Raw genomic sequence first — 72,089 nt, 5'->3', positions numbered from 1 at the left:
AAGCTTAAGCTTCAGAAATGTAGCCTATCTCCTCCCAAGAACAGCTACCAAAGTAAGAACAAAATTAGAAGTCCATACAAAACAAAACTTGGAAAATACTAATACCCCAGAAGAGGGGAAGAAATGAGCAACCAGGAAATGGTGTCCCAATCCTATTTTTTGAACCTGAGAAAAAGCAATGACATGCCACTGAAATATGACAAGAACACAGCTTTGCAAATGATACATGTAAAAATCAAAAGAATGCAATGAAACAAAAGTCCTATAGGCCAAGACAGCAGCTATCACATGTTACTTAGGCAAGAAAAAGGGGCAATAGGGTAACCAAATTTGCAATGTTCATGATTTTCCCTTCCCAGAAGCAGCTGTTTCCCGCTGATTGCGAAAATGGCTGAGAAGCTGTTGTGCCTGCATCAACATGTACATGTCAGCATTTTTTTCTCTCGATTTTTAGATTGTGCCCATTACAAGATACACTGCATGCAACTATGATCAAGCTTTCTCATGATAGCTATAGTAGTTATGACTAGCAGGGGTTTAGGATGAATAATTCACTTAAAATGCACAAATACAATATTATCCAATCACACTATTATGTATAATAAGTTTGTTAACTTGTATAAATTGGTTAACCATGTAAAAATCTCTACACTGATAGTGCATGAAAATTAAACTCGTAGAAAAATATTAGAAACAAAGGTTGCTGCCCTTAGTTTCAACTTCCAACAAAATGAGTGCATAATTATGATTGACCCTAAGGCTTCAACACAATTCTACGGACAAAGAATTCAGCAAAATGCAGAAAACTGACTGAGAGATATACACAGACAATAAAACTGTTAACCACCAATAAGGATAATAAGCTCCACACCTTTTCCTTTGCTCTTGGTGTACCAGATACTGACAATGCAACTAGGGGAGGGACAGCTCCTTCTTGCAAAACTAGATTACAGAACTTAGTACTATGAAGGCACAATTGCAAGAGAATGGAGGCAGCATTTTCCTTTCCCCTCTGAGAACCTGACTCAACAACTTCAACAAGTAAGGGGATACCCCTTTCCCTTGCAATTTCTAATCGGCCCTCTGGAATGGTTGACAGGTTTGACAGAAGAGCAACAGACTTGTCAACCATTCCACTAGCTTCGTCCAATAACCGAACCAGAAATTTCACTGCTCCAGCTTGAACTATACGAGCTTTATTCTCATGAAATATTGAAAGGTTAAATAAAGCAGTAGCAGCATCCTTCTTTCCTCTAAGAGTTCCTGAGGCAAGAAGATCAACCAAAGCTTTAACAGCTCTTGAACGGCCAATTCTTGCCTTATTGTTCTCAAGTACTGAGAGGCTGAATAGAGTTGCCGCAGAATTCGCCTTGGCACTATCATTTCCTGTCTTCAAAACATGGATGAGAGGTTCTATGGCTCCTGCTTCCATGATGAAAGTCTTGTTCTCTTCATTAATTGACAAGTTCAGTAGAGCTGTCACAGCATGCTCTTGTGTTACCTTCACGTCTGAATGTAGCAATGAAAGCAAAGGCATGGAAGCCCCACACTGCCCTACAATGACACGGTTTTCCTGGTTATGCTTTGTAAGGAGCCTCAATTCTTCAGCAGCAGTAGTCTGTGTTTCAACTGATTGACTGTGAAGGTCTTCAATCAATCTAAAGACATGAGATGTGGTGGTCAATTCATCTGACCCGGAGTTTGAAACAGAATGTGAATCATATCTTGACAGACTACCACTATTATTATTATCATTATGATTTCCATTCTCCAACAATCCCACATTTGATCCAGGATTTTGAAATGTTTTTCCAGATATCCAAGGAGATATCCCTGATTGTTTGTTACCAGGAGAAGGACACGTGTTTTTGATTTCTCCGGAGAGCACCTTCACATTTTGATGCCTGTTGGATATCCCTGACACCTCTTTTGAAACTGCACAATCAGTACTAGAAATGGAACTTGAAAATGATTCACTTCTGCTGTGAGTATATGGGGACTCTTGCTCACACCTTTCGGCTGCTCCACTCTGGCATCCATTGTATTCTCCACATAATCTGAAAGAGTTATCAACCTTTTGCTTTTCAAATGCATTTTCAGTTTGAAGAGATGATCTTGAAATGGAATTGCTACTAGAGAGAGACCCAACACGGCAATCATCTTGAGGCAATAAATTATCCATGGGGGACGTGACACAGGCAGATTTTTTGTGGTCAGAAATACCAGAAAGTTTAACATTATTTTCCTCACACCAAGTTGCTATCATAGCTTTGACAGTGTAATTGGGAATGAGATTTGTATGAGTAAGTCTCTGACGAGTTTTGGGACAAACTGTCAGCCCATGATCAAGCCACTTTTGGATGGATTGCCTCTCATATGTTTGACCTGAAGCCACAATAACAGGATCCAACATGAGTTCCAACGATAAAGGACAAAGGAAGTATGGAGGGATTGAGAGACCACTCTTGACTACAGGGCACTCAGTTTTGATCATATAATCGCGCAAACTACGGACAAGATTCACAATTTCATTAATTTCTTCTATGTCCGCTATCATTTTATTGGCTTCAATGTTCACCCTTTCCTTTTCCACAGCAATGCTTTCTTTTAAGAGCTCCTGATTTGGTGTCAATTTAAGTAACTCAATAATTTCCTTCAGATGCTCCTTGCTTGGTTCAATATTGTCTCTTTGATTTCTCAGTGCTTCTTCTATATAGACCATTGCCAGTTCCTTCTTGAGACACTGAAGTTCCTGGATATAGTGCTGAAAAAGTTGGTAGAAATTAATCTCATGCTTAAACAATCAACAAAACACCAGAAAACTTTTGGAGGGCATAGTGTATCAGAATAGTGATCAGGAAAAAGTGATAGGGAGGTAACTTCCAACATTGCACATACCTGGAGATTAGCCAAAACTGATACAGATGGAGGTGACTGTAAGGATCTAACTATCATGTGACAGATATCTAGTGAAGTGCTCTGTAATTTGATCAACAATGTACCACCATGTAGAATCTGGAAATAGAATAATCCCGGTAAAAAGTTAAGCTGTAGCAACTAACCTCATCCAATAAAGACCAATGGTTGAGATATTGAACTTATTATTGGTTCATTCAATTTTAACTTTCAAATAGAAATAAAGAAGCCAACGATCTTAAACGGGTTGGAAATACAGTTGTTGGATATGGTATTAATTTGACAGAAAGAATGCAAGGGATTCTTACACTGTGAATCCTGCTCATCTTTGGACTCCATTTTTCAATGAAATCTCTAGCTTCATTAACTCGCTTATCCAATTCCTCACACTCTTTACATAGATTTACATCTGATGGAATTTGGTGATCCATAACGTCATCAAGCACCGGCTTCAAACGCTTTAACACCCCAACCATATTATTACAGATCTTCTGAAAGGGCATAGGTTTCATTGTTTGACATGAAACCAGATGAATGAATCGAGAAATGCTGTTGATCAGACATTTCACAGAAGTTGTATCTGTCTGACCTGCTCAAGTGAAACCATATAACAAACTAATATTACACAAACAAGAATTCCAAAGGACGAGTTACAAGATATACTGGGAATCACTTAAAACAGAAATAAGATAGTCCCATATTTAGTCCTATTTGTCTTTCAACGACTAAATAGGACTCAAATGCATGGTAGACACCAATATTGATAACTATTTTAACTGCATTACCACAAACTCCTCTTCAAGAAAAAACACATCATGAATTATGTGATCGAATATCACACTGAAGGAGACACTGGAAATAAAATTTGATGAATCGAACAGCAAAAGAAAAAAACCATAGGTAGATGGAATCAACTTGCAGGAAGAAGGGTGTAGTACAAAATTGCAAAGGAGTTATTATTGATCAACCAAAGTGTGCATGCCCCCTATCTTTGCTGAAATAGTAACATAGGCCTTTCGCCAATGAAAATGGTGCATGCAAGACAAGTCAAAGTCCACTAAAGAGGAAAGAATTTTTGGTTCAAAATCCCAGTAAAATAATCATGGAAAGATAGCACCGTCAACTTAAAAGACCCCAATTCAACTATAAAGCTAAGAAAATTCTTCATCTCCGGGAACCACACAAATAAAAAAAAAAATACAAATCACCCTCTCTTTTTGACAACTCCTCCACAGTTTTTCCCCCAACACCCAAAGGGAAAGCATGTATCTTTCCATTAACCAACCCAATAAATCACCAACAAAAAACTCTGACCATAATAACATAGCGAAAGTTAACTACTTAAGGAGATTTCATCAAACATTCCCAAATTCATAGCACCCCCCTTAATCCACAAAAACCCAGAAGCCAGTCAAAGCTCAGATTTTCAGTACAAGTGATGGAAGAACCAATTCGATCCACCAATAAATCAGAAACATAAAAGGGCACCACAGAAACCCACAAAAAAAATTATGGGAAAAAGAAACATTTTTCGAGAACGAAATACAGAAGCTCGGGATCATTCATATGCATACAGACCTATATGCATGGTTCTGAAACTCAAACGGAACAGGTAAAACAGATCCTGATCAGCTTCAAACCATAAGGAATGGAATGGAAGGTTCCAAAAGAAAAAGCATGTAGTGATGTAAGAAATTCAATGGTTGTCCCAGAAGAGCATCATCTTCCTCCATTCATTCATTCATTCATTTTGAATCATTCGTCCCTGCATTTTTCTACCAACAAAGCTGTCTGAAAAGCCTGGGTGAAAGGAGAGGGTCCAACACCACCAACAACAAGGGAAAATTTTTTTAGAAAAATAAAAATGGGTTAATGTGGTGGGTCCTTGATGTCATGCGGATACGGTTGCAAATTTGTTGTGTTTCGTGGCAAAATTTAATTAACAAAGTACTAATGAACAGTTCCAGTGGTGAGAAACAACAATATTTTTGGGATATAATAGCAGGTCACTGTAACACCGAATATATTTTTCTCGTAAAATTTGAGGACAGTATAACACAAGAAATAAACACTTTTTCTTCTGTACCATAAAAAGACCTTTTCTTTCAACTAAAGAAATAGTTCTTTTATCTGTGAATATGCCAGCTCAAATATGCACCACGATTTCCCAATAGTTTCTTTTTTTAACATTTTTGATTAATTGAAATTTATGAGTTTCACTCTTTTCCTTAAAAGATTTTCACTACTTTGAATTTAAGATTTTACCTGATAAAAAAATAGCAAGAACAACATAACAAAATGTGGCTAAAAAGTTATATTAGTATCTCCATGTCTTTTTTAATGATAATACTATTCCTTCATTACTTCTTTTTTCTGGCTGGAACAATGGTACAATATTCCATATGAGTGTATCTTCTACCTCGAAACTAGTATGAAAATATGGAATCTGGAATTATTATTTTCTTGTGTTTCTTGATGAAGAATAAGTGGACTACAAATCCCATTTTTGCATTTTCTGCCCAAACAAAACCCATCTTTTTGGCAACCATTTTTTTCTATTCAGCAAAAATGGAAAATCTCAAGTACTTGCACTGTATGATACGCTGTCTCTCATCTCTGGACAGTTGCATTGAAAAGGTAAGAGAAATAATTGTTTTGAGAGAAAAAATTGTGTACCTTGTGTCTTTAATTAACTTATAAAATACTTGAATTCGTTCAATTTATATATTCAACTTTCATCGTGAGGAATGTGAAAGATGAAAAATATGTATGTTGATGTTTTTTAATGATAAATAAATTTAAATGAGCAAATTCAATTTTTAAAATAATTTAGTCGTGCGAGTAATTGGCAATAGAAAACTAACATAAAAATAAAAAATTACATTAATGTAAATAAAATACTACCAAAAACACGTGTTATATGAAAAGAGATGTAATGAGACCTTTATACATTATCTTTACTTAATTTGGGAAGTTTTTTATTTTTATCATCTTCATCTCAAAGTGAGTGTACATGCACAAATTCTAATATTATGCTCAAAATTAAAATAAAAACATTTTTTAATTAACATTTTAACGTCTCATTTAATTAATAAGTGTAATTAAAAGAAACGCTACACACAAATAGTACAACAGCGCAGTCCTGGGGTCTTTAACACAACCCCTACAAAGCTAGGCACACCACGATGTCAACAGAAAACCAGATGAAAAGTCTAACAGATGAAGGTAGAGTAATAAAGCATAAGGCAATACATGGGTCATAGCCCTAAAGAAAATCCATTAAGAAACTAAAGTCCAGTCCATGCAGACTATGCAGCGGAATCATCCCTCTTTTGTTGATCGCGAGCAACTCTCTCATCTGCTCCCATCAATAAATTGATGATCATCGCAAGGATAAAAGTACAACATACAAAGCAACCAACAAGCAAAAGGGTAAGCTAGAGCCAACAAGAATTTCATTAATACAATCAGATAAAATTTCACAATTCCATGTATACATATCAACCAAGCATGTTATGACCTTTCAATCAATACACTAAGACTCAACTCGACTCATCCGGATTGCATATAACCTGGTCAGATTCAGCGGATGCTTGCACTTGTGGTGGATACCTCTGCTCACCCCCGAGCTATGTGTTACAAGTGTTACAATGAATCAATTTCCATCACCACAAGGTTAGCCCTTAATGAATTTCAGACCTCCTGCTACTCTCACCATAGGAGTCAATCCGCTCTAAGTGAGACTAACTGACTCCTTAGAGTGTCAAGATGCGATCCTTACCTTGAATCCTTACCGAGTTATATAGATGGGGCACCACCATGAACACTCACTATTAGGGGCCATGGAATTACGTCCCGACCACTGAAGCACGACCTTGAGAATCTCACCTAGAGGTCCCAAGGAATTACGCACTGACACGGACCAAATCATGTTCACAAAACTAGGTAATATTTATCATGCATGTATATGTATCATGTCAACCCTTTTAATCAATCCTCTTTTGTGTTCCAGGTCAAATTTATACCAACTCATCATACTCCATCCACGAATATAGGGTTTCAACTCATCTCATTACCATGTTACATTCATAACCAACCAATCTCATTTCGTCACATGCCAAGAATTTATCCAAGTTCACCATCCATAACTCATACACCCTCCCATTTCATGCATACTCATTCATTTTATACTTTGACATAGCAATACAACCCAAACATGTATTTTATACCCAAAACAAAGATTCAAACAGTACCCACACATCCTCTCGCCCAACTCTCGCTTAGGCCAGAAGCCCTCGCTCAGGCGAGAGGGGTTCTCTCGCTTAAGCGACAGGCCCTCGCTTAGGCGAGATCGCGACAGAGGTGAATGAAGTGTTTCTCGCGTACTCGCTTAAGCGAGTCCTCCCTTGCCTGAGCGAGCCCACCCCTCGCCCAAAAGTGTGGTCCCTCGCTTGGGCTGCAACTGCAGCGACCCAACCTCGCACTCCCACGCAAGCTCGCTTAGGCGAGCGTCTCTCGCCTGAGCGAGATAGCACCTCGCTTAAAACTAAGACCCTCCGCCTGAGCTCGAGCTCGAGCGCGAGCTGGGGTTGGTTCTCTACAAGTCTCGCCTAGGCGAGACCGAGTCGCTTGGGCGAGAATAACAAACCACGCCACTGTTCAACCTGCATCAGTTATATTTTCACACCCAAAAACATTTCCAGTCATCTCATACGTTCACAACAACATGCAATTTCAACCAATCACAATACAAACACACAACGATAGAAAATGCATCACACAACCAGAGGGTTCTAGCTCCCCTTACCTAGAATAAACTAGAGCAAGACCTCGATGATAGACACGGACACAACAAAATAAGGAGTAGGCTTAGGAGCTGGAAAAACCACGGAACATAATACAAGATAAGCTCATCACAGAGACTTAGTTGGGTAAAACACGAAAGTATACTAAGGAATGGATGGCACGAGATGTAGGATGACTTACGTGAAGTAGGAACAGCTCGAGCGAACTTGAAATTGGTGAGGAGACAAACCCTAGCAGAGAGTGCGGCTGCTCAAGGAGGCACAAAGGTTTCTGTTTTACGAAAAAGAGCACAAGATTAGGGTTGGGGCAGATTAGGTCTGATCCTTCCCTTTTGGGCCAGCCCTTAGGCCCATAAGATTGGGGCAGCCCTTAAAATAAAAGGAGCAGAAATAAATGGGCCTTACAATTTTGTAAGTAAATTGAAGTTTAAATCAAGTGAAGAATTCATATTTTATTATATACAAGGTATAAAAGTTATATCTAACTATCCTAATTAACATATATTATACTACCAATCAAATCATCACACAATTAACAACGATTAAGATTATATATATAATCATGTTGAAATATAAACATATTTTTCAAAAGTATAACTTTCAAAGCTCTATCTCTTAGAGATCTATAATATAAAATATATATATATATATATACATAACCACCAATCATTCTTACTAATTCAATAGTCCTACTGTTGTTCACCATTACCATTGACAAATGTTCAATTTACTTGATTTGATATATGCTATTGAAACTTAAAATGCATGAATTTGATAAACTTTAAGTAAATCAAACCCCTTTAACAGAAAATACAGAATGTAATATTGAGAATTGGTTAAGTGTAATTTCAATGAACTTTTTATGAAAATGCAACACTTTTTTCAAGAATAAAAGAATTGTGCAACTGAGTTCTAAGACTAATGTCAATTATTGAAACATGGTTAATAGAAGTTCAAATCTTATTTTCACAACTGAACAACAAAGCGTGGCACTGAGCAGCAATGTGTTGAGCCTTGAAAGGAAACCCTCAAGGAAAGGAAACCTAAATTGATTAAATATGGAAAGCTTGAGACCAAGATAAAGAGTTGAGCAGAGAAAACTTGTCTAGGAAGGAACCTCAATGTTGAACACCAAAGTAGAAACTTAAGTCACAAGAAAATCTTGAATAGGAAGAAACCTCTATTGTTGAGCCCTGAAGACTAGAGCTAAGATTTTATTTCTATATAAACAAATTGTTGCTATGTTTTAGGGATTTCTTTCTAAGACTTTTTCTTATACATTTTCTCTATTTTCGTTATAACATTTTGAGAAAATTATAAGAGAGGAACAATAACTCAATATACTTGTAGCTAAAGTCATCATTATGAGTAGTTGAACTCGCTTGTATTGAAGTTGGATGTATCCTTTTTTAACTTTTTGTGTCACTGTTGATTTATATATATGACTATTATTTTATTTAGTGTTAATAGTTTGATTTATGCTTGAATGTTGGATGAACTGATCACTCATCTTATTTATCTGAATTATATTGAATTGAGAAACTAATCTTAAATCTAAGATCTAATCAAATAATCTAATGTATTTGAATGTTATGAATAGATTTGAATACTTCTGTTGAGTGAAGTCATATACTTAAAGTAAGGGTTCATTCATTAGTAGTTGAGGAATCAATGTTGTGATTTAAGTCCTTATATTTCTAACTCAATGAATTGATTTAAAACAAACCATGCACTTTTAATGACACTAGATAAATGTATTATTATATATTGAATCCATGGTAGTAGAATTGAAATAGATAGGTGAAATTCAATCTCAATACATTTATATATATATATATATATATATATATATATATATATATATATATATATATATATACTGATTAATTCAATCTTATTTCACTCCTTAAATCCTTCTTTACATCTTGTCAAACAATGTTTTATTGCAAGCTAGTGACAGATTAGAACTATTCAAGATTTTAAACAAATTCCTATGAATACCACACTTGTTTTTGTGCTACAATTGACTCAGTACATTTGCTAATAGGTAAAGAAAAACACCAACAACCACTTGCATCATCCTTTGCTCATGTATATAATACGATCATAGTAGGTGGATAACACAAACTTATAGAAAAAAAGGATAAGTTGGTCTATTTTACAAAGTTCTACACATGTATCATCACTACACTAACATTAGGATTTTTCTATATATCAACCGTCATTTAAGCACTTGGAAGTTCAACAACTCATGATGATTCTAACAATTGATCCTAGAAGAAGATGCACATTCCTCATGTCTCTTCTAACTTAAGATTTTACAAGAGAAATGGAAAAGAGAGACTCTAGAGAGAGAAACTAAATTTATAATGGAATTCTAGATTCGTTTTTGGATGCAAAACATGGGATCTAGCCTTTAATTTAAAAAAAAAATGGGAGTTGGTTGAAGCTCCAATCATGGTGGCGAAACTCGTGAGCTTTCCTTCCATGGAGGGTTTCCTTGAAGCTTTAGTGTTGTTCTTGTTGTTTGATCACAAAACCTTCTTCGATGGTGGGCTTCCTCCATGGTTTAGCTCCAAAACTTAGTGCTTGAGGTTACTTCATGGCGAAGTTTTCTTAGTGTAGCTTAGCCACCATATCTTCTGCTTGAGTTGTGGAGACAAAATTTGAATCTTCTTAAAACCGCCATACAGTTGCTCAAGCTGTGATTTTGCAACTTAAGCCATTATGCTCTATTTCTTCTAAATTTGTAAAAATTCATCAAAAATACATTAATTTTTCACACATGGTCATATTCAAATACTTTTAGTTAAATCTAGATAAAAAGGAATAAAATCATCAAGATATATAGTGTAATGAAACAAAATAAATACTAAAATGCATGTGTAAAAGGTAAAATGAGCACTTATCATATCGTAACCTCGACCTTCGATCACGTAAGGAATGAAACGAGAGTGAGAAGCATGAGAACAAAGATTGAGATGGAGGGGAGAATCACGTTTCATAAGAAGGAGGTTATGTGTTTGAAACTTTGAAAGGTTGTTTGGATTCTTCTAAAAAGGGATAATTTTATTTTTAAAGGGTTTTACATGAGGTATCTTTATTCTGATTTATAACATATTTTTAATATAAATTTTAATGACAAAAATTCTATTTTGAATACGTGGGAATCCAACAATAAAGTCTTTTCATCTATCTTATGGCAAGTGAAATTATGAGATAATTACATGTTATAAGAATAAATATATATTGACTTTTTAATCTTGTAAAATTAAGTAATTTTTTGTTTTATTTTTTAAAAGTATTATTTTAATCTATCCAAAAATAGTAACTTTAAGTTTTGATAGAATTACAAATTAAAATATTATCCAAGATTTAAAACCAAATTTCACTTAAAATAAGTATTAAAAATAATGTTTTTTTCATTTTTGGAGAAACTATTTAAAAAAAGGTTTATAAAGCTAAAATGAAATCTTATTCATTTCACCTTTACTAAAAATGTATTTAAATCATATAAATTTAGATTAATAATTTTTGTTAAATATTTTTTTACTTAATTAAATTTTAAGTTCTACATAAATTTGTGTATTTTTAGCTGAGTGTATGTTAAATCTTGTTGCGTTATTTTTTTTCTCCTTGTCTACACGTGTTAAAAAATATAAAATTTTTATTTCATATAAAATAATGTTATGGTTAATAACAATTTAATTTTATATTATTAATCATACAACTTCACATTTTTTTAATAAAAAAAGACAAAGAAATAATATGATGGTCAAAATAGTCATATCACTAAATTAAAAAAAATTAAATGATAGAAATTTAATTAAAAATATAAAGATATTAAGTATCAATAAATAAAAAAATTACAAAAATTTAATTAAAAAAATATACAAAATTTATAAGGTACTTAAAAGTTAATTAATCCTTTAGATTTTGGTCTTAATTCGAAAAGTATGATTAGGATTCCAAGCCACAATTAAATGAATGTCTTTGTTTTAGTATATTGTGGACTACCTAATACCAACTCCAATGAAATGAATGACCAAATTTCCACCTTTCAAACTGAGTTGGTCAAAAAAATTAATTAACTTCATCTGCAATATGTTGTTCATTAAATCTTAGTATCCTTTAGCACTGTCCCTTGACATTGACAAATAAAATTTTCCACACACAGACACATAAAGAAATGGTTAAAAGTTCACTTTAAGATTGCACAAAAAGAAAGTAAAAACCCATAAAAAAAATAATAATAAGGCATCAAAACCAAACTTTTTTTCATGCATAGATATGGATAGATACTGATGGAGACAAATAACAACTCCATTTGGTCACTGTTGCATTGTAGTACAACCAAATTACCTAGCTAAAGCAAACTTGGTAACTTTTCAACTTTCAAATTGAGTATTGTATTTCTTTTCTATCCATAAATTGGTGTGGATTATTTATGGCTAAAAATAGATATAAACCACGAGCATATATAAGATGAGTATTTTCCTTCTTCACATAACTTATTTTGTATTTAAAGTGATATAACTAGGAGTTAAATCATAGATTGTTTGATTAAGATACACAAAGAAAGGCTACCTATGTCAACTAAAGTTGGTTCATGTATAATGAGAATTGAATAAACAACTAAATAGTACTTTTAGTTTGAAGTTAGGGATTTTGCATCCTTGTTTTGGTATGAAAAATGAAAGCTACTTTGTAGTACCTCATGACATGTTTGATTTTGAGAAATGAATATAAAAGATTAAAATAGAGAAAAATAAGTTGAAAAAAGAAGATAAATAGATAAAAAATAAAACTAATTATGTTCTTGTTTGGTAATATAAAAATAAGTATCCATAAATAAAGGGTTAAATATGTTTTTAGTCTTTGGATTTTGACACGAAATTAAATATTGAAACTTTGACTTATTTTTGTCTCCACTTTAAAAGTTAATGAATATAATCATTAAAACTCAATTGTATTAATTTATTTACATATCAAACGCATTTTCTAACAAACATTAAAACGAGAACATATCGAACAATATAAACAACTTAAATGCTAGCATGAAATGTTTTTGACATATTAAAAAAAATAACATTATTGAAATTAAAAGAATTATATTAATTTGTTTTTAAAGTTTAGGGACCAAAATATATTCAAATTTCATAAAGAAAATAAATTTTATTTTTACATCAAAATTTAGAAACTAAAAATATACTTAACCCATAAATAAATTATCATTTTTTGAATGTTTGTGATTTGTTTTGTTTAATAAAAATTAGAAGATAAATATAAGATAAATAGAAATATATAAAAGAAAATAGTATGATAGATTGTTTTTTAAAAATTAATTATCATGTTCTTCTCCTTCAATTAAATTAATTTTTCTTTCCTCCTTCTTAGTCAAATAAATGATTTTAAAATTCACAAGTAGACATACACAAAGAATTTATATGAAACTTGAGAGTTGTAGATCTAATAAGTTTTAAATTATGAGTCACTTATATAAAAAAAAAAATCTTAATGTAACCTTTAACAATGTAATTTTTTTTTTAAGAAAATAAATGTAAACTTATCATTTACCATTTCATCTTTACTTAATATAAAACTTTAAATTCTAAGATTAAATTCCTGGCATTTAAATTAATTTTGAATAAGAGTTTGATATTTCCCTTGATTTGGTAACTCTTTTTTACTTGTTGAAAGAATAGACGTTGGTTATTAAGTGGATCCAAATGAAAAAGGTGTTACACATCCCATCTTAAATTAGTGTGACATAAATTTACGAAGTACTAAGTACTAACTTCATTAATAATGTATTTGTATGAATTTGAGAAACTTCCCTTTTTCAACCAAAAACGAAGAATGCTTTTAGGTGGTAGCAACCAATAGAGGTAGAACACGTGTCTTAAAATTCAGAGACATTTGTGGCGAACATGTGAGCCTACAATATTCCGTGACACTTTCGACAGCTTCATCTTTTTTCTCTACAAACAAGGAGGAGTTAAACATGGCTGTCATTGTACTATCACTGACTTCAAAATCACTTTTTATAATAATAATAATAATAATAATAATAATAATAATATTTATTATTATTATTATTATTATTCTCAAAATTGCTCAAGAAGCCAACTATGTAATCATGCACAATTGAAAGGCCAATCTTATGCCACCTACTTTCTTAACTAGGTTAACAACATACATTCTAAGAGCATTTTCAATGGAAAGTGAAAGTTCTTAGTCAATAATAATATTATTATTTTAATATAAAATTCATAAACATAGTTTTTTTCTTAAAAGAATTGGAGAAACTTTCTAAAAATTCATATTCAGCAATTAGGATGATCTAAATGTATGATAAAATAGGTAAATATGTACTATCACAATGTAATGTTTATTATGTTCTCGTTATGCTCTGATACAAGATGCCGACATTTTGTTATTTATCAAGTTTCTTTTAATGTATTTTTTATTGTTAGGTAGCTGTTTTTAATATTAGTTTTATTCTAAACTATAATATTTTTCCAATCTAGAATAACATTTATTATGTTTTTTCTATATTATACCTTTATTTATATTTACTGAAGTTCTAAATTTATTTTTTACAAAACTGCTGCATTAAATAAAGACACTTTAAATAGATATAATAGTTAATGTCTTTGACTGTTCTGTATTTAATTAAAGTAATTATTTCATTTATTCTTAAAAGATTACGGGTGTTGCATTGAGTTTTTATTTCATAATTTTCACGATATATAATATATAATTATTGATAATAATAAATAAATAAATATTAAAGATATTAAAGTATAAAAAATAATACATATAAAAATTAAATAACTTATAGTTTATAGTTACAAGCTTTTAGAATAAATTATATTAAGGTATCTTAAACTTCTGTATAACAGAGATTATTTTATAAATTAATCAAATAAGATAATATCCAATTCGTTACCTTATCATTCATAATACCTTTTACAATTACTTTATGTATACTACATGGACTAAGGACAACAATAAATATAATATTTTTACAAACTTCTTTTATTAAACAAGTATTATTTTTGTAAATACATTATTTTAAAAAAATAATAATTAATTTAAAGATATTATAGGGAACATAATTATTAAACCCCAATGAATTTGAAACTTATTAATGACTAAAGAGGAAAATGGTATTTATAAGAGATGAAATATAGTTTTTAAGAAGAAAAGGAGCTGATTTAACAAATTAAATAATGTGAAATCAATTGTATATAATGAAATTCGTAATAAAAGAGGTGCAGTGTATTAATATAGAACACCCCTCTACTTTTTTCTTTTCAATGAAAATATCAGCTTTTAACTTCATAGTAACGTTGCTTCTTTCATAAAATTGCATCAACCAGAGGTTCCATTTGCTTAATAATAATAATAAAAAAACGAGAATTTGGTTTCCACTTTCCAAGTCTTTCACTTCTAACTCATTTCGTATACTTTGTCTAACTATCTTTATACATTTACTTCTTTTTTTCTATAATATCTGTTTATTCTTCCACTCGTGTTTAATTTTTTTAATATTCTATTCTACTATATTATAATACACCAAACAGTTTTACATTAGTTAATACTAAAATACTATTTCTTTTCTTATTTTACTTTCCGAAGTTCTTTTTAAAGATAAAATAGAATCTTATCTTTCAAAGTAGATAATATTTTTAATATATCTTAATAATATTATCTTAGTAAATTAAATAGAAAAATATTTTATTTTATATCATATTTATTAATATAGTTTTTTTTTTTCTTCGCTCCTTTCCTTCCATTCGCGCACTTAAAGTTCTGTATGTTTTGAGGCTAAACTTTTAGAACAATAATATTTTTGAAAATCCAAAGTGTGACTCAAACTACAAGGGTCGACTCAAGAGGTAAAACGCTCGTTTTAGATTTAAAAAAAAACAATTTAATACAAATACTCTTTTATTAAATTAATTATAAAATTATATTTAAGAAAAGTAGATTTAAGGAAAAACTAAAATACATCAATTCAATTAGTTATAAAGTTATGTTTAAGAAGAAGAAAAAACTCTAAAATATTTTTTAATACTAATGTACTTTTATCAAATTAATTATAATTCTATGTTTGAAAATAACATTTAATTAAATTATTGTAAGTGTATGTTAATTTTCATTTTGATATTAAAAATGATATTTAATAAATTAAAACATTTTTCAATAAATTATAGTTTTGCTTAGGAGAAAGAGAATGATTATCATTATTCTCTTATAACCAATTTTTATTTATATTTTCTTCTTTTATCTCTATGACTCTTTATATAATGATTTCACTATGTCCCTTCTTAATTTTTTCTATTTTAGAGTTCTTTTTTTGACGGTTTTGACAGATTCCATTCCTCAAATCCCATACTCTCTATGTGTATCAATCTTTTTATTCTCATTTCTGATTAGTATGTTTTTCTTTCTATGTCTTGTTATTATTTTTATTCTATTTGTTGAATTTGTATTAGGATTTAGAAATGCACTTTCTTTTACTTGATTTTATTTTTTGGTATTTTTCGATTTGGGTTTCAAGAGTTTTTCTACATGTAGAATTTTTGCTTGGATTGAATTGCAAAACTATATAAATTAGGTTAAGGTTTAGCATTTTGATGGATAATGGAGGTGAAATCTCCAATAAAATAAGTTATGAGCACGAGTTGAAATTGGAGAACATTTATGTTTCACAACTTATTAAATCTCTTCATTGTGATCTAATTTTCTTTTCTACCTTTGGGTGTGATATACATGATATTCTAATCAAGAGAAAATTTGTTCAGTTAAGCTAAAAGTCGATCTCTATGTTTTTTATTTTGACAAGATTGTAAACAACAATATACATATTTTTTCTTTAACAAATTGTATTGTTCAAAACATTGATTTGTGGCATTTTAAATTAGGACACCTTCCAATGATAGACTTCACATTTTTAAAACCAGATACCCTTACATTACTTCTAATAATTGTCATATCTATGATACTTATCATCAAGCCAAAAAAAAAAAAAACTTCATTTCCATCTTAGTAATTCTCACACTACTAGAATTTTTAAACTCTTACATATTGATAAATGGGACTCGCGTGTTGTTGTTTCTATGCAAGGTCACATATATTTTTTCACTATTTTTTATGATTAATCTCATTTTACTTGGATTATACCTATGCATGACAAATCTCTCGTTAGAAAACATATTACTCATTGTCATTACCATTGAAAACCAATTTGATACCATTATTAAATCTATACTAAAAAACAATGGCCTAGAATTCCTTATGCATGATTTTTTCTATGATAAAGGTATCATTCACCAAACTACTTATGTTTAAACACCATAGAAAAATGGCGTTGTAGAGAAAAAGTACTAACACCTTATAAAGGTCACTCGTGCATTACTCTTTCAAGCAAAAATCCTTACTATTTTTTGGTGCTTCGTTGCTCATCATGCTTTTTACCTCATCAACGGTATGCTACTATTATTTTGTGATAACTAAGAATTGTGAGGACTTAGAAAACGATATTTTAGAATTGATAGTGGTTTAAAAATAGTGAAACTCTGTTATTTTAATATTAAAAGGGCTTATATAATAGGAAGTTTTATAAATGATTTTCATTATTTTAAAATCTCTTTAGAAACCACTTTTCTAGAGTTCTTTGTCTTTTTTCTAGGAGTTCTCACCCTCCGTTTGTTTGATTGAAGATCCGAGACCGTAGGAGTTCCTTGTGGCGAGTTCTTCAATTTTGACCGATCAGTTTCTCTATTTGAGTAAGTTAGTTTTCTGCTATTTTCTCGAGCCAAATATATTTTCTCTTGCATGTGAGCTTTCTTTCGCTTGCATGTGTCACTTTAGTCTTTTATACGAGTCTTTGTTGATCAGTTATCATAATGATGTATCCTCATTATTTTTGTGTGTAGATGGAGCATTCTGAGTTTGGAGATGTTGAGTTATTTTAGAGTTGTTTGAGCAATTTGGTCAAGTGAGGGAAACTAATTTTGCAGTCTTTATATGTTGTTTTATGTTTTAATTATTAGATGTAATTTGCATTTATTACTAGAATGAATACGGGATAAAATTGTATTTTTCTGCGAAATCTGGTTTGGTATATAAAATTGATGTGGTATTGTGTGAATTGGAAGACAATTATATGTTTGAGTGCTTTTGATTGATTGCAATTTTCTTTTGTGTATGAATAAAAGAATTGAAATATGAACAATTGAGTAAGTTAGTACAAGCCCCATTGTATGTAAAACTATTTTGAACCAAAGCATTAAGGGGAAAGTATCAAATGATCAATTAAACACGTTAAATCCCTCTATCATAGCATTTTTTTATGGCTTCTGATACAACATTGATCGATAGCAAAATGATGTTAAGCGCTAGTTCTAGGCATGCCAAAAATACTTGTGTTCATGGGTATCGACTGATTAAATCTGCAACAAATAGTTGATATTCGTGGGTAGCGAGTATTTTAATATCCATTTCTAAATAGGTCAAATGCATGTATCATACTATTCGTAGTCGTGAGTATCCATTACCTACAAAAAAATAAAATAAAATATATCTTTTTTTGTAATTTTGTTTAGCTTTTATTTTAAAAATTTATAAAATATATTTTTTTAAGATATTCGTGGGTATCCACGAGTATCCGTGGATTTTTTAAAACCCATGAAAATTCTTTAAACGACTAACGAGTGAATTATTTTTGTTGCAGGTCAAGTTGCAGGTAGGCACTATCCATACCCAACCCGACCCGTTGCCATCCTTAGCTAGTTCCTTTGATCAGGTTTAGAAGCATTTTAGCTTTAGGGCGCTAAGCGCCATAATGTACCACTGTAAATCCTTTGGCATTGAGTTCTAGTTTTGCTGTTTATTTTGTTTTGCTCTTTAGTTATTTTTGGTAGTTCATTTGGTTTATATCATGATGAATTTATGGATAAATATGCATGTGTATAATGATGTGTGAAACTATGATGATGATGAGCTTGTTAATGGATATGAGCATTGCATGTGTTTGGCATAATTCTAGGAATCTCATTTGGAGATTTTATGCTAGTGTTCCTATAGTGTATGCATTGATGTATGAATTTATGTAAGGAGATATTTTAAAGCTCTAATGACCATTCACACTCAAATAGAGTAGAATGTGTTACGTGGTGAAGAGTAGCAGGAGGTCCTAATCTATTGGCTTTGTTTGGCCTAAGGCATGAAGGGGATTAACCTTGTGTGTGGTAGAGTGAAACTCATTGGCAATTGCTCTACAGAGCAATAGAGGTCACCACAAGTGCACGCCTCAAGTGAATTCGATGTCAATGTATCCAGATAATTGATTCTATAAGACTATTTGATTATATTATTTATATTGTTTGAATTGCATTGTTTTGTGATATAACATGCTTTATTAATATATGATGTTTCTTTTGCAAATTAGCTTGCCCTCTTTTGTTATTTGCCTTGTTTGTGTTTGTCTATTTCTTTTACAATGATCATCTTATCGATGTGAACAAATGAAGATATAGGTATAAAGGAACCTATGGAAGATGAGAAGGTATCAATTAGAGTTGTGGAAGACCTTTGGAAGCATAAGTAGTGGTTAGTTTTTTGTACAAGATTTTTTGTTGGTTTAGTATGGTTGTATAAATGTCATATTTCTATAGTCCTTTATGACTATATTAATATACTTTATACTCTAGATTATCTATTTTAAATACTAATATGAAATATCTCATTTTATTAGTTTTATATTAACTAAAATGGAATGTTAAAAAAAATGTGTTATAACAAATATTTAATAAATTACCGTCGACTTAGCAAGAAAAATATTTAAAAAATTAAATAACTAAAAAAAATCAACGTGTTTTAATTTTTTGAAAATTGTAAAAATTCTCAATTAAAAAAAATGCAATGATCAAAAGATTTCTGCTAACAAGGTAATGAACTTTGGTGTATTATAATAGTACTTAAATTGTTCAATTTGATGTATTCTTGGTGTGAATGAGAATAGTGTAATTTTGATGATTAAATTGGTATATTAGATGTGTTAGAAGTGTGAATTTAAGTATTGTTATTGAAATGTGTTATGTGTAGATTTAGTTAACATATGTTAAATTGTGAGTTTGATTTATTAAGTTCAGCAAGTGAGTATATTTGAGGTGTTGTTAAGCTATCATGTTGTCATTTTGATATGCGAAGTGAATAAAATAGCTCAAATAGTTCCCCTGGTTATCAGAGGTGTTTTTAAACTAATAGATTTTTTTTTAATATTTTTTAATCAACTTTGACATGATTACTTTTTAATGTTAATCATTGTTTTATTGATATCAACAAATATCTCTTCTTTTTACCGTAAACCATTTTTATTTTTCTGGTTAACATTATTTGATTTACTTATTTTTCTAGTGTAGGTTAGGATTATTTGTTAAAAAGATTTGTTAACTAATTTTTTGAAACTATTTTTCAATTAATATGAATAATATTTCTTGTTAACTAATATTTTTGAAACTATTTTTCAATTAATATGAATAATATTTTTCGATTGAAGTTTGTATAATTTTGACCGATATGTATAAGATTTTTTTTTTCAATTGATATCACTAGTATTATTTTATGGTAACTGAAAATTGTGTTCAAACAAAGAAATAATAATAAATTATAGTCTAATTAGGATGCAAAACATTTTAAAAAATAAATAATTTAAATAAAAAAATTATTCAATGTTTTTTAAGTTTTTGAAAATTATAAAAATTCTCAATTAAAAAAACGCAATGGTCGAAAGCTTTCTGTGAAGCGAGGTCGTCTTTAAAATGAGTTAACGAAGAGTATTACCACATTTATTCAATTTAGAGTATGATATTTAGACACTAAAATTAAAAGAAAAAAAGTATATTTTAACTTACATTAAAAATAATCAATTTCAAATATATTTTTTTATAGAAGTGAACGTGTTTTAAGCATTGTTTAAAAATATAATTTGCTTAAAAACAATGTTTAAGAAATTGAAATGCTTTTTCGTTAAATATAATAGAGAAGTGTATTAAAAATAACAAAAAAAAAACATATTTTTATAGCGTAAAGCCCACTTTTTATTCTGCCATTTTATTTTAAAGGTTGTCTCAAACTATTGAGCCTAAGGGCTTACCCAAAAGGGAAATCAGACCCTAAGTCTGCCCTAACACACTCTTCTCTTTTCATTCCAGAAAAGATAGCCGCTTTGCTCTTCCACTCCACACAATGTGCTCTACTAGGGTTTGTCCCTCCGTCCCATTCAAGTCAGTTCAACTCAGTTTTTCCTACACGTAAGTCAGTACTCTAACCATGAACCCTTTTCTGAGTTATTTTCGTGGGTTGTGTTGGAGCCCGCTGTAGTAAACTCAATCACCTTCTGTGCTACTATCTACAGTCCTTAAATATGCTCTTGGAGCTGCTATGGTGGTGGGCTTAGGTGTCGTAGTAGTTTGCTAGCTCATTCCAAGTAAGGGAAGCTAGAAACCTCTCTATTTGATGTGATTGTTGTTTGCTTTGCCTTGGTTTCATGATTTTTGAGCTTGTATGCTACTGTGGATGCATGTGATGGTTGATATTATTGTTTGAGTATGAAAATATAGCTGTTGCAGGATGAATAGTGGCGAGACCTGACGTTCTAGCCCAAGCGACCCAGTCTCGCTTAGGCAAGACTTGCGGAAACAGGTCCGAGCTCGTGCTCGAGCTCTTGCTCAGGCGGAGGGCTTTCGTTTGAGCGAGAAACCATCTCGCTCAGGCGAGAGAGGCTCGCCTAAGCGAGGACACGTGGGGGCTTGAGGCACATTGCTGCATGTGTAGCTCAGGCGAGGAACCTCGCTTTTGGGCAGGGTTCCCTGTTGACAGTCTCGCCTAGGCGAGAACCTATGGCTTAGGCGAGACTGGCATGGGACTTCACTATATAACTGTTCCTTCCATGTTTTTGGGCTGCAATTGTATGTTTGGCTTGGTATGCTCTATCCTAAGTATGAACTGTATGGATATGCTTATGAGACTGGTTTGTATGTGCTAAAATGTTGAGTCGACATGAGTTTGGCATGAACTAAGTATGAGGTGGTTGGTAATTAAACTGGCATGACATTGGCATGGGCGGAAATCCTATATTTGTGGTTTGGGAAGAATGAGTTGGCATGAATTTCACGTGTGATATGAATGAGGATTTGGTTACAGGGATTGGTATGAAATCATATGCATGATGAATATTCCTTTATTGTTTGATTATGGTTGGTCTGTGGTCAATGTGTAATTCCTTGGAATCTCTAGGTGAGATTTCAGGGTCGAACTTCAGTGGTCGGGACGTAATTCCATGACCCCTATTAGTGGATGTTCATGGTGGTGCCCCTTCTATATAATTGGGTAAAGATTCAAGGTAAGGTTGCATCCTGACACTCTAAGGAGTCTGTTAGTCTCACTTAGAGCGGACTGACTCTTGTGGTGAGAGTAGCAGGAGGCCTGAAACTCATTAAGGGCTAACCTTGTGTGTGGGGGATTGGAAACATTGTAACACTTGTAAAACTTAGCTCGGGGGTGAGCAGAGATATCCACCACAAGTGCAAGCATTCGCTGAATCCGACCTAATTATACATATCCGGATGAGTCGTCGAATCTTAGTGTATTGATTTGAAAGTCAAAACATGTTTGGATGATGTGTGTATATTTGACCATGAAAGTATACCTGATTGTATGATAAAATTTCTTTTGGCTCTAGCTTACCCTTCTGTTTGTTTGTTGTGTGTTTCATCTATGTGGTTCTCTCTTTTGCGATGATCATCAACTTGTTAATGTGAGCAGATACGAGGAACATCCGGGGTCAACAGGGAGGTGACGGTTCCACTGTTTAGCCTTTGGACTGGCTTCGGTTTTTGAACTCTTTATTTTAGAGCTATAGCCCATGTACTAGTTTATCTTTTAAATACCTATTGGCTTATTGTTGAATATTGTACCTGGTTTGTTTCTGGCATCGTGATGTGCCTTGGATAATTTTAAGGATTTATGTTTACACTCCAAGACTACGCTGCTATATTATTTTAGTGTGACGCTTCCTTTAATTATGTTTATTAATTAAATGGGGTGTTACATATAGTGTCCACAGGCGAATCTTAGATGTGATATAGGGAAGCTATGGTTTCCCAATTTTTTTTTATTTAATTTTTGTTATATATTTTAAAATTATTTTTATATATTGTTGTATTAATTTTTTTATATTTTTTAAACTTTATGCATGATTTTTCCTTTTTTTCTTTTGTATATACTTTTTTTTATCCTTTTCTTTTTATTTTAATTTTCTCCTTCAATCTCTCTTTATGTTCAAAATAAAATTGAATTAAAATAAAATTATCAATCAATTTTTTTTTGAATAAATTTATTTTTATATCTACTAAATATAATTTTTAACTCCAAGAATAAGAAATCAATTTGGCGAGATAACCGAAGATAGTTTAGGTTCCCAAAAAATTCCTTTTATATATACAAATAGAAATGTAACCATTTAGCAACACAGAGGGATTGGTTTTAAAATAATTATTTTAAATTCACATTAGATACTCACTAATCACAAGCTGTTTGATAATCATTTCTCAGAAAATAATAATAATAATTACTGCAGTTTTATCATTTTGTTTATAGCTGTATATCATTCTCATAAAGTTTCCCAAAAAAGTCTCTACCTACTTCCTCACAGAAAACAAAAACCCTCATAAATTCTTTTTTGGTTTAGGTGCCGAAAAACTGAGAAGCGAAGCATGATTATGGTGACTAAGAGATCTTAACATTAATGTGTGAAAGATTGGGTATTAATTTAGGTATATTGTTTGCCGTATACGTTAGGGTTTGTATTATAGATGAGAAAATGAATTGTAATAGTAATTTTGAATTGTGGGAAAAGTGAGATTGGAAGCAAGAAGAAAGCATGCACGTGGTGTTGTTTCCATGGAAAAGGAAAGGAAAGTTGGACTTGAATTATGGGCTCCAGTCCAAATTATAATTATGGTACTGCATTTGAGAGTTGGGTAATGATTATGGGCCTATAAGAAAAACTCATCAAAATTGGTGTTGTATTTAAATTGGACTACTTGTTGTCTCCTTTAAAAACAAAAAGATGCTGCCGACATTGTAAACACAAACACAATCAAACCCTACCTAGCTCAAGGTAAAAATATGTTTGCTTTATATTTTTCTCTCACTGGACTAATATTTCTTCTTTTCAAGTAGACCATATATATTGAAATAACTTTGGATTTCATTTTTTCAGAAATATGATCACACTTCCATCCCAATTGGGGAAGGGTATAGGCTCAAATTTTAAATTTCCGTTCAGGGAGGAGAAGCCTATTTCAATCTAATTATAACTAATTAGATTCCAAAATTCTATAACTATCATTTGATTATTAAATTTTCATGTCAGAAAACTTTATTACGAAAACTACTGATCTTAAATTGATTAAGATACTATCGTTTATTCTATTTTAGGTATTATTTATTTTGAAATATAGAGTTTTGTCATATATATATATATATATATATATATATATATATATATATATATATATATATATATATATATTCTTAAAAGTTTTCTTCAATTTTTATTTTAACCGATATGAAACTATTAGACATATGATAACAAATCATCGAATCAAAGTTTAAGAAAAATAAGAATTTATCTTTGAAAATATTTTTTCATTCCTCCATTTAAGGACTAAAAAAATCAGGTCTCATCTTTGAAATATTTTTTCATTCTCTTGAAAAACAATGATTTGTCTTTAAAACTAGAATAATTACAATAAATAACACAACATGTTTCACTTTATTTAATAATAATAATAATAATAATAATAATAATAATAATAATAATAATAATAATAGTAGTAGTAGGATGTAGTGTTAGAAGTAATACTATTCTAAATAAAGATGAAATGAATGAGGTGAACTGAGACTTGCAAAATTTTCAACTAAGATTATATTAAATATCACAATGAACTTTGACATCTCAACTATGCTGACACTCTATAACCCATCAATCGCTTGTCATCACATATAAAATAATACAAAACATGGGAGACCACATCAAACTTGTGATAAAAATTATCCGTCATGAAACAAACTATACTTGTTATGAAAAAAAAAACTAAATACATGGAGGTAAAATATTAAACCAATTATATTGTTCTCTATGAATCAAAGTTAAATTAGCTAACTTATCAACACAATGGTTTCGTTAAAAAAAATGAGATACTTTGAAACGCATATACTAACAAAAATGCAAGCACAAACGCCATGTACCTCTAAGACTCTAAGGAATCACTCATTGATAAAAAAATCATGACAAACTAAAGAAGAATCACTTTCCAACCAAAACATTTGAAAGTCGTCTTTCTAAGCATGCTCCAAACGTAAATGGTCCCTATAAATAGAAGCTTGCACCCTTTAAAAAGCTAAAAACTATCCACATATTCATTTCAACTCCCTCTAAAAAAACTAGCACAACCTCTAGCTGCATCATCAGCATTCACCTTAAGCTAATTAACAAATGGAACTTGCCATATTATGTCCATAAAGGAAACCCCACCTTACCCTCCCTAGTTTGAATATTGAAAATTTTTAGCACCAACAAAATTAGAGATAGTGTTACTCATATGCTTCTTAGATTTATTCTTAGTCATACGCACTAACTCTTTAATTTGAAAAATAGCAAAAAGAAAATTAACTAGATCTTAAAATCTAAAACGATTTTTCATCCTCCAACTGATCCAGATTATCACAGTAATGACAACCATTTTAACCACTTTAAGTAAAAACCTACAAGGAGACTTCATAAACTAAACAATTAAATCCAAAGAAGAAAACTACAAATCCTAAAAAACTTCCTTCAACCATTCCCACAATCGCATAACAATAGAACAATGAAAGAAAAAATGAGAGAAAGATTCAACATTATTTTCACTCAGAGAACACATAGAGCATAAGACCACTCCTTTTTTTAATCTCAAAATCAATAGGTAAATGACCATACAATAGCTTCCAAAGAACCAAAGTTTTAGCAAGAGACACATCATCCAACCAAATTAAGTTCCTCAAATCCACATATTCCATACCAAAAGAGTAAAGATTTTTAGCAACTTTTTAATAAAGCACACCAGTGTCGTCTAGAATCCTATTCGACACATCCTTATCCTCATTAACTATCAAAGAAGAAAGTCACATAAACTGGCAATAAGAGAAGGAAAGTTCTAGTGAATACATGTCCATACTGAACTAACAACAAAGTATAATCTTACTCTATCAAAATAAGGAATTCTGGCCAATTTAAATATGCAAATGTCAGAACACTAACGATCGTTCCAAAGATTAAACAATCTCCCTTACCTAGTGTCCAAAAAGTAATTTCAAGAACAATATCACATGCATCTTTAATTCCATGCCAATTTGATGATGATTTAAAGAACATATATTTTTTATACTTAGATTTAAGAAATCAGATACGCATGAGTTCAGTCAAAGTGATATTACCTTAAGCAAACTCTCAAGCTAAATGTAGCATATATGCTTTATTCTCCAACTGAATATTAGTAACTTGCAAACCACCATTCACCTTAAAACCACACAATATAGCCAATTTAATAGTTAATAGTCCCCGTTTTTGTGTATTCCCAGTCCAAACAAAATTTTGAATCCATTGTTCCACCTCAAAAAGAAGCTTAATAGGCTATTTAGAAACTTGGAAGCTATAAGTGGACCCCAATAATTAACGGTACGCAATTCATTAATTCTCTAATTTGTGACTTGACATTAAGAGCTCTTGCTGACTTGATCGTTGGAGTCTTTTCCGCAGGTAAACCCAAAAATGGTCAATCTGCTCACACTACGAGAAGACACATTCAAACAGAAGAATAGAGAAGTATTCGTCCCAAGGAGTCAATGATTGGGTAAGATTTAATTTGTGCTCCCTAATATTTTGTTATTGTTTTCGCAGGAACATCCGCTCTAGAAAACAAATATATCATCAACATATAGGGTATGAAAGGAAATTATATCCCCCAAGGACCAACCATGGGAAAGATAAGCTTCTTAGAAATAAGCTCTGAAATGCCCTTACTCGAAACCTCCTCACTAAAATAAAAAAAGAAAAGGAGAGAAAGCACCCCCATGTCTAACCCCTCTACCACAAATAAAGTAACTAACCAAATTACCAATAACCTGAATAGAAAGATTAGCATATTACAAGATATGAAGAATCCACATAAAAAAGTCTTAATGAAAATCAAAATAGTGCAACACTTGAATTAAGAAATACCAATTGATGGTATCAAAAGCCTTGGTTATATCAATCTTAATGACTACATTACTACCCTTGATCCTTCTAGAAAGCCTTAATACTACTAGAATGACTACATTACTACCCTTAATACTAATACAATCTTTAACACTCATTGCAAGCCTATCAACTAATCATTTTTAATGATCCTACTAGAAACCATTTTTTATTAGGGAAAATAATCCTACTACCAATCATTGCAAGCCTATCAACTAATTTTTTTTAATGATTTTGAAATGAAAATTAGCTATTGTTGTAATCACAATAAGGAGTTTTAGGGTGTGTTCACTTAAGTGGACGAGTTTGACGGACAGGAGCTGTAAGACCCGTGAAAATTAATTAATTAATTAATTTATAAATGCGGGTGGTGGGGATTTTAATGTCATTAAATGTTAAATGGTGTGACGTGGATAAGTACTAGCTCAAGTGGTTGAGAGTATCTTGATTGTGTGAAAAGACTTGGTCAAGTCCTATGTATGCCATTTGTGTGTTATTTGATTTAATATTATTTTGATAATATTTTTGTGTCTGGTGAGTGATAGTATAATCATAGGATTATAATAATTATCACTAAAGATGAATTGGCATAATGGTTGTGCTATGGCGTTATGAGGGGATGGTGAGGTTTGCACCTCACTTATATACTATGAAATGACCTTATCTCTAGTCGATGTGGGAATTGGAAGAAGGCTTGAGGAAAATCAATCTTTTCTTCTCAATTTTAATCAAGAATTCCAGGTTAGGGGAGCTGAACTCGTAATTGTAGGTTTTTGAGAAAATTGCATGATTGTGCCTAGTTTTCGAGTGAATGGTGTGAATTGGTATGAGTTTTTGGCATGTCTGTTGGTGTTTGTGTGCGTGAACAGAGACGAGGCTCTACTATTTTCGCCTAAGCGAAAGTTGCAGAAACTCGTTCCTATTTGAGTTTGAGAATCTCGCTCAGGCGACCAAATTCTGTGTTGAGCGACAGGTTCTCTCGCTTAGGCGAGGACGGCTCGCCCAAGCGAGGTCGCAATGAGACCTGCGCGTGTTGAGTGCAAATCCTCGTTCAGGCGAGGGTTTGTGTGTTCTTGAGCGAATGTAGGACTCGCTTTGGCGAGCCGGGCTCGCCTAAGCGAGATGGGCTTGCCTAAACGAGATGATGTGGTGCAGCCATTGTTTCACACTCGCTCAGGCGAGGTAGGTTAGCTTAAGCAAGACTGATGGACTAACTTAGGCGAAGATCCCTGGCTTAGGCGAGAATGATGTGATTTCTATGTTTGTGTGTGTTGTTTGAGTTGGTTGCTTGCTACTCCTAAATTCTAGGAATTTTATGCTTGTGTTTGTGATGTTTGGGCTTGAAGGAATAAGTCCATATGTTATTGGGACGTGCTTGATCGAGTCGCAAACGGGGAGTTCGTGATGGGTGGACCGCATGTGGAATGTGAACAGTTTAGTTCACCGGAGGTACTCTCGTTGGGATAAGTGAGCGAGAGAGTTCATCTTATGCTCAACTTGAGAATGCTATGAGCGAGGGAGTTCATAGTAGGAAAGGCGGGTATGCGTGTCCGGGTCTGAGAGAGGAGTTCGGATGAACGGGCATGAGAGTCCGTGAAGCAGGTCTACAAGCGGGATAGGCTTGTAGATTGAACCACGAGCAAGGAGAGTCGTGGAAGCACATGAAATCCCAAGATTTAGTGAGCATGCATGAACTCATAATGGTTATGAGTGTGGGAAAGTGGGTGTGTTATGAAATGTTAAATAATTATGATTTATCGGGTGGGTGTATTTTCATATTTATTTACATATATGTGCATAGCTAACCTTATCTGTGTGTGTGGCGATGATCGAGTAACTTGTTATCCGGGAGCATATGATGTTTCAGGTGAGCCAGGAAATGCTTAGTGGGGAAGTGAGGGATCAGAGTACGAGGGGTTTTTATAAATACTTTTATTTAAATCTCCTGTAATTTAATTTCAGTTTTATGGTTTTGGAGTTCTAAATTGTAAAGGTGAAATTTTGGATATTTTGACTGTTAAAGCATATTATTACTCTTTAAAGTTTTTTTAATTTTCTCGCATTTTTGGGAAAATGGACCGATAATAAACGAGGTATTTATTATGTTTTGTTTATTTTGATTTAATTTAAAGTAATATCCTACCGGGATGTTACAGGAGCTGGATATGTTTGAGTGGATTTGAGAGTATATTGTGTTTTTTTTTTTAAGGGATTTAGATGCGATAGTGAGTGAATTTGGAAGTAAAATTTGTGAAAGTTTGTGAGTGATTTGATTGATGTGATAGATTAAAAATATGTTTTAATAGATATAAAATTAAGATGAAAAAATGCCCTTTATATAAAATTATACTCACAAAACTATATTCACAAAACTATTTTAACAGATTAAATAACTGCTAGACACACACAAGACTTCTATCCTAAGTCAGATTTAAACATTGGTTCCACATCATCAATCTTCAAACTTCATCAAATCTTCAACTTCATGACTCTTTTTGTCAACAATTGATATAGAACGGAAATCAGTTAGACATTTTGCCTTGTTTAGGAATAAGAGAAATAACATATATAAGGAATCCAACTTTGCCAAAATAATTGTTGGACAACTTTACAAACATCAACGCGAACATTAACCCAAAAAGAGTGATAAAAACATCCACCAAAGCCATCTGGACTAAGAGCATTATCACCATTAAGAGAAAATATCGCATGCTTCACCTTATCAAGATTAGTGCATTTTATCAAAAAATTATATCCATCACCAGTCTCTAGAGAAGGAATATAAGAAGCAACAAAAGACTGCATAATAATAACAAAAACAACATGATTAGTTATAGCAACATATAAATTAGTATAAGAAGACAAAATGGAATCTTTAATCAATATTGGATCAAAAATAATTTGGTCATCATGACACAACTTAAAAGTATCCCCTACATTATGCCTCTTGCGAACCACAACATGAAAAAAGTGTAGTATTCCTATCCCCATCTTTAAACCAATTCATCTTAGCCTTTTCCTTCCAATTAATAGCTTGATAATCCAGAGAAAATTTTAAAACATCTTTTATCATGACTTATGAAATAGCAAAGTGTCCAAGTTAGATGGAGAAACATTTGAAATCTATTGTTGAATATTAGAAAGGAGACCTTCATTATCCACCACCAGCTTATGTATGTTTCCAAAAACATTTGTATTGCACATCTTCAGAAATCGAAAAGAGGATTGCATGGAAACTCCAACCGAATGAGAAAGAAAATGGAGCAAGAGTTAATGAGCAGTTTCAGGGTGAAACATTAACACAACAAGAAGACCATCTCTTAAGGCAAGGAAAATTACAAAAAACTCTATCAAGTCTTTTATCAATATGATGGACACCTCTCCAAAATTTTGATCAAGTGAAGTAGGATCCAGAAGATGAAGTTGCAACAAGCTTATTAGAATTAATCCAATCAGAAAATCAACACAAGAAATTGGACCAAGGACAATACCACCCTTGACATCCTCAACACAAAAAACAACATTAAAATCACCAAGGATATACCAAGAATCATGAAGATTAACAAGGGTAAATCACAAAGGGCGATAAGTAGTGTAAGTAGTTGCATTATAAACACCAACATCTTGTAATTTAACATCGTTACCAAAAAACAAAACAAATGAAATAAATTGACTAGTAATATCAATAATATAAAATGTGAAGTCACTTCTACCCAAGAACCACAATCTAACAACCGTGGTAGAAAAATCAAAGACAACCAACAACTTAAACTTCAAACCATAAAAAAATAGCATGCTAAGAACTAAAAGAAGTCATTAGTTCAACTAAGAAAAGAAAATTGGTTTGGTGCTCAGTAATCAAATTCCATAACATACTAAATGTTTTATCACTAACCAACCCCCTTAAATTCCAAAAAAGGCCTTTAAATCACAAACATAATTATCAAACATCATAATTAAATCAATCTTTTAAGCACAAAAAATCAATTCAAAATTCAAAATTAAAGGTTAAATGAAAGCATAAATATGCACTCATCACCCATCCTCAAAGACTATCAGAATTAACCACCAAGGTAGAAGGTAAACACAACGCCACAAACCAGGTTTGAAAATGAGCAATAGGCGACACCATAATAGGCTGCATCACAATAGGTTGAACCATAACACGTTGTAGCGTAATACGCTTCTATCGCAACCGAACTCGCGACTGGATGACGAACCAAAAATAAAATTTGTAAAAACAAAGTTTGGAATCGCCACCATATTTTATTTTGGAAAACTACAGAAAAACCAAAAAGATAAAATAAGGTTTGCAAAAAACCAAATTTTTGTCGGGAGTCGGTTACGCGTGGGGAAGGTATTAGCACCCCACAACGTCCGTCCTAAGACGATACCTTTAATTAAACATGCAAAAGGATGTGGTTTTCAAAATATTTAATTTTCCCCAAAAATAGTAATAAAAGAATGTACAAAAGAAACAAAAATATTTTTTTAGCTTTTTGGGCCCAATGAGGATTAATCTTAGCTCCTACGTATCTCCATTCACAATGGAGAATCAGGGTTACGTAGTTCTTTATATTATTTTTGATATATTTTCTAGAAAATTAAATTTAAAAATTGGTGTCACGCGGCGCGAGTGGCCAGACAGACACTACAAGAAATGAAGAAAAATATTTGTTTATGATTAAAAAACATTTATTGAAAAATGAAAAAAAATAAATCAAAAGAATTATAAATTGACAATGACGTTCCTTCAAAATTTTCGATATATTTTCTCTTCTATATCAATCTCACCCTCTCGTTTTCCCAACAAAAGTAAAAAGAAGGTGTGTTTATGTGTGTGGTAATGGAAGAGAAAGAGGAAGTGTAGCGAATATTTTCTTGCGATTTTCTACCTCCTTCAATATGTTTTTTTTTTTAAAAAAGAGATAAAAAAAGAGGTGTCTATGTGGGAGTGGTGATGGGAAAGAATTAGAGAAGTGTATAGAGAATATCTTTTTTTTCGGTCATGACATAGTGCGTATTTATTCTCACACCTTACGATATCAATGCAATCTCAGCCTTAATTGTAATGAACAATATAAGGAAGAAATTGGTCATGATAGCAACACATTATGGGGATCAAATCATAGCAAATCAGAGCACAAAATCAATCAAGATCAGTAATATTGATTCTAACCGTTAACAAATCAGAGCACAAAAATCAATCCCAATTAGTAATATTGATTCTAATTATATGAAGAGATATTGCTTTTAATTATTAGAATCATATCATTAATTTCTCTATCAGAACAAAGGTAGAAGATATGTTGAATTGTTGGGCTCATGAAGAAGAGTGTGATAACAAATTAGGCTCTTCCTTCTTTTTTCCTTTTTTTTTTCTTTTTTTCATCTCTCTTTTTTTCTTATTTTTTCTAAAATTAAAGTTTGAAAATCTTTGAAGGAAATTTTGTTTCACATTTTTTTTAATTTTCCATTAACTAAAAAACTTTTTTTTTAAATAAATTTATTCACTCAAACGAAATTGAGTGTTGACAGCTCCAATATAGACTATACCATAGTAAGCTCCACAACAGGTTGTACCATAGTAGCATGTTGCACCGCAGTAGCAGGCTGCACCATAATGGCAAGCTACACCACAATAGTAGGTTGCTACATCTCATTAACAATTTGTTGAACCACAAACTGCACTATAGATTGTACCACATGCTGCTTAGGTTGAACTACAAGCTGCACCATAGGCTTCACCATCACAAGAGTTGATTCTTGAGGGTCATTAGAATACCAACCACCTTAGGATGATAATGTTTATTGAGTTTTGCACAACCTATTCCCCCCTCCCCTTTCCCCACTAGAATTAATGTTTTCATCTTGTTATAATCTTCTACAGTCAAACAAGTCATGATCAATCATTTTACAATTAGAACAAAAAAAAAGGCACATTAGTAATGAAGGAAAATCCTAACCTTTCCATCAAAATTTGATTAGGTAGATCAAATAACAAATCAATATAAACTAAAACATGAGAAAAGAAACCACAAGACTTATCTAAAGATAAAGGTGTATCAATACCACGTGTTATGGAAAAAATTTTCTTTGGCTGCCAATACTCTATAGAAGGCCATGGATACATACCTGACATTTTATTTTCGTAAATTTCATAGAAACACGAACAAAATCCTTTGTATATGCAAAAATACAAAAAAAAAAAAATACCAATTGATAAATTCAAGTTTCAAAAACACAAACCATTATACTATCGATTTTGTATTAATTTGAAGATTTTGTAAATAAATCTAAGTTTCGATAATTATATGGAAAATGAATGCAAGAGGATGATTACATGATAAAACATGATATTGATAGTTAAATTAAATTTTAGTAAAGGTAATTAAGGTAAAAAGAAGAAGAAAGTTTTGTTACGTGAATGTCAAGGACTATATGGATAGTTACAAAGATACATCAGATGCAAACTCTAGAGAAAGATAAGATTGTGCTAGGAGAATAGAGAGTGGTGGTATGGTTACCCTGAGTTGACACAATTAGTTGTTTAGAATTAATCAGAGGCGTTACACTTATTCTCAATTTTCTTCCTTAATATACTTTTGATCAAAGGGTTGTGTAGTGCATGTGATTGCATGAGTTAGTGACAACTATCCATATTGTGTAAGACTATTTTGACTTGGGAGGTATAATGGCAACATTAAGGGAATCCAAGAGTACTAAAATGTATGATTATGTCATGAGTATTAACTCAAAAGATAAGAATAATTAAAGTTTGATTATTGTAAGTGTTAAAGTTTATTAAATAATTATGAGTTAAAAAAATTTATGATATTTGGATGTATTAAAAAAATTGTGGTAACTTAATTTATTTTGACTTGCTCGCAAGGATTCATAAGTTTAGTGTAATATAAGATTATGAGAAGTTGTTTCGATCAATCATAAGTTTATTGTTCAGATAATTATGTTATAAATTTTAGATGCTGGTAAAGTTTTAGTGATAAAAAAAGACTCATCTTTACTTTCTCTTTTTCGTAAAAGGAAAACAACAATAGAAAATATAACAATGATATTAATCTACTTTGATTAAGTGTGAATATAACTTTATTTAGAAATATATTATATGTCAAAAACCCAACTTCAACTAATTTTCAAACTCTGATAATTTAGCAGTTTTTTTTTTATTATAATCAAAGATTGACATATACTTTCTAACCAGTTCTAGTCTTTTACTTTTTAGTTTTGTTAGATATGAATTTGCTCTAATAAGGCTTAACTTATTTTGTTGTGTATGTTTATAAGTGCTATCTTTATTATATTGTAAATTTCTAAGCAAATTTCCCTAACATATACATTATCATTATAGCCACATAAATATAATATATATTATTTGGTCTCTTTTCCATATTTGTTCTCTCTTGAATTTGTGGTTATGCTTCTATGAGTTTACCATCTTTTTTTATCATATTATCTTTATCTTTAACTACGTTTGCAAAAGTTTGATAGTCAAATATTTGTTTTTGCTCCTTCATAAGCATTTCTTCTATTCGATACTCTTCCATCTATTTTGTCCTTCTCTCTCACACCTAGGAATATTGGCAATACATCCGTCTATCTTGCACATGCATGCATTATCTCAAACAACCACAAAAAATCTCATCAACAAAACAATATATAGTAACATATAGTAAGATAAAAATCTCACCATTAATATTCAAAAGACCACCAAACCTCATTATGTGGGAATATAACCAAAAACTTGGAACCATCTCTAATGTTTAAAGAATTAAATTAGAGTGAGTATCCAAATTTTCCTTCTTATGTCCCTTCTTTTTCTCTGCCTCAACTTTAAAATTAAGCATGTAAAAAAATGACAAATCAGTGAACATTAATGTTTGTAAGCAAAGAGATACACATTCTTCAATAACATAGTATTAGAATATACATAATATAATGGGGGTACAAATGAAAATAATATAATAATATCAATTTCTTAAAAAACTTGTACTTCAAGCCTAGTTTAAAGAAATATGTAGAATAAAATATATAGTAACCTTCATAGAGTGAATTATGATGTAAAAAATATGATTGTGAAGGTTGTTATACAATTCAAACATATGGAAGAAGGCCAAAATCAAAGTTCTACATAGTATCATATATGCTATAACTTAACATGATTCAAAGTTTAATCTAGCTACATTTAAGAATTTCAAGAATACATATATGTTGGATACAATAATTTCCACCACACAACAAGCTCCCTACCACTACTAGATATATGATGTATAGTAACACTAAAAAAATATTACTAAATCACGAAAAATGTTACTAATAAAATTTAGTAATATTTTATTATATGTTGCGTATTTCCTATGTTACTATTAAGTGAACTTTTTTTAATAAAAGTGTAACATTTTAAAAATGTTATTGAAATTTTATAGTAACATTTTTTTAATAGAATAGTAACATTATAAAATTGTTACTAGAAACTTTTTTTAGCAACTTTTTCTTGATAAAAGACTACATGTTAAAAACGTAACTAAAACTTTTAACAATATTTTTTTGACCTAGACAACATTACAAATATGTTATTAATGTAAAACTTTATAAAAAAAAATCCAAGAGAACATTGTAGGTACCATTAACAATAAAATATCAAAGTAAGATCATAAACAATATCAATAGTTTGTTTTGAACACAACATGCACACTTATCATCCATAAAAAACCACAAGGAAGTTATGAATAATCTTGAACTAGCATTCCTTTGATCAACAATGACCTTTATTCGACAATGCTAACCAAATGCAGTTGCAATGTTGGGTTCACTATGTGAAAAATTGGGAGAATTGACAAAATCATCAACAGGAAACAGTTGGTATTTTACATCTCAAGAGAGAGGAAAGAAGAAGGATCAAAATCAAAAAGACAATTTAAAGTTAGATGGGAAAAAAGAGAAGAGAGAAAAGCTTTTATTGAAAGAAAACAATGTGAAAATGTCCATCTATGTCATTTCGAGATAAACAAAAGTATTACCTCTGATGCCCACCATGTATGAACTAAGACTAACTCGTGCAAAGCAAGCTGATATTCCTCCTTTGCTTGCTTTATGTTGTTCCCAGATAGCCTATTCAAATTGTTTGCATGGCCTGCACCTACTTTACCAATTTAGTTTAACAGAGCTACTAAATATTTACCTTGCCTCTCTAGCATCTGGGCATCCAAAAGGCAATGTATTAATGGGCAAACAACATGTTTTTTTTGTCAGAGATCAAACTAGAAATGTATCATATCAGACATTAGCCTAAAAAGCCATTTTTAGTTGTAGTGTTTTTTTTATGATAGAGTTAAAAATCTATACCATGGAAGTTTTCATTTCATAACTTATCCAAAACCATATCATAGAACACAATTAACAAATTAAAATCATTCCGAACAGCTCTAAGAAAATAATGAAATAGAAGTAATACCTCCTTCATGTGAAAAATACTAGCAACAAGTGTTGATGCATTTGTTTCGTTGAACACCTCAAAAAAGTGTGCAGGAGTGCCAACACCGCTACTTGCAATCACAGGAAAACTTACAACCTCTAATATCAACTTAATTAAATCTACGTCAAAACCTTTCCCTAGACCTGAAAACATTGCAGAAAATTATAATAAAAGTAACAATTTATTAAGTATACAATCAAATTACTGTAACGTCCCATTTAATTATTAAGCGAAATTAAAAGAAATGTCACACAAAATAGTAATGTAGAGTAGTCCTGGGGTCTTTAACACAACCCCTACAAACTGGGCACACCACGATGCCAACGGAAACCAGATAAAAGTCTAACAAAATGAGAGTAGAATAGTGAAGCACAGAGCAATACATGGGTCATTGCCCTAAAGAAAACCCATGAAGAAAATAAACATAAAGTCCAACCCAGATGGCTAAGCAGCGGAATCGCCATTTCCTTGCTGACCGCGGGAACCTCGCCTATCTGCTCCCATCAATTAAATTGATGATCATCGCAAGAAAGAAGAGCCACATACAAGACAACCATACAACAAACCGGGTAAGCTAGAGCCAACAACATTTTCATCATACAGTCAAATATACTTTCACCATCCAATATCCATACAGCAACCAAGCATGTTATGACTTTTAAATCAATATACTACGACTCGACTCGACTCATCCGAATACGTATAAACTGGTCGGATTCAGCGGATGCTCGCACTTGTGGTGGATACCTTTACTCACCCCCGAGCTATGTGTTACAAGTGTTACAATGAATCAATTTCCCTCACCACAAGGTTAGCCCTTAATGAATTTCAGGCCTCCTGCTACTCTCACCACAGGAGTCAGTTCGCTTTAGATGAGACTAACTGACTCCTTAGAGTGTCAGGATGCAACCTTACCTTGAATCCTTACCTAGTTATACAGATGAGACACCACCAGGGACACCCACTAACAGGGACCATGGAATTATGTCCCGACCACTGAAGCGCGACCCTGAAAGTCTCACTTAGAGACTCCAAGGAATTACGACCGACCAAACATAATCACACAGCCAAATAACATTCATCATGCATGTATACGTTCGTCATCCCAACCTTTAAAACCAACGCCTTTCATGTTCCAGGCCCAACTCATTTCCACTCATCATAAACCATCCATGCATAAGGATTCCCAACTCATCTCGTTATCGTGTCTCTTTAATACCAACCATATCATGCTCATTTCATGCCAAGGATTTATTCATGTTTGTCATTCATAAATTCATACACCCTCTCACACATTCATATTATACCCTACATGCCATTATACAATAATTCCATCAATTTCATACCAAACACAAAAGAGAAAAGGAGTAACCACTCAACCAGCGCATACCCTCGCCCAAACTCGTCGCTCAGGCCAAGGGGTCTCGCTCAGGCGAGAAGGACTCTCGCTCAGGCGAATTCCCCCTTCGCCTAGGCGAGAGTTCGATAACACAGACAGAAACAAATACTCCAGCTCGCTTAGACGAGCTCACCTCGCCTGAGCAAGATAGACCCTCGCTCAAAATCAGATCCACCCGCCTGGGCGACAACTCGCGCAGAAGGTCTGGGCGAGCCTTCGTCAAACTCGCTTAGGCAAGCCCGACTCGCCTGGGCGAGATTAACAGTTCTCGCCCTGATTCGCCTGCAACAGATGTGTTTTTCCAAACCAACAAATCATACAAAGAACTCCACGCATCAAAACAGTGATTTATCCATACAAACAACATACAAGCTCGAGAACAGTCCACAAACAATATAACTCGAAACCCTAACTTCCCGTATCTGGAAAAGGGCTAAGAGCGTGGTGCGTCTCCAACAGCGGAACGCGAAACTCCAAAGGCAGATTATTGAGCTGCAGGACAGATGCGAAAGAGTATACGTAAGCCTACGACGAACCCCTATTGGAAGTACAAACATAAAAGCGGAAGGAAAACAAGACCTGAGGTGTAGAACACTTACATGAGGCTAGGAAACGTAACTGAGCTCATTGGTTCAAGGTTAGGAGTAAACCCTAGCAAAGGAAAAACAACAGCCGCTCTAAGGATTGTGAAAGTTCTGTGTTATCAAAATGAGCACAAGGTTAGGGTTGGTAGGTTAGGTCTGACCCTTCCTCTCTGGGCCAGCCTTTAGGCCCGTAAGATTGTGGCAGCCCTTAAAATAAAAGGGACAGAATGAAACGGACCTTACAATTACACCCAAAGTTATCTACTTTTTCCAATAGAAAATCCTTTATTTAAGGAAAAGAATGGAAAGTACAAATAATAGGAGAATGAGAGACACAAAAATAAGAAAATTTAGACATAAAGAACAAGAAATAACTAATAAATGAAACAAGACTCCTATCTCTTTCATAAAGAAAATAAGAAATAACAACTCACTCAAAACAGCATTAAGAATGAACAGAGGCCATAACTATACCAATAATTAATACCCATGACAAGTTTAGAGTTAAGCTAAAGGGCATTTATCTTACTTTTAGTCCCTCAAAATTTGGAAAATTGAACTGAGTCATGACAATCGTAAAAAATATTTTTACGAGACTATACAAACCAAAATAAAATCATTTTTATCCAACTTTATTGTCAATATATTGCGATATATAGAAATGTCATGACATACACAAATTACTTAGAATTTCAATGATTTTAATATATATTCCCATTACTTCCATTAAAGTTTAAGGTAAACAAAATTAATAGACACGACACAACATGGTCTCCCATATCCTCTTACTCCTTCTTCTGCCTCTTACAATTACCTTATTCATTGTTATTCTCCTAACCAAACAACCATTTCTTCACTTTGGACCCCTCTCTTATTACCTCTAAAATCACAAACATTCCCACATGGGTACATTTATATTCCAAGTCTTTCTTCCCGTAAGCTCTCACTCCACCACAATCCAACACTTTTAATTGTTTCTCACCCATAGGCTAAATTACTAGATTCAATATTATTTTTTCTTTCACTTGGAATTAGAAAGGATTATTACAAATATAATTAAAAATGTAGTATATCATCACATTCTCTCTTCCTTTTATGTTCTTAGAAATTACAAGAAAAATAGTTTAAATAATGCTTCTTAAAAAATTAAAAAATTTCAAATAGTTCAAATAATACTCCTTATTTACAAACTAAAACTGAGAGTCCTTACAAAACACAATTTCATTTTTTTTAGCAAAAGTCATCCAGACTTAACACGACTTCTAAATTTTAAAAATTTTCAAAATCAAAGTTATCTTTCTAGATGCACAAGTTTTGTGCAAGCTGAAAATTCAATTTGAAATCATGTACCGGAAACATGACTTCTTTAATTATAGTCGTTCTTGATAAGAGGATTTACTTAGAACCGATAATACTTTTTAAATTTGTTCATTATGGTAAAATTGGTGTAAAATTACACCATTTTCGTAAAAGAACCCTAAAAGACCACAGGATCTCATAATAGAAACATAACTACAAATTAAAAAAACCCTCCAAGACAAAGATATATCATGAAAAAAGCTTCCAAGGCAAAGATATATCGTGATTACTTTAATGATCCACAAACTCTCGACCTAAAGTACTTCGAAGAATTAAATTAGAATGTGACAAACAAAAAACACAGAAACATCAGATAGAATGTCAAGTCAAATGCACGAAAAAAATATAATTTATCATGGCATGTATTGGTTTTGTCGCTTTTTCTTCACCACATATCATTCCATCACAATTAGCTCTCAGTTAGCAATTCCAAGAGGTCACTCTTCTTCATTTTTGAGAACCCTTTCAGGCCTCGAGACTTTGCAAGCACCCTCAATTCAGACAACTTCAGTGCACTCAAATCTTCGTGTTGAACAGCTGGCTGCTCCTCCACACTCTCATCATTATTGGTTTGCTCAAAATCATCATCCTCTGACAATGCAGATATCCCAATGTTTGGGAAGAAAAGCTCATCCTTTGAATCAATATCTAATTCAGAGTCAGGCTCTGGTTCGTCATCATGCTTCAAATCTATCTGATCACGATTGTTCTCTCCATCCTCACTACCTTCTGGCAAGACATTCATATCATCCTCATTGTTAGAGACGGGCTGGTATTTTACACGAGGAACGGGAGACCTTCTCTGGAAACTTGATCGAGGCCTAGCTACCGCGGAGACATGACCCTCTTGTGGTTCATCCTTTGGAGTGCTGTCTAAATCAGAAAATTTGGTGTTTCGTCCTCCGTCATATTGATTACTATCTTGCAACTGATCTGAACTAAGATCATTTCCTCTTCCCCCTCCGCTACTTCTCTTCACCTGCTCGACAGAGTGTTTCTTCAGCAATTTGAGCAGGGAATCTACAGTGCTGTTCTCTTTAGTCTGCACTCGAGAGGCTTCAACTTTCTTTTCTTCTTTGGATGCAGCCCTCTCACGCAGCCGAGCCTGGACCTTCCTGAATAGCTCAACAATCTCCTTCTCCCTAGGACCAGGGACTGAAGTGGACTGGAATTTTCCTGAGGTTGAAAGAGACATAGGTGGTCCATTTTTTAAAGAAAACATATCATCATCGAAGTTCTCAAAGCTATCTCTCCCATCATTGTTCCTGCTCCTGCCTCTGGAGTGCCCATGCTTGTTTTGCCTTGAGAAATCTGGGTTTCTCTTTGCTTCACATACAAAAGATGCTCCCCGAAAGCCACACTTTAGTCCTCTAACTTTGACATGGGAATGAATTATGTGATGACCTGGAGAAGAGTAAGAATATACAGCAGCAGATCGTCCAGAAACACCTGAACATGGGAGGCACTTTCCTTCTGCCATTCCACAACCTTCAATACCACCAAAATAATTTAGTTCCGTGGAGAAACACGTATACGAAACAGAAAAAGTTTTTGAAAAGGTGTTTAATGACACAAAACGGCATCTCCTGACAAGTAAACTCACGGGAATGCAACAGGTAGTCTCTACTTCTGAGTTTACTAAAGAATTAAAGATAGATGTCAAGACTAATCACCGGGATCCAACTCTAGAAACCATAATCTCTAAAAACAAACTAATCATGTTAAAATACAACCATTGTGACTTCACACTATTCCACAAGCAGCTTGCAGATCAGGCATGCAGAGCTACATTGGTTCGATCATCCTAGATTGTTGAGTTCCCCTCTAAGAGTCATCAACAATGTAAATCCTGCTCCCCATGGTCAAAAGACCACCATTTTAATAACTGAACTTTGATTATTTGTTTTCACTAAATGTATGCTAAAAACCACGGTAGAAAATGATTATAATATATCAACAATTGAAAAATGCATTGCATGAAAAAAATGACCATTCAGAAGCGCTAACAGAGCATAAACAAAGGGTATGTCTGAGTAAATAGCTTAATTCAGGATTTATTCAATAAGTTCTTATCACATGATAGCTTATATTATAAATTTGACTGAAATTAATAAAAATAAGCTAAAAAAGCTAACTTTGATAAACTATATCAAGAAGCTTATTAAAGCAAACTAAAAAGGCATGTCAGGGTAGTGTTACCAATGTAGTTTGATTTGGATTTTACTTAAAAATACATTTGAAACAGACATAAAAGCTATATACAGTTCATTTTAGTTTGGTTTTGAACATATAATAAAATCTGAAGCAAATTAAACCAATTTTTGTAGTTTGGATTGAATCAGGTTTTGTGGTTTTCAGTTCCTAGTTCTAAAATTTTCTTTTATTAAAGGTTGAAATCATTAAAACCTAACACTGCATACATAAAACTAATAAAAACATAACATTATCATCAATTAAACGTCAACTGCAACAGAACATAGTAGAGATAACCAAAGCATCCCTGTCCAAATAAACCTAACCAAAGCAAAGATTTACATTAAATCACAGAAAAGCATTACATTAGACCTGTCCAAATAATCCTAACCCTTAGTAAAATCATTTGCAAATAAACCTAATCAAAGCATCACAATAAACCACACTTCCAAATAACCATCCCAGTCCTACAGTACACTTCATACACCTACCATATTCCCCCAAATAGAAATGCAGATTTTGTAAAAATCAATGGAACTGGAAGTGATAGACATTTGCCACACAAACAATTATATCCTTCCCTCGGCTCCCTTGAAACCGCAACAAAGGGAAAACATAACAATTTATTTCATTACTTTACAGATTCATCAATTTCAAGATTTTCATCAGTTGCAAAGCTATGGTTTACTGTTACTAAACATTAAACATTAAAATTTAAAATGATAAAAGAAGTATTTTCATCCCTAAGAACAGCAACTAAACAATAAATCATTTAAATATCATAACCACAGACCTCTAAGGAAGTCATTGTGGTTGAACAGAAAACAAATAAAAAAAGGAACACAATTCAGCAAGAGAGGTTTAGGGAGGAAAGCACAAAAGCTACTCTTTGAAAAGTAATACATGAAGAGGAACAAAATGTTAGTACTTAGTACTGCAGAATTTGCTCATTTCTGATAATCATGTTTCTAGAATTACAGAAATAATTTTCCCTTCTTCTAGAGACGCTCTAAGTATAAAATTGTCAACTCAAAGCAAAATCTACTTATCACATCCAGACAATCAGGGTTTTGAGGCTAAATCAATTACACCTAACAATAGGAAAAAAATATAACACTTCCATAAAATCAAGTTTGATGGCAGTCAAAATCAATTTTCATGATTCCCACCACGAAACTAAAGACACTCGGTGTAATAGCAGAGACAAAAAAATGAAGGATTATAGTCAAATCCATTGAAAGAAACATAACTAATTAAATAGAAATTGGCATAATTTTAACTAGGAGAGCTAAAGAAAGAAAAATGAACCAAACATAGGAAGAAAAAAAAAATCCCAGTAAAGTATGAAAGAACACAGTTCAAATAAGATGAACTTTTTGTGGAATGATTAATAATGAGAGGCTTCAAATCCTATTATGTTTCTGAAGAAAAAACTGCAATAAAATGAAAAGAAATAAAAATTTACCCTAGAAAAACCACTGTTTTAATGGCCGCTAGCGACTCCACTATTTGAATCCCATTGCAACTGAGGGCCACTCCGCTCCAATATTGTGCCTATTTAGTGTCATTTTGACTACTATGATTTTCATAAGTACAAATAAGCTGCTCCAGTCAATCCCCCCACCCAAAAAGAGTAAAGACAAACTATAAGTGGTTACAAAGAAAGAAAACCAATATTAGAGAAAAGAATACTTCCATTAATAATGGAAGTATACAAAAACCCAGTAACCAATAATTGACATTCCCATTACCAAGGGAAATCCTGGTGTAGATTTTCACTTGTAAATGTAACATTCCGTTCAACAAATAGATGGCGGGCAATAGAAGTCAGCTCCGATCAAAAACGCACAGAACATTATATCATCAACCCAAACTCCAAATACCAATTCCCAAAAGAATGAAGCCTCAAAGACACTTAATAGGCACGCAAGCATATAAGAAAAAAAAGTAAAAACACACACCATGGGGTTAAGAAACCATTAAAAAGGAACAGAAAAAGAAGACAACAGCTACGGGGAAAGAAGCTTTCTATCATAATTCATGAAGCTATGAATTTCACAGAAATGGGACAGGTAATTTACCCAACTAAACACAGTATTGAAAACCCCATTTTTCAATTCGTAATTTAAGCAAACGAATGGAACGGGGTTTTGAAGCTGAAGCACTTAAGCGTGGCTAAGGTTTCAGCATGTTTAGTTTTGTGTTCGGTAATAATGAAGAAAGAATCATAAAGTCTGAGAGAAGAAGAGGGAATTGGAGTGAGAGAGACACTAACCAAGGTTATTGGCGAGAAAGGGATGCAGCGTTTGCGACATTGTTTGAGGCCTAGTGCAGAGGAGATGAGAGGGAACTCTCACTCAATGCCGCTTTTCATGCGATTCGTAGGTTCTTTTGTTTGATAAGGGATGTTGTTGGAAATATGTAATATTTTAGAGGCAAAATTGTCATTGCATTTCCAACTAACAAAACTTGTGGGCTGGATCAACATCACTTTTATCACTGCTTTGATTTTCGCACTGTGCATTCTTATATCCTCACCTTCCCAACGGTAAATTATCAAAAGATTTAAACCTAAATACTTTATTATATTTTATCTTTGGTATAAGAATGTTATATTATTATCCAAAGAGATAGCATTTCATTAGTCTATATATAAGAACATTTGAGCAACATGGAGAATCCCTCAACGTATCCTTTCAATATCTACAATTATTCATCTCTTATTATTCACTTGGTAACATAAGTATCAAGAGTGTCATGCATAAATGAACCTTCCTTTATTGTGTTGGACATTCATCATTGTTGCTTATAGTTTAACTCATATTTCCAAGAGATTGAGGACTTCACCTCATTAATAGATTGGTCCAAACATTTTCACTTTCTAGTAAGAACAACTTACAAGGAAACAGATTTTCCATAAATTAATTTATAAAGGAGTTTCTTATATTAAATTCTTTGAAGCTTTTGTTAGAAAATGTAACATGTTATAACAACAAGGATTTTTACCTACTGGACTAGTTGTGAACATGTCCAATATTACAAAACTTATGACAGCTTCTTCCTACACCTTACCATTTTCTTCCTGCAACCTACCACTCAGAATTTATTTTTCCGGACATAAACAATTATGAACTTTTTTTCCGGAAGCCATCAAACCCTCCTTTCACGGAAAATATTTTCCAGAAGCATTCTGGTGGGATGGGAGTAAAAATTTGATGAGGTGCAAGAAATAATTGCCAACTTGAATTTGTGATTTTAATTACTCGACATAAATTTCTATTTTCTTTGTTAAGCTAAATGAAAACATTTATCACCTTATGGGTGATGACAGTTCTGAGAAATATTCTTTCATATGTAAGTTTTTCCCTATAAGAATATTAATATTCTAAATATATGATTTCAAAACAATGTTCTTGAATACTGCTAATTTAAAAAGGAAAATGAACGTTAAAACTAACACCAATGATGTGTTTTACTAATAATACAACTCCTAAAAGTAAGAATTTTTTTTCTTCTTGGTAATGCAAAAATATAGTATTAGTATTATCTCTGATATTACAAATATAAATATATATATATATATATATATATATATATAAGGTTACATATTAAAAATGTATTTTATAATCCTTAGTAAAATAAAAACTTACCAAGTTTTGGATGGAAAATGAATGTTTGTGAGTGCACCATAAACCATAAATTGGGCGCAAAAAGTGGAAAATAAAATAAAAGGAAATAATTTTGAGCGAGTTAGAACAAGAACATGCTTATGTGGGTGTGATACAGCCAATTTTAACTGAAAAGTTCTTTTTCAAAACGTGAGCCAAGTCACACTGGGACTTCACAATTCTACATAACTGCAGAAAATACCTGAAACCATCGTATTTCTAATTGTGCAGTCTTTTGTGGTCTTAAACAAATGGACCAAAATTTAGTCAATTTTAGAGCCAAACCAATGACTTATGAATAGTCCTTGCTTGAACTTAGCTTACAATCATGTTGTGTTGGGAAGAACGAACCAATCTCCTAAGATGCTGTGCAAAGGATAGCCATATAACATCACCATCCCATTGCAACAATTTAAAAATCATCTACTTTTTATTCTTCATCTGAGCTTCAAGGAAAATCCACAAGAAACTAGGCAACGCATAAAGTAAAGTAGTTAGTGCTTCCCGGGACAAAAAGTTCAGGCTTTGTGACTCTTTGCCATCTCATCAACATCTAGTTCCACTTCCAATACCGGTGTATCCTTTCGCATGCCAAAATAACTGGTACACCAGTAAAATATATCAATAATAATCAACTCAAAAAGGGCACCCCATTTTAGTGCATGATAATTAAGCTTCAGTACATCAGAGGGTCCCTAAATATTTTGGGAATTTCATTTAATTATCCCTAAAGTGTAAAAAAATAGTTAGGTCTTTGATCCTGTAAATTTTTTTGCATTGGAGGAGTCCATAGTTAATTTAAAATGGCTTGAAACTGCTAGAAAAATAACTTCGTGTCAGTTTTAATAACTCCACGAACTCAATTACAAAAATTATAAAAAAATCGAGGAGCCAACTGCAATTTTTTTAGTCTAAGGGCCTAATTAGAAAGCTCCAAAAAGATCAAGGACATAACAATTAATTAGCCTGAGAAATTAAGTTCACCTGTTTTGTACACGGCCATGGTCTACAGCGCTTCGCAGGCAATATATGACTCTGCCAACAATGTCTGTCATCTGAACTGGACCAAATGTTCGACTATCATTCGCTTCCTGCTGTTTGGATTAGGAGCATTAAAAAATCAATTATTCTAAGTGTTCTACAGCCAATTGAGGAGGGAAAATATGATTTTGCTTGTCTTCAGATTACTACCATAGGTTATTGTTCAGGAATAAGCAATTTTGGTATTACAAAAAAATGATAGAAGTCATGAATGGATTAAAACATAGATTGAACATTTCCACTTGATAAATCCAAGTCGCAAATGATCTCTTGGCTCTAGCCATATCATAAACTGAACTGCAAAAGTTACTTACTGAATTGCCATGGTAAGCTGTGGTCTATTTTCATTATGTTTAGAATAACTATATTATCTACTAACTCATCATAGAAAATTACTTTAATCAAACCAACGGTTGAAATAAATCTATTTATAATCTAGTTATTAGACTAATTTTACATGCAAATTTCCGAAAATTTAAATAACTACAAGCATGCTCCAATCTTGCTTTCTACTCTTATATATAACTCACTGCTTGACTAAATGATATTTTAATCCAAAACGTTTACCTTCGCTTTCAATTTTTCATTTTCAGCCACTACCCAGCATTGGTCCTTCTCAAGAGTAAAGGGTTCATCATTTTCATCAGTAGAAACCATTTCATAACCTTCAATTGCAGTTAATCTTCTGACTAGGTAGTTATCTGGCTTCTCAGGATCCTTCAAAACCACAACATCTCCTACAAAAACACGCCTGTAAAAGAACCAAGTCCATCACTAACAAATGATGCATATGAATCAAAAAGATCCAGATGAAAAGGTCCATCATCACTCAGGCTCCATCTTTTTCGGAACTCAAAAGAATAAGAACAAAAATGAGAAAAATCTAGTTTCAACATTATGCAAATTGCCAGTCACTAGGGTATCCTTTTGGTTTTCGGAAGGGGTCATCACAACCTGTCAAGAAGTATGCCATGAATTTAGGCTTTATTTAGGAAAATTTATATTTATCTTTTATTTTGTTTGTTTGGTTAGATTTGAGTCTGAATTTAATATTAGGAGATTATAACAAGAATAAAATCCCACCATTATAGGGATTTATTCTCTCTAGAATTATTTACTGTTTTATTTTTTAATTTCTGTTTTTATCTCAATACACATGCATAAATATAGGTCAGCTGACCTAATAATTTTGTGAGAAATAAAGAAATTATTTCCTTCTAAATTTCACAACCAAAAGAAGGGAGGCCAAGGGCAAGTACTCAGTAGTTGGACAGAATAGAGAGATTGGGCAACTGAATCATGAAAATATAGGAATAGTAAGATCTTTTCTGAGTAAGATGAACAAGCTTGTGGATAAGTGGCTTTAATACATTAGGGTAAGATTCCATATTCTCTTGGCTTCAATGTTTCAAATGCAAATTTTTACCACTCCTGGATATGGATTTAGGAGCCACAAACCACATGACACCTCTACCTACATATTTTTCCACCTATTCCCCATGTCTTAGCAATAAAAAAATTTCCATAGCCGATGGAACCCTTATAACAGCAGCTGGACAAGGAGAGATCCAGATAAACTCATTCGTCACACTAAAAAATGTCTTTCATGTTCCTAAATTATCAACCAACCTGATTTCTATCCAAAAACTTACAAAGGATCTTTCCTATAATGTTATCTTTGACAGCAATATATGTGTTTTACAGGACAAGAACTTGGGGAGGACGATTGGATGAGCTAGAGAATGGAATGGCCTTTACTACATAGAATATATAAATTTGTCTACCAGAAGTCACTCTCTAGTTTCAGAATCTACCATGACTAGTAAAGAGAAAATTCATCTTCATCACTGTCGGATGGGGCATCCTTCATTTAAAGTTGTAAAAGTTGTTTTTCCTTCTTTATTTGAAAACATGATGCAGGGGGTTTGTGCTGTGAAGTATGAAAATTAGCCAAACATAGTCGTGTTTCTTTTCCTATTAATAATAAACTCAATGATCAACCTTTTTTCACTTGTTCATACTAATGTTTGGGGTCCTGCAAATATTTCTAGTATTTCCGGTGCTAAATGGTTTTTGATTTTTATCGATGATTGTACTAAGGTTACTTGGATCTTTCTATTAAAACAAAAATTTGAAGTTAGCTCCATATGCATAAATTTTGTCTCAATGATCAAAAATCAATTTGGTGTCACCATTAAAAAAATCACATCTGATAACGCTAAGGACTATTTTAACTTGACTCTAAACTCTTTTTGTCAAAAAGAAGGGATTATCCATAAGTCTTCTTCTGTTAGAACACCCCAAGAGAATGGGGCAGCTGAGAGGAAAAATGGACACCTTCTAAATCAAACTACAGCCCTTCTTTCTTAAAATCATGTCCCGAAAAAAAATTTTGGGGAAGCCATTCTCACATGCCACATATCTAATTAATCATTTAACCTTAATTTCTAAAATCACATAGTCCTATGCAGGTCCTTTCCTCATTCTATCATTACATGGAGTATTCTAACAAACTTCAACCCAGAATATTTGGGTGTGTGGCCTTTGTCCATGTGCACAGTAATGAAAGGCATAAATTTGATCCTAGAGCTGTTAAGTGTGTATTCTTAGGTCACTCAACCACACAAAAGGGATATAAATGTTACCACCCTCTATCTAGAAAATTATGTGTCTAGAGATGTTACTTTTAATGAACAGGAAAGCTATTTCAAGGAATTTCATCTTCATGGGGAGAATATAAGAAAGGGAGATGAACTTCTAATAGAAGATGAACTTCTAATATTGCCAAGAAAACCCAAAATTAATCCTATTACTGCTACTATACCAGCAATAAAGCTGGAAACAAAGGCAACACCTACTGAAACTCAACTTGAGAGCAGAACCCAACTTGAGATCAAACCCCAACCTGAGACCAACATTGATTCTGGTAGCAAAATTGGGAAAAATCTGGTGTATTCAAAGAAAAAAAATGAGGGCCATTCCAGCTTCTATTCATGTTCAAGAGTCCAATCCAATGCCACTACATGAGGTAACATCTCCTAACCTTGTAAATAAATTTAATAAATGTGATGATGGAATTTTAGAAATTTCATAGGTACAAGAAAATCTTAACCGACCCAATGATCTTAACCTACCCATTGCTTTGAGAAAGGATACCCGAACATGCACTAAAATCCTTAATTACCCTTTATCAAATTTTCTATCCGTTAAAATGTTCTCTACCACCCATAAAACTTTTCTTACAAATTTGAGCAGCATAACCACACCATCTTCTGTATCTGAAGCATTATCTGACAGGAAATGGAAACAAGCCATGGATGTAGAAATGGAGGCACTAAACAAAAATAAGACCTAGAAGCTTGCTATTTTACCTAGAAGAAAAAAGGCAGTACGGTGCAAATGGGTATTTACTATGAAGTATAGAGCAAATGAGACAGTTGAATGGTACACCGCAAGGTTGGTGACTAAAGGATTTACTCAAACTTATGGAGTTGAATACTTTGAGACTCTTGCCCCGGTTGCAAAAATGAATACAGTCAAAGTCATTATCATTAACAGCAAACAACGAGTGGGACCTTCACCAATTTGATGTGAAGAATGCATTCTTGCATGGAGATCTTGAAGAGGAAATTTACATGGAGTTACCTCTAGGATATGAGGAAATGGCTGCCTTAGGAACTGTGTCCAAACTGGAAAAAGCCTTATATGGATTAAAATAATCTCCCAAATCATGGTTTGGTAGATTCTCTAATGTGATGACGAGTTTGGATTATAAACAAAGTCAGGGAGACCATACTCATTTTTTCAAACATGCAGCTGTAAGGGAAGTAATGATTTTGCTGGTATATGTAGATAATATTAGCGTAATAGGGGATGACAAGAGAGAGCAGCAAAAGCTACAGAGGAGGATGTAGCTGTGGATAAAGGAATGTATTAGAGACTTGTGGACAGACTTGTCTACTTATCCCATATTGGGCCAGACATTTTTTTGCTGTCAGCCTAGTAAGTCAATTTATGCATCAACAAAAGGAAGCACATCTACAGGTTGTCTTCAATAATTTTTAGTACCTAAAAGGTACTCTGGGGAGAGGGATGTAGACAATGCTCGGTCAATATACAGATGCAAACAATGCTCGGTCAATATACGGATGCAGACAATGCTCGGTCAATGGTGGACAGGAGATCAACCATCGAATACTGCACATTTCTTGGTAGAAATTTGGTGACTTGGAAAAGCAAGAAACATAATGTAGTGGCTAGATCAAGTGCTGAAGCAAAATTTATAGTCATGGCTCAAGAAATATGTGAACTTCTATGGCTAAAGATTATATTAGATGATTTGAAGATAATATGGGAAAACCCTATGAAGCTATATTGTGATAATAAATATGCCATTAGTATAGCTCATAATGCAATGTAACAGGATATAACTAAACACATTGAAGTGGATAGGCATTTCATCAAGGAGAAACTAAACGGTGGGTTGATTTGTACTCCTTTTGTGTCTACACAAAATCAACTTGCAGATATTCTTACTAAAGGTCTAAATAGTATCACATTTGCAGGAATTGTATCCAAGTTGGGAATGGAAAACATTTATTCACCAGCTTGAAAGGGAGTATCAAGAAGTATGCTCTGTGAATTTAGGCTTTATTTAGGGAAATTTATATTTATATTTCATTATGTTTGTTTGGTTAGCTTTGATTCTAAATTTAATATTAGGAGATTGTAACAAGAATAAAATCCCACAATTATAGGGATTTATTCTCTCTAGAATTGTTTATTGTTTTATTTTTTAATCTGTGGTTTTATCTTTGATCACATGTATAAATATAGGTTAGCTGACCTAATAATTATGTGTGAAATAAAGAAATTCTTCCCTTCTAAATTTGAGACAACCTAATAACAAAATCCAAAAAATATAAAAAATACACATAATCACTCCCAATTATATGCATGATGTTAGAATAAATAGTCTTAAATAGGCTTTATTGTATTGTGTGTTGGAAATAGTACCTAGGATCATGCTTTAGATTTAGTTCCAAAAACTATCTTTGAATTGCTCTATAACCTTTGATGCCAATTCCTTCGTTATAAAAGAGTGTAGTACAGAACGATTGATTGGTGAAGGACATGAATTTGGAGGACGTTACTATCTGGGTACTAGATTGTCTATGTCTTGTTTAGCTTCCCAATCTCCTAAGTTCTTGCATGATTGCTTAGGTCATCCAAGTTTATCAAAATGAAAAATGATGATTCTTGAACTTAGAGAAATTCAAATCTTAGAATGTAAGTCATGTCAATTAGGGAAACATGTTCGATCCTCTTTTCTGAAAAGAACTCAAACAACATGCAACTCTATCTTTTCTATAATTCATTTTGACATTTGGGGTCATAGTCGTGTCACATGCTTTGGGTTTTGTCATTGAAGAATATTCTCATTGTACTTGGGTCTACTTGATGAAAGATAGGTCTGAATTGCGGAATATTTTTGAGTCTTTCCTTAATGAAATCAAAAACCAATTTGACCAAGTAATCAAGATCTTAAGGAGTGATAATGCCAAAGAATATGTTTCTTCTGGTTTTTCTACTCTTTTAGTATTACATGATATTCTACATCAATCCACTTGTCTGCATACACCCCAAACGGTATAGCAGAAAGGAAGAGCAGACACTTGGTGGAAACGGCTCGTACCTTGTTGATCGGTGCCAATCTTCTTGCTCATCATTTGGGTGGTGCCACTCTCACTAGTTGTTATCTTATTAATAGAATGACATCTTCTTTCAACAATAAAGTTCCATATTCCATTGTGTATCCAAATGAACCTCTTTTTGCTATTTCTCCTTGAGTATTTGGTTGTGTGTGTTCATAACATGTCTCCAGGTTTGACATAGACTATAAATCCAAAGTTATAAAATGGTATTAGAATTTTATCCTAAATCCACTATTGGACAACCTACTTTGCAATGATCCAATCCAAGCCCACGGCTTTGGGCATGCCGGGTGTGGGAAAGTCACCATTTAGTGTTATTTTGGTCTCTAAACCTTCCTACATACAATCTATTTAGCTTTGTAAAGTACATCCGAATTTTCGAGAGAATGGAATAATTGTGATTTTTATGCTAATAATTTACATACAACATTCAGACTTAATTTAAAATTCAGTACTTTCAAACTAAAATAATAGTCAGTGTTTAAGTTCAGATACCAAATTAGAACTAAGTGTTACATGTAGGCACAAACTTTAAACTTTAACAAAGACTTCAAATAGTAGGATTAAAGTGCCAATTTAATCACACTATCAAGAATCTGTTTTGAATTTTAATACTTTAAGTAAGTGTTGACAACTTGTACTTTCAAGAACCAAAGTGAATGTTTACCCTCTCATCTCTCTAAGTAGTAAATATGAATGCATTCCCTATAAGATAAGCACTATGCATGAATCAAACTATTCATGTACCCACCATGGTTATCAAACTCGTGAGTTAACTCGTTAACTCGGACAAGTTTACGTGCCTACTCATAACTTCCGAGTCAACTCACACACAAACTCGTTTTTCATGTAGAATTGGACATAGAATCGGTGAACTCATTCGAACTCACGAGTTTGCAAGCGATTTGGCAAGTTTGTATGGAGGACATTTTTGAAGAACACTCACTTGATTAGGGCTCCAGTGTCACTCGTTCGAAGTTGCAATCTCTCGCACTACATCACCCTCTTGCACTTGTGTCACTATGCTCGCCATCATTTTCACTTGTTGTCGTCGCGCTTGCTCGTTGTCACTGTAGCAGCTTCTCACTGTCACACCCACTCGCCATTGTAGGGCTGCTAAGGGCAGGAGGAAGGTTTGGTTAAAGATGAAGTTTAGGGTTTCTTTGTTCTATTATGGGCTTTTGGGCCTAATTTAGCCACCTTTTGTTATGTATAAAATATAAAAGAGAATATATTATCTAATTAAAGTTATTATAAAAGAATAATAGTATTAAAAAAATATAAAAGATATTTAAAAATATAATAATCTAAAAATAATAATAATATTTCATTAAAAAACTTAAAAAGCTATTTATAAAATAATATAACAATAAAATATTATATTATTTATATATTTTTTTATTTTTTTATTTAAAGTAAATTGTTACGAGTTTAGGATTCAAGTCTATGATCCTTGTTTACCATACTCTCACGAGTTTACATAATTCTCGAATTTGACAACCTTGGTACCCAAAGACTTTAAACAACAATTCCCAATAAATAAAAATTGTTTCCAGAAGGTATGAATGGAAAATTTTCAGCAGATATTTCTCTCTTTATTATGATGACTGTTTGAGGCATTGTGTAGCATTAGCATATTACTCCATCATAGCCGTATCTTTCCCCTTAGGACCTTGATTCTTATGCCTCTCCCCACATGACTAGTAATTGCCTCTTACTCTCATGTTAATTACTGCAACATCCTACCTCATATCACCTTGGCTAGTGACACCAAAAAGGTTGTTAAAATTGTAGGAAGTACAAAACTTTATCTCGTATTCCTTTGGATTTTGTGTTATATTATCCATTTAATCTTATTCATATTGATTTATTTCTTAAGCAGTAAGGGCTCCTCCAATGCAGCCTCCTGTCAATAATATCAATCAGGTGCCTCTTCCCCAATATTATAGTGATCAGTAAGGCTATAAATGTTACTCTCTTGATACTAATTTTTCCACTGATGTCGTGCTCTTTTAAAGTTTCCCCCTTCTATTCCTCATCCTCCTCTGCAGGCCTTATAGGTTTATCATCATAGATCTCACACGACTGTTGATGACCCTCCAGAAGGCCCTACCGACTCCCCTCCTGCTGCAGTGGATAAATATCCTAGAGATACCCTCCCCATTGCCATCAGCGCTCATAATTCCCATTCAATTTATAACTATGTCAATTATCATTGTTTTCTACACCATATTGTGCTTCTGTATCCTCCTTGTAGGTTGTTTTTTTTCCTAACACAGTGATAGTCAGTTTTACACCTACGAAATGGTGGAAGAGATAATCGTACTGCATGCTAACGGTCCTCAAGCTAAAATCCTTTTACTTATCGATGGACTTACAATATGAAAGTTGGCCCTAGGTGGATCACCTTAAGACTCGTCTGGTTGCTATGGACACTCAAGCTTATGGTCAAAATATCATCCTAATACTTTTTTTCTAGCTACCAAGATATCATTTGTTCACCCATTATCTAACCCATGGCTGTTAAGCGTTCTTGGCCTTTGTTTTAGCTTGATAATAAAAATGCCTTCACAATGAGTTTCATGAGAAGATTTGTGGAGCAAACTCCAAGTTTTATTTCTCACAATGAGTCTCATCCAGTTTGTAAACTCAGTCACTCATTTCATAGCATAATGTAATCTTGTAATCGAAGAGTTTAGTACAATTTGAAGTGATTCTAATCGTTCAATCTTTTATATTTATAATTCTCTAAGAAAATGCAAATATTTTGGTTGTTAACGTTAATGACATTTCCATAACTTGGGATGCTCAGAACAGTGCCCATAAACTAATGCAACACTTATTTCATCACTTTCAAAACCAGAGATAAAGGCACAAAATGTTACGTATTGAAGTAGCTTGGTCTAACTCTAGTATTGTTTTGTTTCTCAAAAAATGTATATGACAATGTAAAGGATAATTCTTGTGGAACTTTTCCTACTAGATAATAAACCAACAGAGACTATATTATGGACCCTACTATCAAACTTTGCCAAGTTAAGGGCGTGTTGTTGACTGATCCAAACAGGTATCTCTTAGAAAGTAGACTTTAAGCTTAATTGAACCTTACAAAATCAATTTATAAGTGAGGTTTGCACTCACTTATATATTATAACTTACTTCTGAAAAGAGAGAAATATATGTTGAAAAGTTTCCATTCATACCTTTTGGACAATATTTGTCAACACACACCCTCACACCAGGACTGTACATCTCAAGCGGGAGACTAGATATTTTTAGGTAGTTCGATAGCATCCGATTGCAAGTGGCACTATAGGTCCAACAAACATTGATAGGATAAGCTCTGATACCATCTTAGAAAATAGACATTAAGTCTATCTTAACCTCACAAAATCGGTTTATTAAGGTGAGGTTTGCGCTCACTTATATATTTATAATTTACTTATATCTCTAGCCGATGAGGGATCTTTAAGACACCCCTGCACACCATGGACATCAAGCATGAGAATAGAGGGGAGTACAAGAGTGGGTGTCATGATAGGTTAACAAACCTTGATGGGATAATCATTATAAGCCGTGATACTATCTTAGAAAATGAATTTTCAATTTAACTCAATCTCACAAAACAGACTAGTAAGGTGAGATTTTCACGCACTTATATGCTCTAATTTCATCATATCTCTAGTAGATACGAGATCTCCAACAATATCATAGACTAGTTAGTAATTGGTAAGTTAAGTTAACTTACCACCTTCCCTCAAGACATTTCTTTTGTTTGTTTCAAACTTTCATGATGAGTTAATTTCTGCCATCTCCTTGTGATAATGAATGGGATTCAGCCATTTTCATTTTGAGTTATGATAATGAGTCTCTTGGTCAAGGTTGACTGTATGAGACTATTGGTTGCTCACAATAACTCTCAACTTACAAACCAATTTTGTTTGGTTAATTAGACTCTAAGTCCAATTCTAAGAAATAACATTCTATTCCAATGCTTATGTTCATTATATTGAATTGAGTTTATTCGTAACTGCACCTAACCTAAATGCTTCAACTTGAGGGGGATGTTAATTTATATCAGTAGTTTGGGCCCATTAGCGCATTCTAAGTATGTAAGTATGTATGTACATTGTTGCAATACTAACCATTCAAAATAAATGAAAATTTCCTAATCATATCTATCTCTTTTTCTACTGTCATCCTATGTATTATACATGCCAAAAGTAAATGACATTTCGGCAAATGAAAATGATACAAGCCAAAAGCAACCCCTGGCTCATTTTCTTTTATATTATTAAAAGCTTCTTAAAAGCTCCAAAACACTCAACCCCTATATGTTTTTTTCCTTTCAACATTTAAATTTTATATATCTATGTCTATGCCATTCAGCTGTCCTGGATAGACCCAGCACCTAAATGGTGTCCATGCTATTTCATGTTGTCCAGATAACGGGTAAACTATAATTTCACAAGAAAAGGGTCTTTTAAGAGTTCAGTGTGACAAGTATATGACGGACCAGTTGTAGAAAAAGCGGGGGCCTATCTCAACTGACGTTGAAAAGAAAATAAGTGACTAAAATAACTTCTAAGCAAGGGTTGCACAGATATCCTAAAAGATGAGACCATATCACAAGTCTAAGAAAGGTAAAGCAAATAGAAGCCTTTTATGCAAAATATTTGTTATATATCTATCTCTAGAAGGCCCACATCAAACAACTAGCAATAACAGCCAATAGATTTCACAAAAGTATAGTGTGTATTATATTAGATGAATATGAAATTACGTTGGGTCTGCAGTTGGCAATTTCCGAACAAGAGTTACCGATTTTCCATCAATAGCAGGGACCATCTCCTCTCCTTTATTCCAGTGCAAGTACGTCATCCTTCCTTGAAAGAAGTTTTTCCAAATAATGTCCCTTGCCTCTTTGTCTGTAATGTTACCTGCTTTATAGTTCTGTACAAATTAAACATAGAATGGCAAAAAACATTTCAGAGGGGATTTATAAGTGCTAACAATGCAATAAAAATTAGAAGAAAAGAGAAAAGGTAAACCTTGCACTAGGACAATTGTAGAACTTAAACTCAAGAAAAAATATTCCTATAAATGTCATTGTTTAGTTGATAATTTTCATTGTGCTGAGAGTATGATATATTCACAATCGTTCAAAATGATACCTCATCTTTAACATCTAAATTAGCCCAAATATGCTTTTCAGTCTTCAAAGAATTATTTCCCAATTGTCCCCTCAGATAATCATTTTAATTTCAAATAGCATAGATTCAACAGATACATTGGAAATGGAGAAAAGATAGAACATGTGTACAAGACTATGAACAATTGTCATGTTGCAGTACAAGACAATGACTTCATACTCCTATTTTCTTCATATTAAACTTCCACGGCAAATGCAAGAGTGGTACAAGTTTCAACTAGAACAAGCCTAGCCCAATATCATTCCCAACCAAATATTGTTCCTAGTATTCTTTTAACAGATCCCAAGTAACCCATGACTATTCTATTTATTATTTTTTACAATAAATAACTAAAAGAAAGAGAATTCCCCAAATCAAAAGAACAGAAGGAAATTAAATAAATGCAGAGAAATGGATATGATGAAAAACCAAAAGAATATTCTTTTCAAGATAAAAGCATAATCTTGAAAATCACATGCAATCCAACTACTCTTATCTAATTCTCCCTTGAGTTTCATATAATAAGATAGAAATTGGCTTCCAAGCCACTAACACCTTTATTAACACTGCATAAGTTCACATCAGAGTGGAGAAGTCCTATTGTTTGAATGATAACCACTATACAACAAAAGGTAAAAAATAAAAAATAAAAGACAAGGCGTTTGAAAGGTTATGATATCCTCTTATCCGAGGCAGTTTAGACACAGTTAAACTTATTCACTTTGTTGTGATAAATAAAATGTAAACTTCTCAGCTTTGATATTTCAACTGCCATTCTATGACCATGACAGACAATAACACAAAATATGATTTACTTCAAACTACTCAGCTCCAGCTTTGAGGACAGGCAATTTTTTTCCGTTCGGTAACTTTTCACCCACATCTAATTAACCTGAAAGCTAGAGTGCCTGCCTACTAACGAATAATTCAAAAAAGGTCTCGTATTAAGTAAGAACTTTTAAGTGAACCAACAAAAAAGATCTCATTGCAAATAAACAACACGGGTATTATTAAACAATTACGAGAAGGGCATTGTGATAACCCAAATTACAAAACTTTCTCATCAGCATTGGCCAGTTGAAGACTTAAACAGCAAAGCAGACTTAAATGCACCAGCAAATAGTAACTCCCACTAACAATCACTGAAAGAAACATTCTTGAAATGTACTCATAAGTTCAAGATGAGCGATTTTATCATCATGCCTAAAGTCTACCCATATAAACTCGCATTCATTAACAAGAACCAGTTCTGAGATCACCCTAACACGGCCTACGAGTATGATCTGCAAGACAGGACCTAAATGAAAGCATAACAAATACACAGAACATCACAGAAAATAAAAGAGGGAAGAAGGACCTTCCAGCCGAGGGAGACGGAGTAATCGACTTTGTGGGCAATATAGCGAAACCATGTCGACAGCGAAACCATTGCAGGGTGCAGACGGAGTTCAATTGTGTCCAGAACCAGAACGCAGCACAGCAGAAGAGGCGCTACTTTCTCCTCCTCTTCTCCTCTAAACCCCAAAAAAACATTTCTCGCTATTTCTTAATATCAAGCATTTTGCATTTACTGAAACTTTTTTTTTTCAAAATAATAATAATAACTTAAAAAAAGTAAGAATAACACTAAATATATTATTTAAAAATCACTTATATTTCTATATTTTATTTTAACTATTTATACTTAAAAAATAGTTTAATTATTTTATGAACAATATCTTTATATTTTAAACTTTATCTCACTGTATTATGGTAATTTAATAACTTCAAGATCGACATAATTTTATGCTTTTATTTAAGTTTAATATTGAAAGTTCGATGTGATTTTAGGAAAGAGGACAGTTTTATGATTTTCTATTTTCCATTCTTGAGACACTAAAATGTATTTTTCTTCTTTTATTTCTTTTTTTTATATGGTTCAGATTTATTTTTTTTATTTGCGTTTGACGATTGAAAATTATATCTTCAATACATTTTTATTATCAAATTAGTTGAATAATAAGTATTTCAAGTTTAAATTTAACCGATATACAAGGAGATTCTTTGTTTACACATTTTTCTTCCAAACATTTCAACCTGCAATTAAAATACGGGGCGGGTCGGGGCGGCCCACATTGCCACCCCTATAAAAAATACAGTAATTAATGAACGTAATTTATGTACCTTGTAAAATGTGTTATTTATACTATTGTTCATGAATTGGATGGGTCTAAGCCATATGGTCTAATTACTCACTAGTCTTGATTATCGTAATTAATTTTGGACCTCTTTGGCTTAATTTGTTGATTATTGTGACTAACAGTCTAGTTGGTCATAATTTCGTCTTGATCAACATGTACTCGCCTAGGAGCAGGTCCTGTATCATCACGGCCAAAGGGTACTGGACGTATACAATGTACACTAGCCCCTAGGCTTAACATGTTATATGTTAAAGACTCGTAGAAAGCTTCATGATGTTAGACACGGTTATCATCTTGCTTGTGGCAATGACGATTGACTTATTATTGTGTATATCACTTTTCAGCCCTGATCTCGTTTGTAAAGAAAATTTTTATTTCTTTGGCTATGTAATCCTATAGGTATAGTAGACCCTTAGACTCGAGAAGTGTAACGACCAAGAGGTTGTAATGATGAGGCATCATATGGGAAGGTGAAAGGTTGCCAGACTACACTAAAAAACAATAAGAGGCTCAAAAGGTGAATAGTCATGACCCTTGGCCTTTAAATTTGAGGAGACCTAAGGGTTAGGGGAAGGGGTTGGAAGATGAAAGGGCATGAGGTTTTACTATGAATACGGTGTTTACGAACTAACAAAAACATACAATAACATCCATACATTCAATTCCTTTAAGAAACAAAAAAATTGTAAACATGCAAAATAAATTATAAGTCATTACAAAATATAAGTCACGCCCAAAAGCACACATAAGTGTAAGACCCGAGAAAAATTAAATAGTTAATTAAATAATTATTTAATAAATGCGGGTAATTTGAGCCTTTAAGGCATTTAATGCGGAGTGCTATGATGTGGAAAAGTACTAGCTCAAGTGGTTAAGAGTACTTAATTGTGTGAGAGGACTTGGGTTCAAGTCTTATGACATATGCCAAATATGTATTATTTTAATCTATGCATTATTTTATTGATATAATTAAATGTGAGACGTGATAATGAAACCCTGAAATTATTGGAATTATCATAATTGTGAATTGGTTGAATTGGTTGTGCACTTGACTTGCTAATTGATGGGCTGCGAAAACACCAGGTTATTATCCATTGATTAGCCTTAATCTCCATTATAATTAAAAATTCGTTTTAATGAATTAAAGGGTAATTAAGAGAGAGTTAATTTTGGGAGAGAAGGGAATTAGAGAAAGGAGGGCTGGAATTTTTGAGTGAGGGGTAAGCAAAACTTTTCCAGAGTAATTGTACTGTGTGGAGTAAGAATTGGAGTGAAAACCTTCGTTGGGTGGGAGCAAAGGCAAGGGAACTTTTGGGTTGAAGACACACACACACCCAAATTTGAATTGGAGCGAGGATTTCAGGTAAGGGGAGCTGCTTACTTTGATTTTTAACTGAATATGATGAATTGTGCCTTGTATGAATGAAATTGCTTTGCTTCCCTGGATTTCTGCCCAGAAACCGCCCGGCGGCAAGACCCGGGCCGCCAGGCGGCATAACAAACTTTGGCCTTTGTTCTTGATTTTTGCATGAACCGCCTGGCGACGATGAATATCTGCCAGGCGGTGCGACACTGTTCACGTTTTCTTGATTGTTCTTGATGTTGTTTGAGCGGAAATCCATGTGATTTCTGGAATTGATCTGTGTAAACCCTATTGGGTGCCTTGATACTATGAAACTAAGTATAAATTGTGGGCATGGCCAAATGTTGGAAAACACCCATGTATGATACCTATGATAGTATGGTGTGGTTGTAGCAAAGTTAATTCAAGATAGGGAGAATGATGATTCTAATACAAAGTTTCAGGTTTGGATAGTATAGCTTTGTTTGGGGGTGTATAATTGGGACATGAGATAGTGTGTCGTCGTGAGTTAAGGTATTAGCTATGAATTGTGTAATATGGATTGAAAGCTAAATGAGTAGAGGGTGTATTACTGTGGTAATGCGATCATGGTAGGGAATGTGCTATAAGGAACTGTACTGTGTGGTCTCATTTGGAGTTAGGTTGAGTCATGGTATAATGATGGAAGAAATTGGTAAATCCTAGGTCTTGTTATGAGACTGGGAATGAGAATTATAGGTAATAGGATCACTTATGGGGTTACCTGGGAATCAAGAATGAGACTGGGATGATTGAGAGTGCTCTGCTACCTTGGAGGGGTTAAGAAAGTGAGAGATAATCTGATTGAGGTGCGAAAACAACAACTGGTACGTTGCTGATACAGCGCCTGGCGGCTGGAGCGTGTGCGCCAGGCGATAGGAGCTCTAGGGAGAGTTTTATAACGATGGGCGCCTGGCGGTAGGATTGGATTCGCCATGCGATAGCGGAGAAGCATAACTACTTTTCGTGAACCTGGCTCCTGGCGACGTGGCTTGAATCGCCAAGCGGCCTGCATTGATTTTGCCTGGCGGCACTTGGGACTGTGTCAGGCGATAGTGCTGCAGATTACGACTTTGTGTGTGTTGCTTTTTAAGCGGTGATTCTATACTTAGATCGGGAGATGTTGTGCCATGAGCGGGTAGGTTCATGGATGGTGGTTAACATGTGATGATATGAGCGGGGAGGTTCATATCCAGTTACTCTCGCGTGGGGATACAAGCGAGGTTGGTTCGTATCTTTCGTGCTCACGCTTGAGAGATGTTGCATGCGGGGAGGTACGTGGCTGGTGGATCACATGTGTTGGACTACGGGCGGGAAGGTTCGTAGAGTAGGACTACGAGCGGGGAGGTTCGTAGAGCAGGACTATGAGTGAGGAGGTTCATAGAAGTAGGACCACGAGCGGGCAGGTACGTGTGAGCATCATATTCTCGAGTCCAGGCTAACCATTTGTGTGATTTGAAGGCTGAAAAGCCTTGGGGTTAAGGTCTTGACCAAGAACTAAATAGGTTAATTAATATGGGTGTCTTATTTATAATCTGTGATTATATATGTTACTTTTATTTTTATCAGCTCACCCTTTCTGTTTGTGTATGGCGATGATCGTATGATTTCATTTATGGTTTTTGGATTTTGGATATTGTAATGTTTTCTCCTACTACTGTTTATAAATTTTGGCGTGATGTTTAAACATTTTGAATTTTCCCTCGTTTTGCGAATGTTAATTATTACAACATTTTACATTCGTTTTCCTTTTATTTATTTTATAAGTAATATTCCCTAGGGATGTTACAATAAGTATTTCCAAACAATATTTAAAATATATTTGTTCCAAAATTACACCATTTTAGGAATCGAACACCTAACTACCAACCCATGATAAGGCTCTAACCAACTCTAATACACTTCACTTTTGTTTATGTCATTACGTATTAATTTAATTAATATTCCTCATGTCCAATTATCACCTTAGAAATATAATTATTTTTCTTGGGTCTTACATTCTCTCCAACCCGAAAATTTTTGTCCTTAAGAATTGTACTTAGCAGGAAACATATACGAATGTGACTTCATCATATTATCTTCTAGCTCCCGAGTTACTTCTTGCATCCATTTGTCCCAAAGCACCTTCATAGTACTGATCTTTTTTCCACGAAGCTTTTTGACTTGAATATTTATCACTCGTACTGGCCTAACATCTAAGGAAAAGTCTTTACTGATCTGAACCTCATCCTCCTCTAGCACATGTGTAGGATTAAGAACATACTTTCTTAGTTATGATACATGAAACACGTTATATAAGTTTGCCAATTACGGTGGTAACACAATCTCATACGCTAACGGACCAATTCCCTTGAGAATCTTATATGGCTCAATAAACTTTGGTTTCAACTTCTTCGATATGATGGCCCTTCCAACCCTAGTTGTCGAAGTTAACCGAAGAAATACATGATCTCCCATCTCTAACTCATGCGACCTTTTTTTTCTTGTTAGCCAAAGACTTTTGTCTACTTTGAGTTGCTCGCATCCACTCTTGAATGACCTTAACTTTCTTCACAATCTATTGCAACAAATCAGGTTTTATAGTAACCACTTCTCCATCTTGATACCAACACAATGGTGTTCTAGAATGATGTGTAAGTATTTGTTTGATTTGTGTATTAATTAGTCACACATAAGTTGTAATAGAGATCCCCTTGTTTCCCTGATGATTTAACTCACATAGATTAAGATATCAAGTGGTGAGAAGTTGTAGGGGAGTTCTTGCACACCATGACATGTGTAGATCTGCAATTTGGATTGTAATGAAATTACCCTAATTTATTCTCTTAGATTCATTTGTAAACCTAAGTATTTTGTATTAGATCAAATGTTAATCTCTAGTAAGGGATATTTAATACAATGTTTTCAAAAGACGTTAATCGATATTCATGTGTGGTCTATTTGATTTTTGTATATGTTTTTTTTATTGAAATTGGATTATTTATAGACTTATAATACAATTATTTCTCCTACATACATTTCTATTTAATGTTAGAGATTTATTTTAAGTATTTACCTTTGTATATGTTGTCTATGTGGTGACATGCTATGACTATACTACGTACATGAGCATATGTATGTTTAGAGGCAAGAGTGACATCTAGAAGAGAATAAAGCAATTCACTTTATTTTGTAAATGTCTTTATGTATATATGTTTTGTATATGTTTAAGTTGTATTTTAAAAGTCATTATACATTGTACAATCCATGTATTTTGTTTTTAGTATAATGGATCTTTTTTGTGTGTTACACTTAGCATTTTAGGTCTAGTAGCTCCACAAACAGGATTATTTATCTTAGGTAAAGGATAAATGTCATTAATGCATGCTTTGTTAAGGTTGTTATAGTTCATGCACATTCACCATTTTTTATTTTATCTTTTGCGCTACCACCACATTAGTTAACCATGTGGTGTAGTACATTTCTTGTATGAAACCAACTTAGGGTAATTTTTTGACTTCTTACTCAACAATTATTCACCTTTCTTGTCATAGCCTTTAATTGTTTTGTGACACTATGTGGCATTTTGTGGTCAGGAATTTTGTGGGAGATGACTGTTGGATCAATTATCGACATATTCACAATTGTCAAAACAAAAAAGGTTTTTCTACGAAGACCATTTGTTATGGAGTTCATGCCAATGTTATTTAAGTTTCCCTCTGGTCGTGTATTTTAGCCTTTTAATTCCAACTAAAATGTGGTTGTATCTTCTTTTAGATCAATGAGTGTCACCATTCATACGAGGGTCTCGGTCAACCATAACATTCAATTTTTTTATCAACAAAGAATTATATATTTATATGTACATGAGATATTAGAGGTATCTCAACTCTTTTATAGAAAATATTGTTCACAACATAGATATAACAATAAATTCTACAAATAAAATCCCCCGTTTAACTTTCCATTCCAAAAGATTAGATACGATTCCAAAATTGTAATTTTTTCATGAGGACATGAAAATGTTTAAGTTTAGAGTATTTTGATAATTGAAATTATCATGTTTTTATTTTATTTATTTTTATGTTTTATTGTTATTTTATTTTTGGATTTTATTCGATATTTGAGGTTTTATTTAATAAAAGGGGAAAATATAAATGTGTGGATTATATTTTGCAAATAAGTGAAAATATCATATATTTGGAAAGATTATCAACATAATAAGTGGAATATTAAATAGTCAAAGATTATCAACAACATCAGATATTCACAAAGTTGGTTATTCAAATTACAAGTTTTAATATTTGAAAAATATCTCAAAGATATTGAGTTTCAAAATATTAAAAGATATATATATATATATATATATATATATATATATATATATATATCCAAGATATTCCAAGATATTAAAATATAAAGTACAAAATTGCAGGCCTAGTCCAATTTTAAAGGGACTTGACAAGGGTGAAAAACAACCCTTTTGGGAAATAAACACCCCTTTAGGGAAAAGCCCCTTTGCGGGAGAGGGGGAAAATGACACACTTAGAGAGAAAGAAATTTTATATCTCTACACTTGAAGGTAGAAGGGCATTGTGAAAGATGAAGGCATTCAATTTCAACATCAATCTCGTCTTCAATATGCCTAGGAGTAGTTATCCCCTCATTCACGAGGGTTGGGTGTAATATATTCTTAATTCTCTGTGAATTCCATTAATCATATAATTCTTTTTCATCACTATTATGTTTTATTCTTTCTTTAACTGCATGATAATTATTGATTATATATTTATGAGTTTCTAATCATTGGACACAATATTAAAACCTATACTAGAATAGACAACTAATAGATCGTTCATCTAGACATAAAGTACATCATTGGTCATTCATAACATCAGAATTTTGATCATTAACACGAACTCTTAATAAGGAAAGTTCTAAGGCATTAGTGTTCTTATTAAAGTTTAGACTTGCCACTAAGACATTAGGACTTGTTACCTAAGGTGTGAATGCTAGAGTGGGGATTAGAAGAATATTGTTTGGTGTTCCTGCTTTGAATGAAATCGTGAAACCCTCTCGGTGAAACTTTTATCTCATATTTTTCTAAATCAAGCTATTTCTTTCCATTATATTTTATATTCTACTTTTATTTTTCCTTTAACCCACAAATGTTTTGTTATTCTCACCATTTATCAGTAGCTAACCAATTAATTTAGACCACATTAATCCTTGTGGGATATGATATCTAGACTTATCCATTACATTAGTTGTGTGCGATTTGGTACACTTGCTAATTTCGTAACAGATGACACTTTCTTTTACCCTAAATGACCCACACCACTACCATTCAAATACTCTTCCAAAATGTGTTTTGTTTTGTACTTAACTCCGAAAGGTAGAATTGAGATAAATGTTGTTGTGATTCATTGTGGATGACAATGGTCCGGCTTACCCAATTTCCACATAGGTTCCAAATGTTCCATGCTATTTTACATGTAAAAAAATAGGTGACTTACGTTTTCATCTACAAGACCACACATAACACATAGATTGTTATCTAGGCTTACCCCTCTCTTATTGATATTGTCCTTAATTGACATTTTATTAATTAGGACCTTTCACGCAAAGTGTTAAGTAGAAAAGAGAGCTTTGACTTCCCAAAATTTACTAAAAATCTCATATTGTTCTCCATGAATTATGTCTTGTAGGTTTTTGTAAGCTGACTTGACAATGTAATTGTAAGATTCAATATCTTTCCATTTCAAAGTGTCGTCCGACATCCCATTTAGTGTTTTGATGAAGGATTATCTTGTTCCTTTTTAACATTATTGAATATGGTGTGAGTTGTTTAAGAAAGCTAAGTGAAATCCCCACTGGACATTAAGATAGCAAGCTATCTAGATGTGAAGGTTCCTTTCACAAAGCTCAAGAGAAAAAGATGATGGATTGATTCAAAACAAAAAGGAAATGGAAAGCACATAAACCATAGAAAACCAAAAACAATTAAAGGAAGAAGAAAACATAAAATGGAGAGAAAAGGAATGGTAAAAATGTGAGAAGCACGCCACTACAAGGCTAGGCTAGGCTAGAAGCCATGGCAACCTTGAAGATGAGTGGATGTGTGCCACTACTTGCTATGCAAGATAAGGCTTAAAAGTATTCACCTCCTAGGGAGGAAACTCTCACAAATGGTTGAGACACAAGAGTGTTTTTACTTCAAAATGTTCAACCCTTTTACATGTCTAGGAGCACCCCTTATATAAAAGAGTTTAGGGGCCTCTAAGCAAATAAAAGACACCTAAGGATGTCTCTACAAAAACCTAACCCTAGCTTCTAGAAACTAGGTCAAATAAGGTTACAAAAATGAGAGACAAAAGAGCCAACTATGGTGTGTGCAAGGCTAATTTCGTTCTAGCACAAAAGGAGACAAAGAATGTGTCTCATATGTCTCCAAAAAGTGGCCAAAGTGTGCTAAAAACAAAGGAGACCAAAGGTACATAGGTACACTTGTTTTATGCCTTTTACTTTATGCTTTATGCCTTTGCTTTACTCTCTCATCCACATCATTTATGCTCCCCAATCACCATGCGCCACCTAGCATTGCTTTCTTACTCCTAATTAACCTACAAAGCAAATAAACATAGATTAGCATGTTGGCTTAAGTCAAGTCAACTATAGTCAACAAGTCAAACCTAGTCAAAGGTCAACAAGTCAACTAAAGTTGATTCAACTAAGTCAACTAAAGTTGATTCAACTAAGTCAACTTAGGGAATCAAAAATAACAAACACAAATGAAATGGATGAAGGATTAGTGAACTTCCTTTCTAAACATGCTTAGTCTTCTTAAGCATGTGCTTTCATCCTTGGTTGGGGTCAATCCTTCATCATGTTTACACACTTAATTTGTTCCACTAAGATATTTAGTTGAGGAACTTCCCATACACGCCACCATTTTCTCCATTTCAAATTCATTTCCCATTCATCGATGTCCTATGTTCCAAACTATTCAATTGTCCAAAGTTTATTAATAGAATTGAGATATAATCTTGGTAATGATTAACCAAACGAATGTTTAGTAATCCTTCTATCTTTCTAGAATTTAATTGTATTCCCTTTTCCTATCTTTTATTCTAAATTACTTTCAAACTAATTTTCCATTTCCCCACCAATAATTACCCTCTTAATATCTCGCCACCATAACAATGCATGGCTATTGTTACTCCTAAAGTTTATATGATTACAAGTTCCATATTTAGACTCCAAACAATCCTTCCTTTTCTTCTACTAATCTCTAGTACCATTTCCCTAATAAGGAAATGTTGAAAATGTTGAAATCTTTAATTCCTATAACTCCCTCCTATTTGGTTTGAAAATATTATCCCACTTTATCGACACTATCTTTCTACCTTCGGTGACCCACCCACAAAGGAACTCTCTCTGTATTTTCTTAATGACTCTTTCCACTTTTGTTGGCATCTTAAAAAATGACATGTAGAAAAGTGGTAATGCTATTATAACTTATTTTAGCTACCAAACCCTTCTTGCAAAGGAAAGGTTCATCCTTTTCCATTTTGCTAGTCTTTTCCTAATCTTGTCAACTACCATTTTCCACATGTCACACCTTAGAGGGTTGCCACCTATAACCATTCTTAAGTATGAAAAAGGAATACTTATAATATTACAATTCAATATTTTTATGTAACTTTGTACTGTGCCTACCTCCACAACTCTTATTTTGCTTTTAGAAAAATTCACCTTAAGTCCAAAAGTAAGCTCTAAACACCTTAAAAAAAGACAACATTAAGAGTACCAAAATATTCAACCATCTAAGAAAAAAAGACAACATTAAAAGTCCTAATCCTAATCCTAAAATACTTTTCTTTCACCACTTGCTTCGATTATATTATTTGAAGATGATACGCCACTCCCAACATATAGTGCCTACAATGATTAAAGAATGAGAATATAAGTTTATGAATTAGGTAACAATACAATAAATTCAAGTAATATTCTTTTCTACGTTATATATTATTAGCAGAGAGATGTACCAAACCAATAACCATTACAACAAGATGTTTCGAGACTTCTTCTCCAAAAGCAATAGAGACAAGCAACTTTGCATTTGATTCTTAACCGTTACAAGCTCACTTTCTATACAACCTAAGCCTGCAAAGAAACAAAATGTAAAATAAAGATTAAACATGAAAAAACCAAGTAAGTATTAAAATAAAGGTTGCATGAAGCAAGAAACCAAGATCAAAACATGTAAACCAAGAAACCAAGTTACATTTAATAATATATTAGATGATATTTTCTAAGCGCACTTGACCACATGTCATGCAACATTAAATGTAGATCAAATAAACAAAGAAAGTTTATCCAACTTGTTAAGTTAGCTCGAAAGCTCATTTGTACAAGCTTGGAATTTTCCTAAGTCTAATTCATATATGCCAAAGTCAATTGCACGTTATACCGGTCATTATGTGCCAGAAGTTAAGGGCTAATATAGCATAAAACAACATAAAACAACGAAGTGAGACAAGTAGGCAACAACATAGTTTAATTTTACATCAATGGCTAGTCCTTTTCTGCAAGCATAGTTACCTGTGTAAGACCCGTGAAATTTAAATAATTAAATAAATAATTATTTAATAAATGTGGGTAGTGGGAGCCTTTAAGGCATTAATTATTGATTTATATGATGTGGAAATGTACTAGCTCAAGTGAATGAGAGTACTTTATTATGTGAGAGGACTTGAGTTCGAGTCCTATATATGTTAATTGTGTGTTATTTAATTTATTATTATTTTTAATAATATGCTTGATCATGTTGAGTGATAATATAATCATAGAATTATATTAAATATCATGAAACATGAATTGGCTTGATGGTTTAGCATTGACTTAGTATTGACATGGTTATGGGTTCAAGTCTTGGAGAACCCAAATTAAACTTTACTTTTGCCAAACTTAGTTTTGGCTCGAATGTGAAGAGTTGAAGGAAAACCTAGATACATAGGCAGCCAAGTTTGGCTGAAAAACGGACTATAAAGGAGTAATGAATGATAATAAACATTACCATTAAAAACTTAAATTTCGTTTTTGGTAATTACCTACTGGTAAGGCACCTTTAAAAGGCAAGAAATTAGGTTAGGAGAAGGGTTTTGCAAAGCTGAAATTGCACTCAGAAAATAGGACACGAATTTTGTTAGAGTGGCGAGGTTTGAATGAGGTTTTTGGAGTTGAATTGAGAAGAACCAAGGAAAGCTTTTAGTGATCAAGGGAAGAGCTTGTAATTTTCAAATTTGGCAAAGGAATTCAGGTTAGGGGAGCTTTACGCGTTAAGTTTATGTTTAATTCTGATTGATATGATAATTAGAGTACCTTCCACGTTAATCTTATTTTAAATGTGATTGGTGTTGATTATTTTAAGTCTGATTGGCATGCTAAGTATGGTATGATTAGGTATGAATTATAAATTCCATTTTTTTAGTTTGTGGTTCTGAGAAATTTCTAGAATTAGTTTGATTGGTACTGAATTGTCGCGAGACGGTCTATTTCTTGCTAGACCATTTAGGGTTCCTGCAGAGGGACCACCTACCAAAAATAGTGTAAAAATAGTCTGTTTGACCAACGTTGACCGTCCTTGCCCAAAGTTGACTAGTTGACCAGTGTTGACTTGTTGATTGTCCAGTGAGAGACTGCCACGTGTCAGAGCAGTCTCTCCCTCATGCCAGAATTCTCTTTCCGAAATTAGGGTTTAGCTGTTGTGAAGGTTGCCGCAAGGGGTCGCAGGTTCCGATTGTGGCCACGGGTTCTCCGATGGAGGACACACGTTCGGTGTCGCGTTTTCGGCAGTTGCGGTGTGGACAACGCGAGGTATACACTGCCACGAAATTGGTGGAATTCTGGCAGCGTGGGTGCAGGCTTCACGCGAGAGTGTGGGGGTGCGTGTTGGTGCGGGATTGCTGGTAGTTCAGGTCCGTTCTGGCAGGTTGCGGGTGCGGAACTTGAAGCCATGCAAGTTCGAGAGACTCTGCAATGGCAGACACCGGCAGTGGGACGACGCGGAGGGGAGTTGAGACGCAGCAACGATAGTGCTGAAGCGATGGAAGGCGCGATGGTTTTGTGAATCATGAAGGTTGGTTCGCGCATCGTGAAGCCATGAAGGCGCGATAGAGGCACGTCGGAGCCCGAGGGAGGCGTGAAAGTTGCGGAAGAGGGTCGCCGCCGTCCCTGCGAGAGCTGTCGCGGTGTGGTGGGGGCTGCTGGACGCGCGGAGAAAACGACGAAGACGCAGACGTCGATTGCAGCAGCGGAGGGGCTACGGTTTCTGACGAAGGCGCGACGACGGTGGCTTTCCGGCATGGGCAGTGGTGGTCGGACATGGTCGTGGCGGCTGCGGAGTGTGACGGCTGCAGAGTGGGTTGGTGCGGAAGAGAGAGAAAGAGAGATTAGGGGGATTTGTGTTGGAAAGGAGATAATGACGTGGCAAACATTGATTGGTAATATGAGTTAGTGGAGGATTGATGATGTGGCAAATTGTCATTGGTTAATTTAGTAAGTGGAGGATTGCCACGTGGCGAAATCTAGTGGATTAGAGTTTACGTGACATTAGGGGTGCATCTTAGTAAAAAGGAGGGGTGCAGAACAGAAATGAATTACTATTACAAAAGGGGGTGTAAACCTGAAAACAGGGGGTGCAACTAGCTCCAGAAATGTTTTATTTTAGAAATAGATATTCTAATTGGAAAAAGGGGTGTAAACATGAGAATTGGGGGTGCATTTAGTACCTGAACTATTTCTCTCCAAAATTCCTATTTTGGGA

General features: G+C 33.3%; 3 protein-coding genes across 5 annotated transcripts in view; all 3 read right to left on the bottom strand.

The window, feature by feature from the left end:
* The window catches only part of LOC114191095 (ARM repeat superfamily protein), a 4,935-nt gene extending 169 nt beyond the window's left edge, over positions 1 to 4,766 (bottom strand). Inside the window, exons 1-5 of the mRNA XM_028080262.2 lie at positions 4,495 to 4,766; positions 3,225 to 3,505; positions 2,899 to 3,015; positions 872 to 2,764; positions 1 to 408 (exon numbers count right to left, since the gene is read on the bottom strand). The exon at positions 1 to 408 is cut by the window's left edge and continues 169 nt beyond it. Coding sequence (XP_027936063.2) covers positions 340 to 408; positions 872 to 2,764; positions 2,899 to 3,015; positions 3,225 to 3,505; positions 4,495 to 4,504 — 2,370 coding nt within the window. The 5' untranslated portion in view covers positions 4,505 to 4,766 and the 3' untranslated portion in view covers positions 1 to 339. The remainder of the gene's footprint in view (positions 409 to 871; positions 2,765 to 2,898; positions 3,016 to 3,224; positions 3,506 to 4,494) is intronic.
* Positions 4,767 to 40,100: 35,334 nt separating this feature from the next.
* RHON1 (Rho termination factor) lies at positions 40,101 to 44,511 on the bottom strand. Of its 2 annotated transcripts, none has more exons than XM_028081873.2 (2): positions 44,382 to 44,511; positions 40,101 to 41,401 (listed from the first exon to the last, which is right to left on the bottom strand). In XM_028081873.2, the coding sequence occupies exons 1-2, from the start codon at positions 44,419 to 44,421 to the stop codon at positions 40,323 to 40,325; spliced, it is 1,119 nt and encodes a 372-aa protein (XP_027937674.2). In that variant the 5' UTR covers positions 44,422 to 44,511; the 3' UTR covers positions 40,101 to 40,322. The 2 variants fall into 2 exon arrangements, with proteins under 2 accessions (XP_027937674.2, XP_027937675.2); XM_028081874.2 differs by lacking the exon at positions 44,382 to 44,511 and adding an exon at positions 43,572 to 43,701.
* Positions 44,512 to 45,896: 1,385 nt separating this feature from the next.
* Positions 45,897 to 59,292, bottom strand: LOC114189839 (mitochondrial ATP-independent inner membrane protease subunit 2-like). Of its 2 annotated transcripts, none has more exons than XM_028078549.2 (5): positions 59,079 to 59,292; positions 57,313 to 57,482; positions 47,383 to 47,566; positions 46,759 to 46,868; positions 45,897 to 46,374 (listed from the first exon to the last, which is right to left on the bottom strand). In XM_028078549.2, exons 1-5 carry the CDS (start codon positions 59,148 to 59,150, stop codon positions 46,293 to 46,295), a joined length of 618 nt encoding a protein of 205 aa, XP_027934350.1. In that variant the 5' UTR covers positions 59,151 to 59,292; the 3' UTR covers positions 45,897 to 46,292. The 2 variants fall into 2 exon arrangements, with proteins under 2 accessions (XP_027934350.1, XP_027934351.1); XM_028078550.2 differs by having other exon boundaries at positions 46,759 to 46,865.
* Positions 59,293 to 72,089: the final 12,797 nt, after the last annotated feature.

This window comes from Vigna unguiculata, chromosome 7 (assembly GCF_037176805.1).
Source record: "Vigna unguiculata cultivar grain cowpea cultivar isolate G323 ecotype 2 chromosome 7, ASM3717680v1, whole genome shotgun sequence".
Lineage (NCBI taxonomy): Eukaryota > Viridiplantae > Streptophyta > Magnoliopsida > Fabales > Fabaceae > Vigna > Vigna unguiculata.
The sequence above is the reverse complement of the archived record's forward strand: the minus strand, read 5'-3'. Positions and strand labels throughout refer to the sequence as shown.

Excerpts from the sequence above, each read along its gene's own strand:
- RHON1 (XM_028081873.2), bottom strand. The coding sequence starts at position 44,421 with ATGTCGCAAACGCTGCATCCCTTTCTCGCCAATAACCTTG. Across the intron at positions 41,402-44,381 it reads CTTTCTCGCCAATAACCTTG|GTTGTGGAATGGCAGAAGGA; the intron begins GTTAGTGTCTCT and ends GTGGTATTGAAG.
- LOC114189839 (XM_028078549.2), bottom strand. The coding sequence starts at position 59,150 with ATGGTTTCGCTGTCGACATGGTTTCGCTATATTGCCCACAAAGTCGAT. Across the intron at positions 47,567-57,312 it reads TTGCCAACTGCAGACCCAAC|GCGTGTTTTTGTAGGAGATG; the intron begins GTAATTTCATAT and ends GTTCTTTTACAG. Across the intron at positions 46,869-47,382 it reads ATGAAAAATTGAAAGCGAAG|CAGGAAGCGAATGATAGTCG; the intron begins GTAAACGTTTTG and ends TAATCCAAACAG.